We start from the raw sequence: 72,089 nt of genomic DNA on the forward strand, positions 1-72,089 counted from the left end.
TTAGATTGCGATCCTGATTTTTAATTAACTGTCTATCTATCTCAAGACTACTTGAAGAGTAGCCTTTTTGTAAAAATCTCTTTTTAAGTAATAATGATTGTTCTTCGTAATCTTCTATTTGATCACAATTTCTCCTGATGCGTTTGAATTGTCCTCTAGGAATAGCCTTTAACCATGATGGGTGGTGTTGACTGTCATGCTGGATGTATGTGTTTGCATCACATTCCTTGAAGTGTGTTTTAGTGTGTATATGTCCATCAACCGTTGTGATGGACAAATCTAAAAAAATAGCTTTGGTGTTATTTATTTCTGGGGTCAAAATAATATTCATATTGTTTTTGTTTAAATCATTAACAAATTGTTGGCAATTTTCTATATTTCCCCTCCAAATGCAGAGGACATCGTCGATGTACCTCCGCCATGTCACCAGGTTCGCCCCAGCCACGTCATTGGACCATACATATAGGTGTTCAAAATGGTCCATGTAAATATTGGCGTAGCTGGGGGCGAACCTGGTGCCCATGGCGGTACCGCAAACTTGTAAATATTGTGAATCATTGAACCAGAAAAAATTGTGGGTTAGCATGAAATCTATAGCTACCAAAATAAAATCTAACATTTTTTCAGATAAATTAGGATCTTGAGTTAGTTTCCATTTGATGGCTGTTAATCCTTTTTGATGGTCTATTATGGAATATAATGATGTAACATCCATGGTAGCCCATAAAAAATCGGGTTTCCATTCTAATTGTTTAATAATGTTGAGTACATTGGTGGTATCTTTTAAATATGATTTTGAATTTTGTGCATAAGGCTGTAAAAAATAATCTATAAATGCAGATAAATTAGAAGTTAATGAATCTATGCCACTAATGATTGGGCGACCTGGGGGTTGTAGAGGATTTTTGTGTAATTTTGGCAAGAAATAAAAAATTGGAGTTTTTGAGTTGGTTTTAAACAAAAAATCATATTCTTTTTCATTGATAACTTCTCTGTCTAAAGCTGTTGTCAATAATTCTTGTAATTCCTGACTGAATTCTTTTTTGGGAGAGTGGTTTAGAATATGATAAGTGTTAGTGTCTGAAAGAATTCTGTTAGCTTCTTGTAAATAAAAGGCTCTATCCATAATGTATTTAGCACATTTATATTAGATAACACAAAATTAAGGTTACATAAAAATTGTATCTATTTCACAAATGTATTCATATTCAAATTAGGTAACATAAAATATGAAATACCTTTAACTAGCACACATAACTTCTCTTTTCATTCATTTTTTAACGTAGGAAAGCTATAAGGTTATGATAAAATATAAAGGCACTATATTTTTTATCCCTATATGAGTTGAACGGATAAATGTTGCCCTCTCTAAATTTCCTCAAAGGGTTTAATAATATAAAGAGAAATTTTTTAAATTCCCTTTTCATACGATTCAAATTGATAATACAGTCTTTAATGTGTTTGCAAAGTATTTTTCTGGATATACCATTGCATAAATGTCGATGTTACTGAGTTATATGTAATTTAAGGTTGCCGTAAAAGTATCCTTCATAGAAGGAAAACTTTGGAAAGTACCATTTAGTGATTAGAATTAAATTCTCATTCACATGTATTCACATACATTAAAGTCCGCACAGCGCAAAACATCTTTGCACATATTTCTCATACTATCAAATTATATATAAAATTGTCATAGATAATTTTCAATTGTATTGGTGTTTAGAATGGATACTGCCGCTGTTCTATTTTCTATTCATAGAAATGTATAATCGCAATTCCCTATAACGGAATATTTGGTTAAAGCCACAAAGGAAAAACGTCCTCACTGATTCGTCAGAAAGAACACGTGACTAACGAGCCCACACGACGTCATAAATCCACGGAAAATCTTCTAACATCATGGGATTGGCTAAAAATAGCACGTGAACTTTAAGCGGACCTTAAAGGGAACTGAAATTCAAGAAATACTCGAATGGGGACTTTATCTAACTCTGTCTTCTCATTGGATAAAAATGCTAAGTAATGCACTGATTGGTCACTTTTATTCTTATTGTTCATGTTTATGCCGAACCTAATATAAAGTTAATATTTAAAAGTTAAATGAGCGACATAAAAAGATTCAACATTTTAAAAAACAAGGTTGGGCCTAAACATTTAGTAGGAATTTGTACTTTTTATTCTGTTTCTATTATGTGAGTCCAATTTCCTGCCACAGACAGGAAATTGGAACATGGATACATTTGTATAAAAGCCGGCTACTTTGTCACAGCATCATACAAACTGTTACTTGTTTTTATTGTCTTTTATTGCTCTTGAAAAAGACGCTTAAGCGTTGAAACGCGTAGAGCTACAATAAAACATTTTTTATCTCACTACTTGGCAATCATTTCGCTGTGACGAGCCGGACTTGCTATTTTGGATAAGTAAGTTACTACTTGTTTCTTCAATTTAAAGTTTCATTTTACTGCTGATGAGGTTCCAATCCTTTTCCAGCCCTTTGCTGAAAACCTCCCTGTTGTTGCCTTTGGAGAGGGACATATTACAGAGGGATATACCATAGAAGCAGGACTCACGTTACTTAAGGAGTGAGTATATTGCACATTATTGCAACAGATTTTAACTTGCACATCAAGTCCATTTCTATCTATTATCAGAAACTTAACATTCTGCAAGACCAGCGCCATCCATTTCGTTTCGTCTAAATATTTGTATATTTGCATCTGTAAAGTGGAACAACATGGAGAGCGGAAGTGTAAACAACAATATCTTCTGTTATAAATGCAAGCTAAAGGTATTTATTAATATTTATTAATATTTTATAGCAAATAAATACATAATGCACCTTAATATAACTCCTGTTGAGATAGTGCACAGGTGTTATATTACGGGTGCGTTAAGTATTTAAGTATTTATTTGAGTGTGTAGAGAGTGGGAGAGGTAATTAGAGGATTTAGGCCGTAGGAACAGATCAGGGAAAGAGGGCTGGTCCCTCATCAAAGTAGGGAGGGCATGCATCTGCTGGGCAAGCTCAGAAGCCCAGGAAGAGGGAGGAGCGGTACAGTGAGGCAAAGAAATTGGGGATGATAGAGACCTATGTGCAGAGAGCCCTGCAGTTTGAGAGGCGTGATTTGGCCAGGAACATTCGATGTAGTGGTTGGGAGGAGCTGCTGCATTGTAGAATGTCTGAGACTGATGAGTCCAGGCCCAGTATCCCAGGAAAAGAAGAGATGACTGTGACATCTTTTGAAGGGCAGTCGTGTAAATACAAACTGTCTTCAGTATTTGTAATATTTAATTTTTTTTATTATAAACAAGAAACATGTATTTCTGGCAATACATAATCACAAATACTACAGGTCCCTTCCTACTGATGAGCCAATCAGAAGCGCTAGTCACACAATTCAGCTATGTAACTAGTGCTGCTGATTGGTTCTGCAGCAGATGTCACTTAGGACTAACATTTTAATATGGGTACCGAGGGGTGCTTCTACTATGGGGTTAACCCTGTTGCTTTATTACAGCATAGCGATTCAAAGGGAAGCACATATTCATTTACATGCCCAATCATGTTTTCTTTAAATTTCACGGATAAAAAAATGCCAACTCCACAAATCGATTACATATACAGTATAAATAGAAAGCAAAGAGAGGGGTATATAATACACCTCAGAGCGTGCCTATATACAATATTTAAAAAATATGTGTTTTCTTCAAATATTTGAAAAAGATTTCTAAAATGCATATGTATATATATATATATATATATATATATATATTATCAATAGTGATGTCGCGAACCTAAAAGTTTTTTTAAATGTACACTACTGTTTTAGCAGATATGACTTGCACTGGTGTCACACTGTGCCCTGGCAGGACCTCAAACGCACACGTGTGAAGGAAAATGACTGCTATTATTTCAAATTAAAAAAAGTTTCTTTTTTTATTTTAAATGTACACTACGTTTTTTTAGCAGATATGACTTGCACTGATGTCACACTGTGCCCTGGCAGGACCTCAAACGCACACGTGTGAAGGAAAATGACTGCTATTATTTCAAATTAAATTTTTTTTTTTTTTTTTTTTTAAATGTACACTACTGTTACACCAGATATGAGTGGTGGCACTGGGCAAGTGGGCACAGTATACGCTGTGAGCCTGAGCTGGCAGGCAGGCTGCAATTAGATTACACAGGAAAAAAAAAAAAAGCAGACTGATGTTCTAGCCCTAAAAAGGGCTTTTTGGGGTGCTGTCCTTACAGCAGAGATCAGATGAGTCCTTCAGGACTGTAGTGGACACTGAATACACTAGCCTAGCTATTAATTTCCCTATTAAATCAGCAGCAGCTACACTGTCACTCCTCTCACTAAGAATGTAGCCTCTGAATGAATCTAAAATGGATGCTGTCCAGGAGGTGGGAGGGTCTGGGAGGGAGTGTCTGCTGCTGATTGGCTGGAATGTGTCTTGTGACTGTGAGCTACAGGGTCAAAGTTTACTCAATGATGACAAATAGGGGGCGGATCGAACATCGTATATGTTCGCCGTCCGCTGCGAACGCGAACATGCTATGTTCGCTGCAAACTATTCGCAGCAGAACTGTTCGCGACATAACTAATTATCAATATATATATATATATATATATATACTGTATATATTAAATACTGACCAATGTCAAGTATAAAATTGAATTATATTCAAAAGCAGCTATGCAACAGATGTACAAAATTTTACCCTATCTCATACTTGGATATTTACCTCTTAACCAAGTAGAGGGGAAAGGGTGGCACTTATTCAAATTACATATTGTTAATATAACTCGGATCAAATTTTTTATTTTTCCAAAATGTAAAAAATGACACAAAGTTAATGATACATAAACATATCAATCCAATATACAGAATAAAATATTTAAAAATGAATACTTGCACTAAAAATGAAAGGAGCTTTGTCCTAAAAATGTAGCCGCATAACAAACAAAGACAACCGGTTAACTGATACCCAAACTCCACTGTGCGTTTAAAGGTACACACCTCTTTATCGGGTGATTTGTGATGTGTTGTCCTACATTTCTTTTTCTTAAGTTTGCATAATGTTCATAGAAACAAAGAGTTATCAATTATAATGTTAACATGTTATCTAACAATATGTGAAGAATTTTTACAATTAGTTTCCAAGCAAATGCAACATACATCAATAATTAAACAATGTAAGCTTTGTTGACTGATACACCCTATTCAATCAAGAGCAAGGTTTCTTGGTAATATGTTTCAACTAAAATCTCTCAATAAGAAAAGTATCAGTGTTTTGATATAATGTTTCTCATTGTACCGTTTTTGACGTCAATCAATGAAGGAAAAAAAGCTGCACATATTGACATAAACAGAGCATCTTCATCACAAATTGTTGTGTAATGACGAACACAAAGTAAATTCATCATAGATCATTTTAAATAAATACATTTTCACAGTTCATATTTTAATAGAAAAAAAGCCTGTCACTCATGAAAAATGTGATAATGGAAGTAAATTGGAAAGTGTCTTAAAACTGCATGCTCTATCTGAACTTATAAAACTTTAATTTTTAATTTAGGTAATGTATTTAATAGTAGTGTAATGTTAGGTGTTAGTGTAACTTAGGTTAGGTTTTATTTTACAGGTAAATTTGTATTTATTTTAGCTAGGTAGTTAGTAAATAGTTAATAACTATTTAATAACTATTCTACCTAGTTAAAATAAATACAAACTTGCCTGTAAAATAAAAATAAACCCTAAGATAGCTACAATGTAACTATTAGTTATATTGTAGCTATCTTATGGTTTATTTTATAGGTAAGTATTTAGTTTTAAATAGGAATTATTTAGGTAATAATATTAATATTGATTTAGATTTATTGTAATTATATTTAAGTTAGGGGTGTTAGGGTTAGACTTAGGTTTAGGGGTTAATACATTTAGTATAGTGGCAGCAACGTTGGGGGTTGCAGATTAGGGGTTAATAAATGTAGGTAGGTGGCGGCGATGTTAGGGATGGCAGATTAGGGGTTAATAATATTTAACTAATGTTTGCGAGGCGGGAGTGTGGCGGTTTAGGGGTTAATATGTTTATTATATTGGCGGCGACGTTGGGGGCGGCAGATTAGGGGTTAATAAATGTAGGTAGGTTGCGGCGACATTGGGGGATGGAGATTAGGGGTTAATAAATATAATGTAGGTGTCGGCGATGTTGGGGCAGCAGATTAGGGGTTAATAAGTATAATGTAGGTGGTGGCGATGTCTGGAGCGGTAGATTAGGGGTTAATAAATATAATGTAGATGGCGACAATGTCGGGGGCGGCAGATTAGGGGTTAATAAGTATTATGTATGTGTAGGCAATGTCGGGGGTGGCAGATTAGGGGTTAATAAGTGTAAGATTAGGGGTGTTTAGACTCGGGGTTCATGTTAGGGTGTTAGGTGTAAACATAACTTTTATTTCCCCATAGGAATCAATGGGGCTGTGTTACTGAGTTTTACGCTGCTTTTTTGCAGGTGTTAGACTTTTTCTCACCCGGCTCTCCCCGTTGATTCCTATGGGGAAATCGTGCATGAGCATTTATGACCAGCTCACCGCTGACTTAAGCAGCGCTGGTATTGGAGTGCGGTATGGAACTCAATTTTGCTCAACGCTCACTTCTTGCCTTTTAATGCCGGGTTTGTAAAAACCCGTAATACCAGCGCTGCAGGTAAGTGAGCGTGAGAAAAAACTGCTCGTTGCCCGCATAGTTCCTAATGCAAAACTCATAATCTGGCCGTATGTAATTCTACTGTGTTGAGTAGTCCTAACTAATGTTTAAAATATGTTGTGATTGCCTGGTAAGTTGAGTGTTCAATTAAATAGATTGTTTAAAAAAAATATGGTTGTAAATGTCGTATATACCTCTCTAGTCTAAGGGCTGTCACTAAATGAGTGTTTAGCAACAGATGTATATGTATGATTCTCGCAAAAGAAGATAAAAATTAGATGCTTGTAAGAATTATTCTTATATGACTTTATATGCCTTCGTTAGACAAAACCCTAACTATAGACAAATATTTAATCTGGGTTATCTAACAGATTAAATTAATACTCATATTTATCAAATATTAGTTGACATAAACTATTTATTAATCACAGCAAGATTAATTACATACCTTGAGATCTGAAGGCAGAAGATAACAATAGCTTCATACAAAGGCAAAGCTTATATACACATTTTAAGCCAATGAAATCAAAGCATACCATAAATGAAAAGGCTATCTTTGTATATTTTAACTTCCTTAAAAAGACTTTATAATTTTGGCTGACATATAGAAAATACTATTTTAACTTGTTCATGCGCAGTGTATTAGAGTGTTAATAATACTATGTGTCTAGCTAGCAGTATAGGTGTTTTGATTGACAACAGCAACTGAATGTAAATGTCACAGTTTTAAATACATTGTCTTTAAAACACTATTTAACCCATTACTAACTAAACTGACTAATCCTATCTAAGTTAATTTAATTTATAACTCTTCCATATTCTATATCTTAATGTATATCTAAATGTTTTATCTATGAATAACATATTTAATGTGTAATTCTTCTTTGAAATTGTATATTTTCCTAATCATGATTTTATAATTTATTCTAATCATGATTTTATAACTCCACATTCCCCCACTTTCTTTTCTTTTTGTCAGACACAATCCCAATGATTAAACACTAAGGGCCAACACAGAAGAAACTACCAGACATACACCAGACATATTTCAAACAATAGACAGTGGATTTGATGTCATACACTACAATAAAGAATGTTCCAATAATTACATAGTTCATAAGTAAAGTTGTTCAAGTCTTGATTGAAGGAATCAGATCCATAGCAGCGCCATTGCAGAGAAAGTTCAGTTCATAACTACCTTAGTAGTAAGATACATTTGTTGCAGAATTGAAAGCAATAAAGTCTGTAGGAGCAGTTCCATCAAGAAATACAACATGTGTAATCTTCATAGTGCTTACAAACAGGAACAATAGTGTATTTAACCACTGAAAAGGCCAAGGAAGAACCATAGGGTGAAACAAGTAGACAACACAGTTAGTTGCAGGTAACGATTGCAGCAACCATAGGTAAACTTGTCACAAGGCCTCCGCATGTCCAGTAGTAGTCAGGCAGATCAATTCAGAAGAGCCCAAGTGAAAATCAAAAGAATTCCATCCAGACACCAAGAAAAGAGAGAGATAGGAGTATCCTAAAAAAAAATTAAAAGAAAGTATAAGTATACAATATTGATATCAAATTATTCTATATGTCAGTCAAATTGGATTAGGAAGCCTAGTTGTATCAAGCGAAACTGAATAAGCAGAATACAAAGGTACATAACGTTTTTGTTGTGAATTAAGATGTTCCAGGGTTGTAAGTTGTCTAACTAATTTTTTGTTTAAATGCTTTTGATAACAAACACAACCACACATAAAAATAAACATAAAAATTTGAACAATAGTTAAAACAATAACAGGGTGTAACATAATATTAAAAAATTGAGTAGCTGTACTACTATATCCAAATACAGATTCCCACCAAGATATATTTGCATCCTGTAAAATACCAGAAGTAGCTGATTTTAAAATTCCTTGTTCATGTTCAACTGTAATTTTAGTATCTACAGAAATATGTTTTAAATTTTGTAACAAGGAAGAAATTATAGTAGAATCAGTTAACCATTTCTTCATTTGTGATCCCATACCCAAAGGTAAATTATAAACAGAAAAATTCATAACATGGTCCCATGTTAAATTTAAAGTAATATTAAGAGTTTGGGGCATGGTAAAATTCCAATTAGATGATGCAATATATTTAAGTGGAATAGTATTACACCAGGTACCAGGTAATAAATGAGAACTAGCAAATACATTATTCTGTGTTTGGAATATAATAGTATCAGAATTAAATAAATGAAAACAAACTCTGTCAGATCCTAAATAAAATACCGGTCTGAGTACATTAAAATGACTTTGTAAGGTACAAGACTTTTGATTTTCCCAACATGTTTCATTGGTTGTATGGAATTGTGAAAGGGAACAGATAAATGAATTTGCATTGGAATGACACAATGATACATCAACAAGTGTCCATTTTGATTCATCAATGTTATGTGACACCCAGTGATGTGCGGTGACTTCAGAGGCTGGTGAGGCAGTGTCTAGGAATCGGATACGCCTTCATTCTTTAGATATCCTTTGTTGAAGAAATAGCAATTGCACATGGGCGAGCCAATATCTATATGCAGCGACCATTCAGTATCCACTGAGCATATTTAGATACGACCTCCAAATTATAATTAATATGTAATTGCTCATTTAAACTTAAGGATTTCAATAAGGAACCTAACTGTCCTTCTAACATTTTATCCTTTTTAACCACAATGTTAGCAATTACACAATCCTGAAACACATAAGGGAGATTATACAATACAGGGTGGATCTCTAATTTATGTCAATTAAGTCAAAATTTATGGTGTGCACAGCCATAATTTAACTCTATTTGATAAAAAAGAATAAGTACTTACTCAGCATCAATAGACACACACACAGTGTTCAAAGTCCAGCTTAAGAATGCACTATGGTCCAAGGGTTTCGAATTTCAACAGGACGAGCCCCCAATGTGTCGTATATACCTCTCTAGTCTAAGGGCTGTCACTAAATGAGTGTTTAGCAACAGATGTATATGTATGATTCTCGCAAAAGAAGATAAAAATTAGATGCTTGTAAGAATTATTCTTATATGACTTTATATGCCTTCGTTAGACAAAACCCTAACTATAGACAAATATTTAATCTGGGTTATCTAACAGATTAAATTAATACTCATATTTATCAAATATTAGTTGACATAAACTATTTATTAATCACAGCAAGATTAATTACATACCTTGAGATCTGAAGGCAGAAGATAACAATAGCTTCATACAAAGGCAAAGCTTATATACACATTTTAAGCCAATGAAATCAAAGCATACCATAAATGAAAAGGCTATCTTTGTATATTTTAACTTCCTTAAAAAGACTTTATAATTTTGGCTGACATATAGAAAATACTATTTTAACTTGTTTATGCGCAGTGTATTAGAGTGTTAATAATACTATGTGTCTAGCTAGCAGTATAGGTGTTTTGATTGACAACAGCAACTGAATGTAAATGTCACAGTTTTAAATACATTGTCTTTAAAACACTATTTAACCCATTACTAACTAAACTGACTAATCCTATCTAAGTTAATTTAATTTATAACTCTTCCATATTCTATATCTTAATGTATATCTAAATGTTTTATCTATGAATAACATATTTAATGTGTAATTCTTCTTTGAAATTGTATATTTTCCTAATCATGATTTTATAATTTATTCTAATCATGATTTTATAACTCCACAGTAAATAAAGGTTGTAATTCTAATTGAATCATTACATCTTAACATTTTTTTAATGAGATATCTGTTGAGGAATCTGTTGATTACAATATATGGTTTTAATCCATGGTTAATACAATAATTGAATCATTCATTCTTAACAATTGTCTAATACTATATATCTTTAGAAAGTTCATATATCATGGTTGAAAAACTATTGCTTGCAAATATGTAATTAAAAATGTATTAAGAGCACAAAAGGCTCATAACTTGTATGGAAGTCATATCACTAAACAAACATACGAACATGTTTTAAACGTGCATTAATGAAATAAAAAAAAATATTGTAACATGCAAGCTAACCGAACCTTGTTAACATTTTAGCATGTGAGCAGGAGAGTTAAATACCGCTCCACTTACTCAACATCTCCACCATACCAGATGTGAGATTACTGCTAGAATTCAACTCCAGGGCCAAGCTATGGGAAATATTACCACTACAGTGTACAGAAAAAGAATAACAGGCAACAGTCTGCTTAATGCAGATAGTTCCCACCCTAAGAGAGCTTTGCAGCAATAGCTAGAGGCCAATTCATGAGGCTGAAAAGAAATTGTTCCTCTCCTTAGAACTTTAATGAACATGCAGATTCTTTAGCTGAGTGGCTTAGAAATTGTAATTATCCAGAACATGTCATAAATAAAATGAGAAGGGAAGTCTCAACAATGAACAGGCAGGAGCTGCTAAGAGATAAAGGACATTAATCTACTCAAGATTTTCAGGGAGTAAATTTTCTCTCAGTATCCTTTGATCTGTAATATTATGTGAAAGCTTTTCTCAATACTAGCAGCTGATGACAAACTAGTTCCCATAGTAGAGAAAGGATGTAGATTTTCCTACAGAAAAAGAAAATCGATTGGCAACTATGTATCTCCTATCCAGATCAGATAATTGGATACTGTGCAAAATAGCTGCTTGTACCATAAGGGTATGTTCAGGTGTGGCAACAGTAACTGTAAGGCTTGTGAGTTCATATAAGTGGGAGATAATTTAGTCTCTTGTGTAACAAGCCTGCAGGAACTGTTCTTCTTGTTTATTTAATCACGTGTAGTTGGTAATCTACAATACGTAGGTTTAACCACAAATGACATACACACACAAATACATGAAAATATGTCAACCATTAGGATTGGTAGAGCCACTACACATTTGGTGCAATATTTTACCCAGGTTCATGAAAAAAATAATGTTTCTTTTAAAGGAACTGCTATTGAAAAAGTTTTCACTCCGAATAGAGGAGGAGACAAAGATTTTTTACTTGCCAAGTGTGAGGTTTTTTTTGGATTTTTAAGCTAAAAACCAGAACCCCGTTAGGTTTAAACTCAGAGTATGACTTGATTAATCACCGACAGTGATGTTTGTTTAATAAAGTATATGCACATATTCTGCTCTTTGAGGGTTCCAGATAGCAATGTGCGATTGAAAATATTTTTATTGTTGTAATGTTTACCTACTGCATTGTGATATTTCAGATCACTTGAAATTAACTATTAACGCTTAGCACTTTTTAGCTGTTTTGATTGGATTGCTCTGAGTTCTTTTTGTTATTTGACATATAGAAGTAATTTAGATTACATAGCGTCTTTGCTATGCCTCTAATTTAAATAGAGACATTTTGTAAATATTATCTAAACTAAATATGTAATTATAACTAATAAGTGGAGAAGTAGTAGATAATACTGTCCTTCATGCACAATCAATTGTTTATAATGTATGTGATATACAGTTAAGTACACAACTGTATGTATATAAAGAAGAATAACAAAAAGAGAAATAAGACAGAGATAATAAAATGAATAACAAAAAGAGATAGAAGAAAGACAGATTTCTCTTTTTGTTATTATTTATCCTATCTGGCTTATTTACCTTTTTTGGTCCTTTAATAACTATCTATTTTCTTTTATTTTTTATTCTTTATTGCCTTGCCTGCGCACCACCCAATTGGGATTGTTATTTTGGTTCTTCTAAATTTGTGCATATTTCTATGAATTGTTTGCTTAAATAAATTATTTTACTATGCTCAACAAATGAATGCCTTTTCTAGTTGAGTGTCCAAATAATTTACAACCACTCAACAATCCTTTTTAGTTGTTTGAACAAATGTTATATTCTACTTCATACAGTTCTGTGGCTGAAGGTAAGAGTGTTTATTATTGCTTTACTTGTATTGGACATTTATTGAACAGGCACTATTATCCATACTACCCATATTATCTATATTGGTTGACACTGAACTTGTAGCAAAGCAGTTTGTGTTACCGGGTGTGTTTCATTGTTGGTTTATTGGATTATGATCATGCGTAGACATGTATACATTCATAAAATATTAGTTTTGGATGCTTAGCACAAAAACAAATTTGCTTGATATTTGTGATAAGTGTTCATGGAATCTTTTGGAAATTGTTAACAAAAATCAATTTGTCTATTGTTTCCTATGGGGAACATCTTTAGAGCAGCTGGGCAGCAACATAACATATAAAGTTAAAGTATTAGCTAGTGCTCATGCTACAAGTAAACAATAGCACAAAACATTGTTTTTTATTTATTTATGTATTTATTTTGTTTAAATTGGGTCAGGATTACTAAGAAGAAAAGTTAAGTGTTCATACATATTGGCTGACTCAGGATTTAATCAACTGAAAAGGACATTGCTGGATTGTTATTCAATAGTGTAAATTTGAACTCTCTCCACCTAAAAAAAATATTTTCTCACCATTAGAGTAATGGTTTTAACTACAAGAACAGAGCAAGTCAATTAACAGTTTTTTGTTAAACGATTATTGTGTTGGACAAATATGAAAAAATAAATTTAAAATAATTGTCCATATCTGAAAGCAGGTCTATAAATGAGTTACCATGCAACCTTGAAATTCTAAAATAGATAACTTTTTACATGTTATACAGCATTACCGTAGAATTTGATGCAATCCCGTGCAGGTCTTTCAACCTTTAATACACTAAGATATATTTTAAAACCACTTGAACTTCTGACTATACACAAAATTATTTCAAGAGATGTTTATTTCATATACTGAAGGAAATCTGAGCAAAAATACTCTAAATTGTATAAGCTATTAAAACTAGACATAAGAATGCATTATAAAGTTAGATCATTTTACATATATTCAAAAGATTATGGTTGGAAATATGATGCATTATATGTGGGGGAGGGTTCAAATACACAATGCAAAATAAAAGCTAGAATTTTGTACAAATGTTGGCTCAAAGTTAATCCCATACATTTAGAACATGGGTTAAAAGCACACATTTTTATAAACAATAGTCAAGGGTAATTCCGATTTTAATATGTGCTTGGTTGTATCTAACATCCAAGACATCATGGACGTCTGCAGGATTTTTTCAGGGAGGGGAAAACCAAAATTAAATGTATAATCTAGAGGCTCAATATGGAATTTACTTACATAACATAGGGCAGAACCCTGTTAGTCCAAGAAACTGATTCCAAGTCATCCCTTAAAAAATAATGAATTGAAAACAAAGAGATTTGGATAAGCCAGCCTGAATCTTTTCATTAGTTTTCTAACCATTGCCATAGGCTGTACCTCTCTTGTGCAGTCTCACAGGCGTTGCCACTCCCATTGGTAATACCTGTGGTGACATAGCTTACTGACCTAGCTGTTATTAAAATCCTTTCCCCCCAGATACACCTTTATCTCTGAACTAGGTGTTTAATTAAAGACACTCCCATTAGCCTTGACTGGCATGTGATAGGCCAAACGCCTTTAAAATGAGAATACAATTGGGAAACACTTTCTATTTCTCTCTCCTTATTATCCTGTTCCTGAAAGGATGGCTGATTTTGGACACATTGGTGAATTTGGCTGAGTATATTCCTAGGATTATTTTAGCAGTGTTGCACAAATTGGGGTTGTAGTAGAGTTGCCCTGTATTAATTATTTGGACTATTTTGCTGTAAAATAGATTGGTATATATACCTGTAAATATTTCTCTTATTATTAACATATATTGATTCTTAATAACCTCTTTGGAAACCATGGAGACTCTCATAAACTATTTGGTTTAATATTTTAAATTAATTAACAACCATATTTTGGGTATATGCCTGGTTTTTAATCTCTTTTCATTCCTTCGAGGGTCCTGAAAAAATACTAAGTGGTTCAAAGAGAGGTGATTGGTAAAGCAAAAGCAAGGACCAGATGCCTAAGGATGACAACAAAGAACTTCAGTGAACCATTAAAACTTTTGTTTTACAGGCAAAATTCACACTTTATTAATAAAGATTTTACTACACGCATACCCATGTAGTGTATCCACACTCACGCACTCATACAGGAACTTTATATTTTTCCCAATTTTAAGACCATTGTATAAATGTTTCTAATGGGGTTTAGCAAAGGATTTTGTGTTTCTGTGTATAATTTTAAATGATTATTTTTTAATGAATTGTATAAAGTTAAACTAGGAATTGACAATCCTAGGAAAGTACAGAAGAGCTCATATCGCAGAGGGAATGATATTCCAAAGGGATGGTGGGAGAAATTTCCCTGTAAGGTTTTCGCTCCCACTGTGTTCTTCTGTACTAGTGGGTATAACTAGAAAACGAGGCAACATAGGAGAAGAAAAAAGTGAGGGAATGTGGTGACATAGCTTACTGACCTAGCTGTTATTAAAATCCCTTCCGCCCAGATACACCTTTCTCTCTGAACTTGGTGTTTAATTAAAGACACCCCCATTAGCCTTGACTGGCATGTGCTAGGCCAAAATCCTTTGAAATGAGAATAAAATTGGGAAACACTCTCTATTTCTCGCTCTTCTTATACTGCTCCTGCTGAAATGATGGATGATATTGAACACATTAGAGAATCTAGCTAAGTATTTCTGGGATAATATTCTGTGTAGCAGTGTTGCACAAATTGGGGTTGTGGTAGAGTTGCCCTGTATTAATTATTTGTACTGTTTTGCTGTAAAATAGATGTGTATATATACCTGTAAATCTTTCTCTTATTATTAACATATATTGATTTCTAATAAATTATTTGGAAAGAATGGAGACTCTTTTTAAAGTGTTTATTTCACAACTTACTTGTATTGGTTTAGTGCTTTTACAATAGAATTATATTTAGTACTAAATTAGAATTATATTTAGTATAAAGTAAAAATATTTTAAACTAATAACCACAATACCCCTCTCAACTGATGCCTTTTTGTTCTCCACAACTATTATATAATTTAAAGCAAAGCATGAACTATTTTTTTATTGACTAAGTTGCTCGTTGCATACTCTACTAACATCCTTAATCCACTTGTTCTCTTACAAAAACTGTCTTTTGAAATACTGTACCCATCTCAGAACTCAAGGGCCATTTATGTGGCTTCTGGAAAGACACTGATTACATATTGCTGATTTTACACTCACATAAGACACACTCTCCTCTCCTTTCTCTTACCATCTTTCTTCTCCTTGCAGATGTGGATGTCTCACCAAGCCTAAGTCCACCATCTGCTTCCCTCTGCTTACTACCCCGAATGACACCTCATAAACCTTTCCCACTTAACCCTCTTAACCTCATTAACTGCACTTCTGTTAGAACACCGCAATTCTCTTGTGTCCGTTGTAATGCACAATTTGTATGGAATAAGCTCACATCTATTCACAAACTATTCATTTCATGTTCACTTAACCTGTTAGCCCTCGCTGAAACCTGACTGTTCAACTAACTGCTGTAGCCTCTCTGTCCAATGGTGGCTTGCACTGCAGTCACATTCCCAGGCCAGTAGACAAACAAGGAGGGGGAGTAAGAATTATCCTGTCTCCATACAGTACCTTCCACTGCATTCCTTCACCCCCTTTCTTTCTTTCTTTCTTTCTTTCTTTCTTTCTTTCTTTCTTTCTTTCTTTTTTTCTTTCAGACCACTTTGAAGCCTTGTGTCCACACTTTCTCTCTTGTAATGTTCTTTCTCTCATCTTATTTGACTTCAACATACCAGTTACCAATCCTAACATGCCTGCTGCCTCTAAATTTCTATCTCTTACCACCTATTTTGGCCTGTCCCAGTGGACAAACATCTCCAACCCACTGTGAAGGCAATTCAATTGACCTGGTCTTCACCAATCTCTGTGCTGTTTCCAATGTCTCTAACTTCCCCCTTTCTCTCTCTGACCACTATCTACTAACTTTCCCTCCTACTCTACCTGCTGCATTTTTGAAAGCCCCTAAAAAACTGCTACCTTATAAATGACTTGGATCTCACAGACTTTTCCGCTCAACTGAATCCTTTACTCTCCAAAATGTCATCCCTCTCTTGCCCAATTCATGTGACCTTAAGGTATAATTCAGCACTAAAATTAACACTTGACAAAGCTACACTCTCCGCTTTGCATCATTCACTCAATGACAACCGTGGCACACCAAACAGACCTGATATCTTCAGCGATGTTCACGGACTGCTGAACAGTAGTGGTGGAAATTATGCACCAGTGCTGATTTCCTGCATTATAAATTCATCCTTAAGTCATACAACTCTGCCCTCAGCCTGGCAAATCAAGTCTGTTTCTTCTCCCTTGTGTTAACTCACACATTCAACCCCAAAAAGCTGTTCTCATCCCTTAACTCCCTATTACGTTCACTTGCACCTTCATCCACTACCAAACTCACTGCTCAGATTATTATGGTTACTTCAAAAATAAAATTGACACTATTAGAAAAGATATCTCTATCTATATATCCTCCCTTGGAAAACTTATATCCTCCTTTGGGTTCCAGTACCACTGGATGCTGATTTTCCTCTTGGATGTCCTCACACTACCTCCAACTCAATCTGTTAAAAACTGAGCTGCTTTTTATTCCCTCCTCTACAAGACATCAGACACCTGAAATTTCTCTGACGTCTGAGACTCTCTTTTCTATTCTCAACACCTCACCCCAAGTCCACTGCCTTAGGTTCACACTTGACTCAGAACTCACATTCACCCTACATATACATGCACTTACCAAATCCTGCTGTGCACCCCTTCGCAAAATTTCCAGAATTCTTTCCTTCCTTACTGAAAAATCTACAAAGAAAATTAATTCCCTCATTTTGTCACACATTGGCTACTACAATCTACTTCTAAATGGCCTTTCAAAACACCCCCTCCCCTCCTTCCAATCTATTATGAATGCTTCAGCTAGACTCATACACCTAAGTTGCTGATCTACATTAGCTGCTCCGCACTGCCAGTCTCTACACTGGCTCCCCCTACACTCCAGCATACAATTTAAAGTATTAACCCTAACTTATAAACCACTCAACAGCCTCACTCCCAACTATATTTCCTCTCTCATCTCCAAATATTCCTGAATCGTCCTCTTCTATCAACCTCTGATCTATGTGTCTCCATTTTCTCCAAGCTTGTATAGCTTCAGACGCTCCTTGAAAACACATCTATTCAAAGAGGCTTACCCTCTCTCATCTGTTTTTCATCCTAACCAAAGCAATTCTTGAACTGCCTTACCCACTGCTGCAACTACAATCCAAGTGACAAGCTTGCCCAAACGTTTTGTCTCTGCACCCTTAACCTGTAGACTGTAAGCTCTTTGGAGCAGGGCCCTTTTACTCCTGTACTAGATTTTTTTAGTCTTAACATGTTTTGTATTTTATCACAAATCTTTGTCATTGTATACCCCTATCTCTGTACCCAGATCTACGGAATTTTGCAGCGCTATACAAATAAATCATAATAATAATTACTGGTTTTATGGTTTACTTGCACAAATTGGTGACTTTTTGATGTTTAGTCAAGTAATTTTGTTCAGTTTTATTCAAACTAATCTCACCAAAAATTTCCAAACTTCTCACAAACTTTTTTATAATATGAAGAAATGATATGTTCATTTGTGCAGAGAGTTGAAGAATCAAGGAAATTCTAGTTATCCTTCAGACGCACTATTTGCTAGACATATGGCGTACTTTTATGGATGACTTAATAGTTCTAAGATGTCATCACATTTTTGTACAAATTTAACTTTTGGCAGCGCACTAACTGCATGACATGACTTGTGTTTATGTGCGCTTGAGATTGGTTTACTATTCAAGTAAATAAAAAAGCAATTAATGCTACAGAAATCATCCTTGCAGTTATGCAAGTTAAAGTTAAAGAATGTTATGTTAATGTAAGAAAATATTCAAAGCACATATTAAGCTATTTTATTTCACCATTTAAAGAGATTCAACTTCAAAGTTGCTTGAGGGATATTTAATACTTTTGACAGACAAAGCACACACAGAAGAGTATTTTCATTAAATGGCATGATCAACAAAAGAGATATCAGGCTTTTCAAAATTTCTTAAACCATTTACTAACTATGACTTTTGTACCTCTCACCTGTGACTGAGAAAAATGGAAAAAGCATTACTTCAGAGTTCAGCTGTATACATTGAAATGACAGGGTATGGCCTCAAGGAGTGTGTATTTGTCCTCATTTTACCTAGTCCTCTCACAGGGTGTCCTGTTTATTTTAAATGAAAACATAAAAATGTCTTAACTATATGATATTATGCTTTAGCTTAGCTTTTTTTTTTTTTTTTTTTTTAGACAGCATGCACAGCTGTGCTGTCTTTTGAAATTAGAGTGCAATAACCCCATTCCAATCAATTAGAGTTTGTCACATGGAAATTTCAGATTCAATTAATATGGAGTTTTTTTGGCTAGTTATCCTGTGGCCAGTGCTTTAGAAATGCTGCCATTTGAATTAATTTAAGAGGTTTGTGACCCATACACCTCATAACTTGAACGTGATGCATTATTAGGCTGACCATATTGCCGCTTTAAAAAGGGACACATATGAAAAATACATATGTCAGGGCTGTTTAAAGAAATGCTTTGAATAATGTTCTGTTATAGGAACCCCGACATATGTATTTTTCATATGTGTCCCTTTTTAAAGCGGCAATATGGTCAGCCTATGCATTATATAAAAAAAAATCAGAGCAGATAATATCACCTGTACATTTCTATGTAAAAACAAAGATATCTTACCTTAAAATTTCCATAGTGACCACATTATATTGTAGAAGATCAAATTCAAATGTTTGCCCCAGGATTAGCAAGGGAGCAAGTCTTTCTTTTCCTCCTCTGTTAATGGAAGTGTCTCTGAAACCTCAAAAGGAGAAATCTTGAGATAGCACAGCAAAGCAAAGTGTTAACTCATTACCTATGATGCTGATTGGCTGGATCTTTTTTCCAACATGCTCATGAACGTAGTAAAATTACTAAATACTAACTACTCACAGAGCATTTACTCTATTGAGCTGATCTTAGTTTTAAGCTGCTGCCCCCGACATCGCTGACACCTACTTAATGTCATTAATTCCTAAACTGTCGCCCCCAATATCGTCGCCACCTAAATAAAGCTATTAACCCCTAATCTGCCGCTCCCATTATCGCTGCCACTATACTAAAGTTATTAACCCCTATTCCCCTGCACCCCAACATCGCCCACACTATAATAAATCTATTAACCCCTATTCTGCTGCTCCCCAACATCGCCGCCACTAAATAAAGTTATTAACCCCTAAACTGCCAACCCCCAAATTGAAACAACCTGAATTAAACTATATTAACCCCTAAACCTAACCCTAACGTAACCCTAAACCTAACCCTAGCCCCTAACACCCCTTAACTTTAACATAATTAAAATAGAGCTAAATTAAAGTTACAATTATTAAAGGGACACTGAACCCAAATTTTTCCTTTCGTGATTCAGATAGAGCATGTCATTTTAAACAACTTTCTAATTTACTCCTATTATCAATTTTTCTTCGTTCTCTTGCTATCTTTATTTGAAAAAGAAGGCATCTAAGCTTTTTTATTAGTTCCGAACTCTGGACAGCACTTTTTTATTGGTGGATGAATTTATCCACCAATCAGCAAGAACAACCCAGGTTTTTCACCAAAAATGGGCCGGCATCTAAACTTACCTTCTTGCATTTCAAATAAAGATACCAAGAGAATGAAGACAATTTGATAATAGGAGTAAATTAGAAAGTTGCTTAAAATGTCATGAATCCCGAAAGAAATAAATTTGGGTTCAGTGTCCCTTTAACTAAATAATTCCTATTTAAAACTAAATACATACTTATTCCTCCACGGTTGGGCGTACCACAATGACAGTCTGTAGACTCACGTTAGGATTTTACCCTAACGTGAGTCTACAGACTGTCATTGTGGTGCGCCCAACCCTGGAGGAATTTGTACTTACTGAGGATTTGTTGGCAGGCTTGTGCTGGGCTGCTCAGCAAGACAGCTGTTTGAACTAACGCACACCCACTCTCCATTGGGCCGGTATTGAGAACCGGGATCTCCACCCCCCTCAAGCATCATCGTTACTGAGCAGAGAGAAGCGCCCTTAAACACAGATACCGACTTGTCTCCCCTAAATACATACTTACCAGTGAAATAAAACCTAAGATAGCTACAATATAACTAATAGTTATATTGTAGCTAGTTTAGGTTTTATTTTTATTTCACAGGTAAGTTTGTATTTATTTTAACTAGGTAGACTAGTTAGTAAATAGTTATTAACTATTTAATAACTACCTAGTTAAAATAAATACAAACTTACCTGTCAAATAAAACCTAAGCTGCCTTACACTAAAACCTAACATTGCAAAAAATAAAAAAACCTACCATTTCAAAAATTAACAAACAAAATAATATAAAACAATAAAAATTATTCTTATTCTAATACCCTTTAAAAAAAAAACACCCCAAAATAAAAAAGCCTAATCTAGAATAAACTACCAAGGGCCCTTAAAAGGGCCTTTTGTGGGCCCTAAAAAGTGCCTTGTGTAGGGCATTGCTCCAAAGTTAACAGCTCTTTTGCCACAAAAACAAACAAACACCCCCTAACAGTATACAACCCCCACACCCCAAACCCACAAAATAAAAATAAAGTAAAACCTAATCTACCTATTGCCCTAAAAAGGGCATTTGTATGGACATTGCCCTTAAAAGGGCATTCAGTTCACTTATGAAATGCCCAAGCCCTAATCTAAAAATAAAAACCCACCCTAAAACTAAATAAAAACATTACACAAAATAACAAACAAATTATTAAAAATAATAAAAATTATTCCTATTCTAATACCCATTAAAAAAAAACACCTCAAAATAAAAAACCTAATCTAGAATAAACTACCAATAACCCTTAAAATGGACTTTTGTAGGGCATTGCCCTAAGTTAAACAGATCTTTTACCTGAAAAACAAATATAAAGACACACTAACATTATAAAGCCCCACCCCAAACCCATAAAATAAAAAAAACTATCTAAAAAACCTAAGTTACCCATTGCCCTGAAAAGGGCATTTGTATGGGCATCCCTTGCATTCCTATTGGCTGATTTGATTTTGGAAATTCAAATCAGCCAATCGGATGAGAGCTACAGAAATCCTATTAGCTGTTCAAAACAGCCAATAGGATGAGAGCTTCTGAAGTTCTATTGGCTGTTCAAATCGATTGGCTGATTTGCATTTCCAAAATCAAATCAGCCAATAGGAATGCAAGGGACGCCATTTTGAATCGCGTACCTTGCATTGAAGATTCAGTATACAGCGGCAACCGTATGAAGAGGATGCTCTGTGCCGGATGTCTTCAGGATGGACCCGCTCCGCGCTGCCGGGATGAAGATAGTAGATACCGCCTGGATGAAGATAGAAGAAGCCGTCTGGATGAAGACTTCTCGCTGCCTGGATGAGGACTTCGCCGCCTGGATGAAGATCATTCAAGCGGGACTTCAAAAACTGTAAGTGGATCTTCGGGGGTTAGTGATAGGTTTTTTTTTAAGGGTTTTTGTTTGGGGGTTTTTTTTAGTTTAGGGTTTGGGCTATTCATAAATGAGCTAAATGCCCTTTTCAGGGCAATGTAAAAGAGTTAAATGCCCTTTTAAGGGCAATGCCCATACAAATGCCCTTTTCAGGGCAATGGGTAGCTTAGGTTTTTTTTAGAGTTAGGTTTTTTATTTTGGGGTGTGTGTTGGGTGGTGGGTTTTACTGTTGGGGGGTCTGTATTTTTTTTACAGGTAAAAGAGCTGTTTAGCTTAGGGCAATGCCCTACAAAAGGCCCCTTTAAGGGCTATTGGTAGTTTATTGTAGACTAGGGTTTTTTTTTATTTTGGGGGGCTTTTTATTTTTATTGGGCTATTAGATTAGGTGTAATTCTTTTGAGTTTTTGATAATTTCGTTTGTTATTTTTCGTAATGTAGTGTTTGTTATTTTTGTAATTTAGTCTTTTATTATTTTTTGTAATTAGATACTTTGTAATTTTTAGAGTAGTGTTAGGATTTTTAATGTGTAGTTTAGTTTTCTTTAATTGGTAGTTAGTTTAATTTTAGTTTAATATTTATATTAGTTTAATTTGACAGGTAATTTTTAATTTAATTTTAGATAGGAAAATTGTAATTTCATTATAAAGTTAGGGGGACGTTAGGTTTAGGGGTTACTATTAGTTTATTGCGATGTTGGGGGCATTTGGTTTAGGGGTTAATAGGCAGTTTATGGGTGTTTAGTGTACTTTGTTACAGTTTAGTTATGAGTTTTATGTAACAGTTTTGTAGCGTAAAACTCATAACTACTGGTCTCAGATGGCGGTATGGATCGTGTCGGTATAGGCTGGAATGCAAGCTTTTTAGCCAGAACGCAAATTTTGTAATGGCTGCGCTATGGAAGTCCCATGAAAAAACGTCATTTTTATGAGTTGGGGACTGACGTTGCGTTACAGGCTAAAAGGCTTGCGGTACAGCTATACCGACAAGACTCGTAATGGCTGCAGTGCTGTTTTAACGCTGAAATGGCCATTTTTCAGCGTTAAAACACGAACGCAAAACTTGTAATCTAGGTGATAGAGAATACAATTTTAAAAAAGGTTTCCAATTTACTTCTGTTATCAAATTTGCTTTGTTCGCATGTTATTCTTTGTTGAAGAGATAACTAGGTAGGTAGCATGCACATGCCTTAGGCACTGCATGACAAGAAGTAGTGCTGCTATCTAGTGCTCTTGCTCATGTATAACATTGTTGCAAAACTGATGCCATATAGTGATGCAGACACGTGCACGCTCCTGAACTTACCTATCTGCTTTTCAACAAGGGAGAACAAGAAAATTAAGAAAGTATAATAATAGAAGTAAATTGGAAAGTTGTTTAAAATTGTTTGCTCTATCTGACTCATGAAACCCCATAAACCATAGCAATGATGGTTTTATCACACTTGGATTGGGTAAACGTTAAAACGAAATGAAAAAGGCTTTTTTCAGGCTTTTTAAATAGGGCTTTCACACATCTTCACAAAAATATATTGATAAAAAGGACAATGTTACCGTTATGGAATTGCTGTAAATGGTTTTGTCTACTGCTCTAAGCACCATGTAAGTGTTTTTATTTACACACAATTCACATAAATATTGCACAATATAAGTAAAGTTTTGCAGTGCAAATTTAAAAAAAAAACCTACAAAATTATTACTTGAGTAATGATAAAAACAAAGGGAAAACAATATAAGGAATATATTTCATAAAGACAAAGAAGTTCTGCAAACTAATTTAAAACTATTTAAGAAACTCTTTATTTTTTTAAATATACTGGCCTAGATTCACTACTATTTCAGAGAAAAGTCTAAGTAGGCAATATTATAGAGAGTTGGCATGTTTTAAAGTATCTGAAGTTTAATTAGACAGTTTTAAATGAGAAAATATGAATTGCAGAAATTTCTGTTATTTGAAAGTTATTTGATTTGTTGGTGAATCCAGACCGATAGTCTTGGTTCACTAAGATCTTCGTCTTATTGCAAAAAAGACCATGAATAAACAAATCTGGACCAGCACTTTTTTCAAAACAACTAAATGTTTACAACGGTATCACAATCCAGTCAAGATTTCTCCCCCAAAAAGCTAAAACTAAGATTGTATTTGGACTAGACTCAAAGCTGTGGTTAGGAAGAAAACTACATAGGGCTACAATTGGCAGAAGATATAATTAATGAATACAGGAGTAAAGTATGAACCGCTTGAAAAAAAAATATATATATATTTTGGGAGGTTTTGTTTTTTGTTTTGTTAAAGGGGTCACATGGGTGTAAAAGCAGGATCCTCTGGGGAATCATAAATTAATGCAGGGGTTGCTAGTTAGACCGCAGAGACTGTTTTTGTTTTTGCTTGTTAGTCTGTTTCTTTTTTGCAGTGGGAGAATTTAAGGCTATTATAATTACAATTTGGAAAGTCCCATTTAGGGTTAACTGGCATTGGGTTCTGAAAAGGTATGAGGTTAACAATAGTGTTTTAGTAGCAGTCATGATCAGGTTAAATGTGATGGGAATGTCACATTTTGGGTTAAGTTCCATGGGTGGTAAAAGTGTTTTAATAATGCAGCCAATCATTTATGCTTAACCTATTCACACTGAGTTTTAGCCAGTATTGCGGCAGTTGTTAACTTTACACTATGTCAAAGCAGAGAGAGGCTGCAAAAAATGTCAAATGAAAAGTAATGGGGAGCACATTTACCTGCAGTATGTCATTATTGAAGTTTTCAGTTAAAGATTATTGTACCAGGATTTTGATTGATTAGGTCACATTTGTTTTCAGCAAAAATGCTGTTATTAACTCAGGTTGATGATTTAGATATTGCCATAAGTTGTCAAGGCTTGAGTTGTATGATAACATAACTTTTAATCTTGTCTTCATAATGTAACACCCTAAACAGGGCACAAAAATGGGAGAGGCTTTAATTTTTCAAATAAATAACAGAAACTACTTTAATTGATCAATTCTATTATCTCAGCGTTATATGAAACCACAGAACCAAATGAAGTTTATGTCATGTCACATGTCCACATACAGGTTTTAAGGGTTCATTTTCAAAGTCACTAGTTGTAATAAGCAATTGTGCAACTAATGTAGCCTTCTGAGGTGAGTTCTAAGGGCCCCATTACATATGCAGCGTCAAACACAAAAGCCAGCGACACCATTTTTGCGCTGTTTTGGTATCCTATATATAGCACCGCATATAAATGCGGCACGTATATTTCACCCGTCCCTGCAATTTTTACTTCCATAAGCTAACATGGGACCTCGTCACAAATCGGTATCCAATATTTAGCGCAAGGAATTACGTGGCAAAATTTGAGAAATCTTACTCCATTTTCCCCTCGCTACACAAGACAGCCGCAGCAATCCTCGGCGAGTATCGGAGCACCGTAACTCCTGAAAATGCCTGCAAAAATAAACTAACACCTAACGCATGCGCAATATCTATCTACCTGTCAACCGCAATCCCCCACCTCAATAAATAATAAAGTGTATTAACCCCTATATCCGCCATCGAACCCACACCACAAGTAATAACTAAATTATTAACCCCTATATCCGCCAACCCCAACATCTCAAACTACCTATTAAAACTATTAACCCCTAATCCGCCATTAACCCACAACGCATACTACCTATTAAAGTATTAACCCCTAAACCACCAAAGCCCACAAAGCAATAAACCTATCAAAGTATTATCCCCTAAACCGCCAAAGCCCACAACACAAATAAATAAATTAATAATCCCCCTAACCTAACACCCCCTAAATGTACCCAAATTACCTAAATTCTAAAATACTAAAGTTACTATTAAAATAAAAAAAACTAAGTATAAATTAAAGGGACAGTCTAGTCAAAATTACAATTCTAGTGTAGACTGTCCCTTTAACCTACAATTACAGAAAATAAAAAAATCTAAGATTACATAAAATAAAAAACAAAATTACCAAATTTTAAAAAAATTATACCTAATCCCTATGAAAATAAAAAAGCCCCCAAAAATAAAAACACCCCCTGCTCTAAGAATAAACTACCAGTAGCCCTTAAAAGGGCTTTTTACAGGGCATAGCCCCAAGATAATCAGCTCTTTTACATCAAAACAAACCCCCCAAAAAACCCTAAGTCTAACCCCCAGGTTGATACTCACCATTCCTGAAGTCCACAGGCGAAGGTCCTGTCCCATGCAGTGAAGTCTCCTTCCAAGCGGCGACCTCTTCTTCAGGCCATCCTGGAACTGAAGACCCGCGACCCTGGATCTGAAAACCAGCGACCGCAGAGCCATGGAGCGTGGAGGATCCTCTTCGTACGATTGCCGCCGTACACTGGATAGATAATTAAAAATGGCGTTCCTTGAATTCCTATTGGCTGATTTGATTCTTCAAATTCAAATCAGCCAATAAGATGAAAGCTACTCAAATCCTATTGGCTGTTCAAATCAGCCAATAGGACGAGAGCTAATGAAATTCTAATGGCTGTTCAAATTAGCCAATAGAATTCCAATAGCTCTCATCCTATTGGCTGATTTGAACAGCCAATATGATTTGAGTAGCTTTCATCCTATTGGCTGATTTGAATTTGAAGAATCAAATCAGCTAATAGGAATTCAAGGGACGCCATTTTTAATCGCCTACCTTGAATTCTCTATCAGTGTACGGCAACGATGCTACGAAGAGGATCCTCCACGCTCCATGGCTACGCGGTCACTGGTCTTCAGTTCTAGGGCTGCCGGTCATCAGTTCCAGGGTCGCCGGTCTTCAGCTCCGCCCTCAGCTCTGCGACGGATTGTTCCTGGAAGAAGAGGTTGCCGCTTGGTAGAGGACCTTCTCCGCCGGACTTCAGGAATGGTGAGTATCAACCTGGAAGTTAGACTTAGGTTTTTTTAAGGTTTTTTTGGGGGGGGTTGTTTTATTTAGATTAGGTAGGGATGGGCAGTAAAATAGCTAAATGCCCTTTTAAGGGCAATGCCCAAACAAATGCCCTTTTCAGGGCAATGGGTAGTTTAGGTTTTTTAGTGTTTGGTTCTTTTATTTTGGGCGGTTTGGTAGGTGGGCGTTTTATACTGTTAGGGGGGACTTTGTGTATTTTAATGTAAAAGAGCTGATTATCTTGGGGCAATGCCCTGCAAAAAGCCCTTTTAAGGGCTACTGGTTGTTTATTCTTAGAGTAGGGGTGTTTTTATTTTGGGGGGCTTTTTTATTTTCATAGGGATTAGGCATCATTTTTTAAAATTTGGTAATTTTGTTTTGTATTTTATGTAATCTTAGATTTTTTTATTTTATGTAATTGAAGCTTAAAGGGACAGTCTACACCAAAATTTTAATTTTGACTAGACTGTCCCTTTAATTTATATTTAGTTTTTTTTTATTTTTAAAGTAGTTAGTTTTTTTTATTTTAATAGTAACTTTAGTATTTTGTAATTTAGGTAATTTGGGTACATTTAGGGGGTGTTAGGTGAGGGGGAGTTAGGTTAGGGGGCTTAGTAATTTATTTATTTGCGTTGTGGGCTTTGGCGGTTTATGGGTTAATACTTTGATAGGTTTATTGCGTTGTGGGCTTTGGTGGTTTAGGGCTTAATACTTTAATAGGTAGTTTGCGTTGTGGGTTAATGGCGGATTAGGGATTAATAATTAAATTATTACTTGTGGTGTGGGTTTGATGGCGGATATAGGGGTTAATAGTTTAATTAGGCATATTGCGTTGTGGGGGGTTGTCGGTTTAGGGATTAATATATTTATTATTAGTTGTGAGAGGGGGAAATTGCGGATGTAGAGGTTTTATGTGTCGGGCTTATTTTTGGGAGGCGTGTTAGACTTTTACGGGAGATTCGATATTTTTTTTTTACTTTTCTTAGGCGCCGGCAGTTTCTAAAGTGCTCTAAGTCACTAGCAACTCCAGTGACACTAGTTTATCCAACTTATGGCACTTTATGAACTGCCGGCAGGGTTTATTGGATACCCCGATGTGCGAGGTGAAATTACGGTGTTCTGCTAAGGCACTGTGTGTAAATTATGCCGGTCTCCCATGCAGAAATTCCAAGGATGAAAGATTAATTTGTGTGCAGGTCTCTCAAAGATATATACAGGAGCAGTTCATTTTATTTGGGGTCTTAGATAGAATTAGTGAGTGTTATTTTGCGCTAAATATTTTTACATTAGTTTGTTGGCAGCCCAGTGGATCACCATCAGTGTTTATATTCATTTGTGGAATGAAGCTTAGCTTCAGTTTTCATCAGGTCACCATGTGTGTTGCGTTTTTGAGCTTATACTCTGGGCCTATTCTTCCTTGATACTGTTGGCATCACTTCTTGCAGATCATAAAATGTCACTAAAGACTGTAACATTTTTATCTTGTGGGGGGGTTTTTATCTTTCCGTTCCCTGCATACTGTCTGGTTTAACTTTGTAAATAACACAAAAAAATGTGTTTACACACATCCTTAATAATGTTTATGCATTTTGGCATTTTCTAAGTGTGTAACCACTTTTTGGGGACAGATTCATTGGAAACATCTTCTTTGCATCCTTTTTTAATGAAGTTTATAAACATGCGGTTAATTACTTATTTATTCATTTTAGACTAGCTCTGCTTATTCCCTAAATCAAGATGTGAGTCTTCAATAAACATTGAAGAATCCTAATTTTTGGACGCAGATAAAAACATTTTCTTTATTTGACTATGGAAGTCATGAGCAAGGACAAAAACTGTATTATTTTGTTTACACTGTATTATTTTGTTTTTGTTGTTACCATTAGCATTAATGCAAAATTAATTTTAGTTAAAGAAATTGACGGTTCATTTAATTTCTACTCAGTAATGTTTGCCTGTTCTCCATAGCATAGTGCTCAACTTATTTAGATTATTCTAGAATTATTAGTAAATTCATACCTTATTGCTATATACAAATTATAACTTTTTTATTTAAACAGATGTTCTTCCAATTTTTTTAATATGACTATAGTGTCTAGAAGCCAAGGACTTTCTGTGATCCCTTAATCAAAATATGCTAAATTTGTCTGGGTTCTATTGTATGACTTCAGGAAAAAAATATCTTGTTCTGTGAACAAGTGTTGTTGTCCTGTGGGGTATTTTGTAGAAAATATAGCGTATTTCTTAACCACTCATATGGTATAATTTCAAGGATGTCATAAAAATGAAAAATATTACAAATAAAATTTCCATTTCTGAAATAACCAAAGAAACAAACTATTATAGCTTGATTGCCCAGCAGCCATAAAAAAATTGCACTTTGCAGTGAATTTATTCAAATGTAATGAATCAAAATTATTGTAGGTTTAATTTAACCCGAGATACAACATGAATCACAAAGCTATTTTATTTATTTATTTGGATATCCTGTTTTGACGCATGAGGAAAAAAAATCGTGTTGTGGTGCTGACTTGTTGTCACGTATATGGCATTAATATTACTGTATTAGTTATGTGCTTCCTACAAATTCCCATTGGCTAATATGCACTTCCATCTAATACTCTATGCTTGAAAGGCACTTCCTTCTAGAAGTACTTGGAAGTATCTATCTTTATATTAAAATTTAAAAAGAGATTTATTCGTATTTATTCTGGCAATAAAAATGTCAACATATTTAAATGCTGTTTTTTTTATTTCTGTATGGATAATAGAACATTTTTGTTCAATGCCCCCATAAGTAAAGAAATGTGTATATATATAATATATATATATATATATATATATATATATATATATATATATATATATATATATATATATATATATATATATATATATATATATATATATATATGTATATATATATATATATATATATATAAAAAATGTGATACACTTTTAACAGAAATACAACCCATGCCAGAGAATTTATGTCTGCCTTGTACATTTTTGAAAAATAGTATAAAATAACAGATTGCCATATTGATGCTGGAGAAAAAAGAATGTTGTTTGAAATAAGTGATGATGTTTAGAGAATTATTAAAAAAAGTACTGTCATGGGTTAGATACTGAGATTTCAGAATCTAACATTTTCTTTACTAAAATATAAATAAGACTAAGACAAATTATAAAATTGTCGCTCAATTACAACCAATTTATTTGATCTAATTGAAAATAAATTTACCTGTTAACAAGTTACTAAAAAATTGTAGGTCAGCTTTGACTACAAATATAAATCTGGATCTACAAGTATAACTGTCAGTGATGACTATCAGTTTACTAACATTCTCAATGTTTATATAGTTTTATAGTAATGCATTGTTGTTAAATAAATGTGTAAATGTTTTTTTTTCACATGTATATTCTCCACCATAAATATCATCTCAAATATAAAATTGACATTTGCCATGAGTAAGTTGTGATTTAGCACAAGATTATTACATTTGGAGGTAAATGATTCTAATAATTTATTTTTGCAACATTCTTCAATAAAATATTAAAGGGATACTAAGCCCAACTTTTTTCTTTCATGAATCAGATAGAGCATGCAATTTTAAGTAACTTTCTAATTTACTTCTATTATAAATTTTTCTTCATTCTCATGCTATCGTTATTTGAAAAAGAAGAAATGTAAGCTTAAGAGCCGCCCCATTTATGGTTCAGCACCTGGGTAGCGCTTGCCTACTGGTGGCTAAACGTAGCAAACCAATCAGCAAGCTCTACCCAGGTGCTGAACAAAAAATGGGCCGGCTTCTAACATTACATTCCTGCTTTTTCAAATAAAGATAGCAAGAGAAAGAAGACAAATTGATAATAGGAGTAAATTAGAAAGTTGCTTGAAATTGCATGCTCTATCTGAATCATGAAAGAATAAAAATTGGGTTTAGTATCCCTTTAATCAATTCCAGTAGATAAATCATTGGTAAGATTTTCAAAAGGATTGCAATATAACCCTTGGTTTGCATTAGACATGAGCATTCAGAATCAATGCAAAAAAACAAAAAAAACCACAAATTTTACTGTATTCTTTGCATTTATTTAAAAATGTAAAAACAAATGGCCCCTTTAACAGATGGACGTATTAATAAAAGTATCCTACACAAATATTTTGTTGATTTGTTTATGTGGTTAAAACCATTAATCTGAAGGAAGTAAAAAGCATATCTGCAGGTGGGAAAGTCTTTTTTTGCAGACTTGAAACTTACAGTTTCACACTTTTCAGTATCAATCTAGTAATGTCCTTGTAAGTAAAGAGTTCTATGTAAGCTTGACTTTTCTTCTTTACAATCCTGACACCATTACAAACATATTTTAATAAAAGATTGTTTGTGCTGCTGCTGACTTGTAGCAATAGCGCTAACTACTATTTTATATTTATTTACTTTTATGCTGCTGTTCAGCTGCTCATCTGCTACCCTGAAGAGGTTCATCATAGGACATAAAGGGTTAACAAACAAAAAATGCTGGCAACATTCAGTTAAACCACGTTCCCATGAGCTAATCTTGGACAAAATTTATAAAAAAAACTGTGAAAAACGATTTGTCTGAAACAATCTTTATGCTCATGACTAGGTTGCAGTATGCACAAGCTCAGATAAGCTTGGCATAGGCCCTAAATTGTAGGCAGATGTAATAAAGGAAAATAAGTAATTTTGCAATAAAAAATATTATTTAAAAAATAAATTTTGTTTACTTTTTTAGTTCCTTGTTATGAATTGTTAAAATGCAAATATTATCTGTAGTTGATTACCCCAAAGAGTTGTCACATAACAGAAAATAGAAATGTTTTTTTAATTGTATTTAATTTATTCTAAAAAACAATCTAGCTAAACCAAAGAAACAAATACAAACCTGGTCATAGATCCAGTTATCCAGACAACTTGGAATAGACCGATCATTTCTTAACTGGTATTTTGACAAATAGCCTTGAAATGGTCAAGTGAAACTAAAAAGCCCTTTGTGTCAATCACTAATGTCGGGGTATGCAGCGGGTGATATATGTGAAAAGCAGAGATTCATACAAGTCACTACAAGTTCATTTTTAATGAAGCCATTAAACTTTAGATAATCATCTACAATTACAAAAATGGATTTACCCTAAATGACCGGTTTCTATTAGACTGAAAGTATACATCATATATCCCTACTTTTCTACTTGTACATGATCATTAGGATTGGAACATCATTTCCTAGAAATATTCTAAGAGGTCTAATTTAAAGAGAAAATCCACTAAAAATTATTATTTATAGTCCAAAATAATAGAATAACTCTGAGACTGGCACCGATTGGGATATACACTCTATGCACATTCTTCACTGGCTGTGCAAATAGTGTATGCACCAATCAGAGACACTTCGGTTAATGTGCACACTACGCATAAGCTGACTTGCTAAGCTCCAAGATCAGAGTCAAACCCAGAATAATGTTTAAATATACTAAACAATGTATTATTTACATTTACAGATAACAATTTTCACCAAATTTTAATAGGACATAAAAGACAAATTTGAAATGCTCAACAGCACATCTTCAAATTCAAGAAGCATATTTATTTTAATCACCTTTATTCTGAAACTCAAATAGCTAGAAATGATTTGTTTACTGTGCAAAGTAAATGTATTTTAATTGCACATACTATGCCATGCAAAAATAAAAGTCATTCGCTTATTTGATAAAATAAAATAATATTCATATTCAGAGATTACTAGAGCATTTCTTAATATGGGCATATGGATCATTGAAACCAGACAGGGAAACTGCCTTTGGATTTATTTATCTTTTTGTAATCCCATACCTGTTTTTGGTCTGCTAACATTCAAACCCATATGTTTGTGTGGCATGGTGCCCACCTTGACATTTGTTACAGATGAGGGACCAGACCATGTGTGCTGCACAATGGATGGCTGACTGCATAGATGTGGTCAGTAACGATCTGTCTGAATCCTCATTTCTATCATATTTACTAATTATTTTCAGAATATACTAAATTAACGTCTTGGTGCATAGAAAGAACATTTAATCAAAAGGTTTGTGCAAGTTTTTTTTTCTGTTCTGAAAATTCAAACAATATAATTTGATTGTTGTGTTGTATTTATGAATGTAGAAGAAAGATTTTGTCTTTTTGCAAGCGAAGCTTGGAATAAAAAAAACAGCAGGCGCCATTGGATTTAATTCTTGATCATAATGGAGCACGCAAGAGCCAAGTAGAATGAAGCATAACACAAAATAATGGAGAAAGCAGAGAATAAATATCATGTTCCTGAAACCAAGAACTTTCGCCAGAAATTTGCAATATGTGTGTACAGCTGAAGTCATATGGAGAGCACATCGAAGACCCATGAGAAAATTGCCTTTTCTGAAATTAACAGAAAAAAAGCATTTTATAGTTTAATTGCCTAGCAGCCATGAAACAAGTAACATAATGTGATTTTGCTGTACATTTATCATATCCTAACTGTAATTATAATTTTACCAAGATACACCATGAGTCAGAACTGATTTTTATTCAGTTATTTGGATACGCTGTTTATACTCCTGACTTATGCAATTTAACTTTTTTTGCTACCAGATAGGGCTACAAAGCATTGAGTTAATATTTGGATGCTAAGAGGCTTAACCAATGCATACCCATTCAAATAACCTTTTAAAGCAGCTACAAAACGTTTTGCCATAAACACGTATTAATATCATGGAGTACAGCCAAGTACCGTATTTATTTTCTTTCAAAAGGATATAATGTACATAACAGGCACATTTATCCTAAGGCACTTTTAACTATTTGTTTTCTTCATATCTTTTTCTTTATCTGTAAAGATTTAAACTAAAATAAAAAGTGCTGTATTCAGTGGCATTTTAACTAGGTTAGGGATATATTGATTGTATTATAGGAATATGGAAACGATATGACAAAATAACAAAATTTAGGTCTGGCCAAGGTCCCCATCCACGCAATGCTTTCAGCATGGATAACATCCATATGTCCTTATTGGGGGGGGGGGGGGCTCCTTTCAGAGAAACCTGTAGGAGCAGGGAATGTTTTTTTGTTTAGTTTTTTAAACATTTGTTGCTATTCTGCTAGTGTTGGACAGGGATTGGAACTTATGTGCAGTTTTTAAAATGGGTTAAACCACCCCTCTGGGTATTCAGAGTTTTGTGTTATTTGAAAGTTGTGTAATATTTGTAAAGTTAGATATTTTGTACCTTCTCATTTCCTACATAAATTGCAAGATGGTGAATAGTGACAAAATAATAATTGTTCAATTGTTACATTTAAATGAACCATAAAGTAAACATTAATACAGTTTTCTTTTTTCAGAAGTTGAACTGATGCTAAGTGTGGGACAATAAAATGTGTGTTTGAAATATTTAGGAAATAATTACTCACATGCAGGTATTTACTATGTACACTACATCAAATGACAATATTTTTTATTTTTTTTGCATTTTAAGGAACATAAAACCCAACATTTTTCTTATATAGTTGAGATAGAGCAAAAAATGTTAAACAGCTTTCCAGTTTACTTCTACTATCAAATGTTCTTTGTTTTCTTGGTAACCTTTGTTGAAAAGCTGAAAGGCAATATCAGAAGTGTACACGTGCCTGAAGCTCTATAAGGCAGCAGTTTTGCAATCATGTTATCAAGAGCACTAGATGGCAGTGTACACACTACCTATCTAGATATCTATTCAACATAGAATAACATAAGAACAAAGCAAATTTGATAATATAGGTAAATTTGATTATTTTATTTTTTAAAATAGGTATTGTAAAGGTATTTTCTAAAAATCATTGGTCTGCTAAAAAAAAAAAATATATAATTTGAGTAGTTACCTCACAGAAAAAAAATTAAAAATTTATGTGTGAATGCAATGAGGGCCAAACAACTAATACTCCTCTAGCACATAAGTGTGAAAATGACCCAGCAGAGAAAGCATTAACATTTGAATAAAAATATACTTTTTTCACACATTTTCTTGTGCAGTTTTCACATCATAATAAATTCATAAAATATCAGCAGTTCATGAAACAGTGGATATAATTTATTATTTATTACTAACTATCGCCTAGATTTAGAGTTCTGCGTTTGCCGTCAAAACCAGCGTTAGGGGGTCCTAACGCTGGTTTTGGCCACCCGCTGGTATTTAGAGTCAGGAAAGGGTCTATCGCTCACTTTCCAGCCGCGACTTTTCCATACCGCAGATCCCCTTACATCAATTGCGTATCCTATCTTTTCAATGGGATCTTTCTAACGCCGGTATTTAGAGTCTTGGCTGAAGTGAGCGTCAGAAATCTAACGACAAGACTCCAGCCGCAGCAAAAAGCCAGGAGTTAAGAGCTTTCTGGGCTAACGCCGGTTCATAAAGCTCTTAACTACTGTGCTCTAAAGTACACTAACACCCATAAACTACCTATGTACCCCTAAACCGAGGCCCCCCCACATCGCCGCCACTCTATTAAATTTTTTTAACCCCTAATCTGCAAACCGCACACCGACGCAACCTACATTATCCCTATGTACCCCTAATCTGCTGCCCCTAACATCGCCGACCCCTATATTATATTTATTAACCCCTAATCTGCCCCCCCAACGTTGCCGCTACCTACCTACAATTATTAACCCCTAATCTGCCGACCGGACCTCACCGCTACTATAATAAATGTATTAACCCCTAATCCGCCTCACTCCCGCCTCAAAAAACCTATAATAAATAGTATTAACCCCTAATCTGCCCTCCCTAACATCACCGACACCTAACTTCAAGTATTAACCCCTAATCTGACGACCGGACCTCACCGCTACTCTAATAAATGTATTAACCCCTAAAGCTAAGTCTAACCCTAACCCTAACAGCCCTCTAACTTAAATATAATTTAACGAAATAAAATAAATCTTATTAAATAAATTATTCCTATTTAAATCTAAATACTTACCTGTAAAATAAACCCTAATATAGCTACAATATAAATAATAATTATATTGTAGCTATTTTAGGATTAATATTTATTTTACAGGCAACTTTGTATTTATTTTAACCAGCTACAATAGCTATTAAATAGTTATTAACTATTTAATAGTTACCTAGTTAAAATAATTACAAAATTACCTGTAAAATAAATCCCCAACATTACAACCCACCACCCATATACCCCTAATCTAACCCAAACCCCCCTTAAAAAACCTAACACTAAGCCCCTGAAGATCTTCCTACCTTGTCTTCACCACGCCGGGTATCACCGATCCGTCCAGAAGAGGGTCCGAAGTCTTCCTCCTATCCGGCAAGAAGAGGTCCAGAAGAGGCTCCAAAGTCTCTTCATCCTATCCGGCAAGAAGAGGAGATCCGGACCGGCAAACATCTTCATCCAAGCGGCATCTTCTATCTTCTTCCATCCGGCGTGGACCGGGACCATCTTGAAGCAGCCAACGTGGATCCATCCTCTTCTTCTGACGTCCTAAGTCAGAATGAAGGTTCCTTTAAATGACGTCATCCAAGATGGCGTCCCTCGAATTCCGAATGGCTGATAGCTAATTACCATTAGCTTTATATATGATATTCATTTATATATATATATATATATATATATATATATATTTGTGCACATAGCTTCCATGATATCTCACCTTTTACATGATATGACCCAATGCATCAGTATTAATATTGAATGGATTAATTGCCCAACAGCAATTCAAGTCATTAGGTCACTATAAAAATATAAGTAACATTGACAGCTCAGTCAATTACAAGCTGTATCCTGATAGGCTTAACCAATCTGTAATGCTGTTAAGAATGAAGGAAGCACAGTATATGAAAGGGGCTTGTCAAGGTCAGCATAAATTAGGCTTAAGCAGTGATAAAAAAAATTGGTGATGGTCTGATGTAAAGGCTGGTAAGGGAAAGGGTTAGAAGAGTACTGCTAGTGAAAGGTGCTGTGTTAGTGAGTGATAGGGGTAAGAGTAGAGTTGATAACAGGTAGAAGTATATCAGTTGGTTGACCTAAAAAGGCGCCTTGATGTATATGAACAGCTTAAGGATGAATTGGAAACAATATCCCAGCCTAATAGGAGTATATTAGTTTATGGGCATGCAATAAATAACCAGCCATTACAAGAGGCTGGTTATTGCTACCACGAGCTCTAGAGGCTCCCACAATGTCCCCCAATTGCCACCAAAATACAGTGTAGCGTGCCTTAATAAATAAAAAATTTAGAAGCATCTTTATTTTATTAAAAAATAACTACACAAAGCAGTTATTAGGTGTTAAAGTGAGCGGGTATGGGGTGTTCGAAAAAAACCAGCACTGGAAAGTACCTTTACATTGCGGTTTAGGGGACTGTGTGTTTTCTGTAAATATATATTTATATGCTTATATACATATATATTAAGGTGTTAATATGTGTATATACAGATATAAACACATACATACATATGTATATATTCATATACATATACACTTTGCTGCGCAACTTACCCCCTTCACTGCACTAGGTTCTCATGCCATGTCTGACAGCAGAACGAGGCTCCCATTGTAGCCTATGGAAGCGGGCTCTCATGAGAACAATGCTTCTGTGCAATGTGAACGCAATGTCGCATTAGCATTGCACCTCACTTGTAATACCAGCGCACATTTGTGTGCACTGGTATTACTAAGTTGAGCACAAATATTGCTTCATTATTAATAGGATATTAATAGGTCATCTCTTACACTTTCTGTCCTTTTTGGCCCTTACATATATATACTGTTTTTATTATTATAAAAAAATTTTTTTTACCAACAATATCCTTAGTGGCTCATTTTTTAATTGGTAATTTTTTTCATTGTCTCGCCTTTGTTTGAACCTTACACATTTATATATATATATATATATATATATATATATATATATATATATATATATATATATATATATATATATATATATATATATATATAGGACAATTTATGAAAGCTTCAACTGATAATGCGCTTCAAGTCCGCATCAAATTAGACGCAAAGTTTATCCGCCGTAGTTAACAAAGCATCAAGATCATCAAATGTTGAAATGTATGACGTAATATATGCTCCCCGCAATATCAATTTGAAGCAGATCGATGCTTGTGTTATTCTAGCAGAATACTGCTCTTCCACCATCACATTTGACTCCATTTGACCGTCTTGCCAATTTATCAAACATTCAACAGGTATGTTTGCGTCAAATCCGACTCAGCGTACCTATCGTTGAATCAATAGGAGTCTGAAAACACAGAAAGGCTATGTTCGATGCTGCAAGACAATGAAGCATATTAGATAATAAAAGTAAATTAGAAACTTTATTAAAATTGTGTACTCTTTCTAAATCAAACAAAGTATTGCATCAAATTTGATGCACTAGTAGATATAGGGATAAAAATGAAATAAATACATTGCTACTTAGGGGAAAATATTATTGCTCCAAATTTCGTGCAAAGTATTGCTACACATTTGGTGCACTAGTAGATATAGGGATAAAAATAAAACAATATAGCTAACTTCCTTTTTTTGGATAAATCTATTTGCACCATGTTTAATGCATGTAATACAAGTCCCACTCTCCACTTCGCACCAAATTGGACGCATCACTTTTGACACCAAATTTGACGCAAACTCCTAAACAACCCATAAACTAGTAAAGTTTTCCACAACTTCTTATTGGTAAATTCATACACCTGGACTGTGGCATGCCAGAGGTGGATCCATGGCAAAACTCCCATGAAAAATTACATAGTTGATGCAGAGTCTGGTTTTAAGCCATAAATGGCATAAATCACCTAACATTCCTAAATTGTTTGGAATAACGTGCTTTAAAACATCAGGTATGATGTTGTATAGATCAGGTAGTGTCACCCCAGTGTCACTGGGGTGACACTGTGCCCTGGCAGGCAGGCCCTGAAACGCACACGTGTGAAGGAAACTGACTGCTATTATTTAACACAGTCAAAAAAGTGTTTTGTTTTTTTAAATCTACACTACTGTTACACCAGATATGAGTTGCACTGGGGTGACACTGTGCCCTGGCAGGCAGGCAGGCCCTGAAACGCACACGTGTGAAGGAAACTGACTGCTATTATTTAACACAGTCAAAAAAGTGTTTTTTTTTTAAATCTACACTACTGTTACACCAGATATGAGTTGCACTGGTGTGACACTGTGCCCTGGCAGGCAGGCACTGAAATGCACACGTGTGAAGGAAAATGACTGCTATTATTTAACACAGTCAAAAAAGTGTTTTTTTTTTAAATCTACACTACTGTTACACCAGATATGAGTTGCACTGGGGTAAAACTGTGACCTGGCAGGCAGGCCCTGAAACGCACACGTGTGAAGGAAACTAAAGTAACAAACAAACCTGCACAACGGAGCGCCCTTGGGGTAGTTAGATGATTCTTAAAAGGTGTGAGTTAGGCACAAAATAGAGAGAGGGTATAAAGTTCATTTCCACAGTGGGATTCCAGACGGCAGCCATAGTTCCCTGTGTGTCTGCACACACACCCATGATCACAGGAAATCCAGAGAGGGAACAAAAAAACAGCGCTCCAAGCCCAGAAAAAAGTTAAAAGTTCAGCTTTATTCCAACATGATTAAAAACATGCAAAATATGTAAAAAGTGGTCAGCACAGTTGTGCAAAATACAAGTAAAAGAACAGGTGCAAAATCTGTTGATCCGCTTGCCCGTATGTATCATTACACACTCATCGGAGTGTGTAATGCCCGCCCCTTCAATCGCACGACTAATCACGCGACTGAAAGGGCTGTCAATCACGAGAGCGAGCATGCTCTCTGTGATTTTGCCTTGCCACCTAAGAGGTGGCGTAGGGTGTAGGAAGCAGCGGTCTAATGACCGCTGCTTCTTACATTGCGGGAAGCAGGCTCGCATATGCCCCGTAAAGGCTCAGGAGCAGCTTTTGCTGCTTCGTACATGGAGCCCCATGTGTTTAACTGCAATGGGCTATAATATATTAGGGATGTGTATTAGTTTTCAGACGAATGTACATTCACACTGAAAATCTGATTTTTGTTTTCGTAAATGAAAAAGAATATCTGAATACAGCGATGAAATTTAAAGAGAACAAAAGAATACTGACGAAATTCATCAGTATTTATTAATTTCCTTTAAATTGATTTTTAAGGCTTAATACATACCTTAATGCACTCTGGAGAGCGAGCTAACCCAATCCTCTTCTTGCCAGGTCCCTGTCCACTCTAACAGGAGGCTTAGCGCATTCGGTACCCAGCACTAGCACTTACTTTAGTGAACATCCGGTGAGCAGAACTGCTAAGCCTCCTGTTAGTGCACCCAGATATAGCGATAGGAATAGATATATCTATTCCTATAGATATATAGGAATAGATATATATTTTACATGAACATTATCAGATATATAGCAATATATATTTAATAATAAGAATTAAAAAATGTCTATGTGAAGAACATAGGAATACAAAATATGCGTAACATGATTTGGGATTCATGCTTTAGGTCTAACATTGTGTCGTGTTAACGCACATGAAATATTTGTTATCTTAATGTGCGTTATTGAAATGTTAAATATATAAATATATTTTATGAAATATTTAGAATTTTCTTAGTACATCTATAATCATTTTTAAGATATATAAGATATATATAGAAATATCTAATTAAATTTAAAATAACATTGTCCCGTATGTGAAGAACATTGGAATGTAAACTTAGTGTGCTCGCAATATCCAACGTCCTCAAGTTAGCATTCATCGGGTTTCGATCTTGCGCAAAAGTTTTACTTTCTACTTGTAATACTCGCCCTCCCTAACCTTCAAAGGCAAACGATTACTTCTAGCAATGTTTAAGCTCAATCGGGAGCACTAAATAGTGTACCACTTGTAATCTAGTCCTGAATCTTTATTAATCAAATGGATTGCAATCACTTACAAAACAAAGCAAACATGTGTATACTTTTATGCAGCTTTGTAGGATTTGTATCTGAGCTAAAATTATAATAATTTTTCCATTGTACATTGTTGTTAAAACATATCATTCAAACAGAAAAATATAATGCACCATTTTTATATAAATGCTTCTAATTGATTTTACATTTGATCTTTAATTCCTTAATTACCTTTAGAAAAGGGTTATCCAGTGGTAACAACAGGAGAGCCCTTTTAAAAACTGCATATTACTAAAGTAGCATAAGCACAAAGGATTCTGGTATATTTTTATACTATTTTGCATACAGGGATTTGTTTATAGTTACAAAAAAGTAAAAACAAACTCAAGATGAAACAACAAAAAGGTATTTGTGTAATGTTGTATTTTATATTTATATAATTTCACTTTAGCCTGAAACTAGTTAACATGGTATTGTGACACGTCCCAAATTCTCTTCTGCATGACTGATATTAGAATCGATCTGAAGCGCTTCGTTTTCTCTGTGGAATCTGTGCTTACTGAGAAAAAATACAAACACATGTGGAACCAATAGGAAGCAGACTTCAGGGTTTCAGAGCACTGTACCAACCAATGTCAGAAAGTTCTCACTTAACAGATGGAACAATTAATAATACAGACAAGTGGTATGATTGTATCAAGGTGCCTTAGAGTGCTAACAATCCTCTTTTGTCTTCGTGCTGTAGTGCGCAGATGGATTCTCCACTCAGAATAAGAAGACCATTGTACCCCTGTTTACTATTGCACAGTGTCACAGTGTTTATAGAACGCCAGGTGTCCGCTGTGATTTACATTAAAGTCAAATATAAAGCTGATTTTTTTTTCTTTTCTCTCTGCATAAATTATATAGTAAAGTGTACATTCTGCTGATTTTGTTTTATTTGAAAGCTTTATTCACAGCAAGTGCATTGAATCCTTAAATTATATCCCTGTTAGCAGTGTATAGCTATCTCTTCTATTTTTCTACATTTAATTTAAGTGACATAACATGGCATTACTTGCAATACAAGTGTTACATCAAAAAAATATTTTATCATCAAATTCATTTTCCAAACATTATTCAAAGGATTAAATCTTTCATTGACAAACACTATGCATTCTAAATTCCAGGTATTTTATTGTGCTTGGATACTTTTAAAATAAATTACACAAATGCATAAAGGAAAAAGTGACTGATTCAAACTGCACTTATTATTTTAAGCAGAAAATATGTGATGAGGGGTAAATTGGACCATCAAGAAGTCCACTGGTGGACCATAGTCCCTTTTGTGTCAGTCCTTCTATTAGGTGCTTCCCCACCCTCATGATATCATTCACCAGCATTGTCATATTTTTCTGGTGAGCTGCTTTAACTATTTAAATAGACTGGCCGAATACTCTCTGCCGTGTAACAGAACAGCAAGAATATAGAGCATAGATGAGAGAAAACGAGTGTCTGTGTTGTCATGGGTATCTGCAAAGGTATTATGGTAAGTAGAATCTTTTTGGGAGTGAGTGAGGTACTGAAGTATCTGAGATGTCATGATGTTATTCAGAGTGCTGGCTTTAGTCTCATCATGACTCTTAGGCATGTCCCTATTTAGAGTGGGGTGAAAAAGGAAAGTCATAACTAGGGGCAAATTAAGGGTAAATCGGAACAGTGGGATATGGCCACATAATCATGATTATCCCACAATAAACAGAATGTTTGAGAACATTGTGCATGCACCATACTGTAATAATATCAGAACAAACAAGCATATGAATGGAAATTCAATTTTAGAAACTATCTGGCCCATATTCCAATCAGGTGTGGTTTCTTTTACCAATGTCTAAGCCATCCCAATCAATAAGAAAAGCCACCACATAAAGAAAAAATACATATTTATGTACACAGTGTTATATATAGAGATTGTGATCAGCAGACAGACAGGTGTAGAGAGGGAGAGTGAAACATGCAGAGACAGGACAAGTTAGGGAGTAAAAGAGATGACTGAGTCACATGAAAATATGAGGAGAGAAAATAGTGTGGGTCAGGAGTGAGTGTGAGAATACCTTTAAATTGAGCATTCTAATATTTGCCAATGCTTAGTCATGAGGAAACTGTTACATTAAATAAAGGTGTCATTAAACAATTTGCAAAAACAATCCTTCTGACAGCAAATACAGGATGATTTCTATAGTGTTGATGCAACTAACAATATAATTGAGCGTGTCAAGCATAAACATAATTATTGTAAGGCTGCAAATAACAAAGTGTGGGGCATTATAGAAAAAAGTCAATGAAGGCTAGAGGAGGAGAGCCTATTAAAATGGCATTTAATAAATGGAAAGAGATGCAAACAAATTACATTTCCATAGTTGTAGCAGTTGGTATCTCAGTTTGTGTCATCAATTAATCTGATGAGGCAATAAAAGGTGATCAGTACCCTGTTAAAGGGACAGTCTAGACCCAATACATAATTTTGTAGTACTTGTAAGTTGTACATGAAACATTTAAATATTCATTATTTGTTAGGAGCTGAAAATGACAACCAAGCTCTGCCCACCTATTGCATGTATATTTTGGTATATAAAGTTTCTCCAATCATGGTCGACTTTTTCCTACTTGCACAAGTTGATTTGTGCAATTGAAATATTGAACTGAAAAATATGAAACGTGCACTGCTAAACTGTCATACAAGAAAACTGCTAACTGGACAAGAAGAAGTCTGTGGGCCGAGCTTGGCAGCCATTTTTGGCTGATAACAAATGATTATTACAAATGTCATGTACTTTTTACAAGCTTATATATGGAACCTATTACAAGATACTTGTCTGGTATGTTAAAATAAGTAATAAAGAACAAGTATTGGGTCTAGAATGTCCCTTTAAGCCTTTTTTATAGCTCTCTTCTTCACAAGAACCCACAGCTACATTTTATAGATTATATTTACATATTCCATCCAAGCAATCTGTCAACAGTACGTCTAAAGAATCAAAGAGCCCTGGAAATGGCATTTGCATATATTAGACTCTATTGTATTGCAATAACAATGCCATCTTTTTGAAAAATATACCATAAGAAGGACACTGATTCACTGTTTTTCACACAATTCACATTCAAATCACACACAAAAGGGGATACAGAAGAAAATATAGATTTAAGTCAAACAGCACAATGCTTATAATTACACAAAAAAAGCACTACTAATACAGATTTTAATAACAAAATTACAGCATACGTGTACAGAAATATTTGTTGTATAAACAATATGTCAAAACAAAACACCACTATAATGAGTAGAAAATTTAGGAAACTGAAGAATAGACCATGGATTTTTTGAAGATATCTCAGATAATGGCAGTTATGAAATTTCAAGACAATATCCTCTCTGGGGGCACAGTCATGCTAGAACAGGATGGTCTTCCCCAAATTGTTGCCACAAAGTTGGAAGCACACAATTGTCTAAAATGTCTTTATATCCTGTAGAATTAAGATGACTATTCACTGGAACTAATGGGCCTAGCCCAAACCCTCAGTAACAGCCCCAGACCATTATTCCGCCTCCACCAAACTTTACAGTAGGCACTATTCAGTCCAGTAGGCAGCCTTCTCCTGGCATCCACCCCACCCATATTTTTCCATCAGACTGCCAGATAGTGAAGCAGGATAAATCACTTCAGAGAGCGTTTAATCTGCTTCAGTGTCCAGTGGTGGACTGTTTTACACCACTACGTTACCTGACATTGTGCATGTTGATGTGAGGCTTGTTTACAGCTGCTTAACCATAGAAACCCATTTCCTGAAACTCACGATGCACAATTCTTGTCTTGATGTTGTTTCATGAGGCAGTTTAAAACTCTGTGTTATGCAACAGATGATACAGTGGGTTTGGAAAAGAATCACCCATCTTGAAAATAATCACATTTTGTTGCTTTGAAGCATGAAATAAAGATAGACACAGTGTTTGTTTATCCAGTTGTAATTACTCAGTGCAACTTATAACATCCAAGTGAAAGATATAACACCAACATGTCAGGCAAAAATAAAGACAATTCAAAAACAGAATCACTGATTTGGAAAAAGGATCACCCCTTTGTGTCAGCATTTTGTTGAACCACCTTTTACTTTATTTACAGCCTTTAGTCTGTTGGGATATGTCTTTACTAACTTTGCACATCTAGACTGTGCAATATTTGCCCACTATTCTTTGCAGAACTGCTCCAGTTCCGTTACATTTGATGGTGACCATTTGTGGACTGCAGTCTTCAAGTCATGCCACAGATATTCAATGGGGTTTAAGTCTGGGCTCTGACTAGGCCATGCAAGGACATTCACCTTTTTCTTCTTCAACCACTGTGTGGTCATTTTTGCTGTGTACTTTGGGTCATTGTCATGTTGGAAGGTAAACCTTCTTCCCATTGACAACTTCCTGGCAGAGGGCAGCAGATTTTCCTCAAGAATTTAACGGTATTTTGCCCCATCCATTATTCATTTTATCCTGACAAGTGCTCCATTGCCTGCTGCAGAGAAACACCCTCATAACAGGATATTACCACCTCCATGCTTTACTGTAGGTATGGTGTTATTTGAATGGTGAGCTCTAATGGATTTCCTCCAGACATATTGTTTGGTGTTTAGGCCAAATAATTAAATTTTAGTCTCATCTGACCATAACACCTTTTTCCATGTGGCCTCAGAATCTCCTAGGTGTGTTATGGCAAAGCTCAGTCGTGACTGGAGTGGCTTTTTTTCTTGCAACCCTCCCATACAAGCCACATTTGTGGAGAATTTGTGATATTGTTGTCACATGCACACAATGACCCCAATTTGTCATAAATTCCTGCAACTGCTTCAGAGTTGCTGTTGGCCCCTTGGTAGCCTCTCTGACCAGTTTCCTCCTGGCTCTTTCATCCAGTTTGGAGCAACTTCCTGATCCAGAGAGGGTCTGTGTTGTACCAAATACCTTCCACTTCTTAATAATAGACTTTACTGTTCTTCTAAGCATTGATAAAGTCTTTGATATTTTCTTGTATCCATCTCCTAACTTGTGTCTGTCCACAACATTATCCCGGAGAGCTTTGGACAGTGCCTTGCCACCCATAGTTGATTGTTTGCTTTAGTTGCATTACCAGGGACTGAGATGCTCCAGGAAAGCTCTTTTCATGCTGAGCTAATCAATATGCCCATAGCTGATCACAGTTGAAGGTCAAATGGCTTTGTGTGTGCCATTGAGAAGGTGATTAGCTACACCTGATTGAGTTTTACAAGTAATTTTAGGAGGGGGTGATCCTTTTTCCAACTCAGTGATTCTGTTTTTGAAGTGTCTCTATTTTTGCCTGACATGTTGGTATTATATCTTTCACTTGGATGTTTTTTTAAGTTGCACTGAGTAATTACAACTAGACAAACAAAAATGGTGTCTGTCTTTATTTATTTCAGACTGCAAAGCAACAAAATGTGATTTTTTTTAAGGGGGTGATTCTTTTCAATACCCACTGTAGGTGATTCTTACCCACTATTTGTTTCTGCACGCTGTAGTCCCACTCTGAGTATGTGTTATCTACCACTTCATGGCTGTGCTGTTATTGCTCGTAGACACCTCCAGTTTCCAATAATAGCACAGTTGACCTTGGCAGATCTATTAGGGCAAACATTTAGCAAAATTACTTGTGGCAAATTTGTCTTCCAATGACAGTGTCACGTTTAAGGTTACTGAGCTTTTCATTGCAACCCCTTGTACTGCTAATGATTGTCTATGAAGATTTCATGACTATATGCTCTATATTATGCATCTGTTAGTAATGGGTGTGGCAGATAAAACAGAACTCTAATTAGTAGTGGTGTCCACATACTTTGACTATATAAATTATTATATACCAGATTCATGGAATGTATCATAGGCCACATTTTGATACCTGGAATGCCTGGTGGCATCATTTAAGTTTGTACTATATTGTAATAATTTCCATATGTTTGTCTAGGAATTTGTCTCTAAAATGAACCATTGTATTTCATATTAAGATATACAGATATATTGGTGTTGATTTCAATCATTCTGATCATGTTTATCAGAAAAATCTTTATTTTTTTAAGTTCATGGCTTCAGTGATAAAAATCCTGACCACAAATTAAAAAACATGTATTGAAAAACATGTATTGACAACAGAATGGACATCAAATGTATCACCCAAAGGCACTTGAAATATTCTTAACACCCCAAAAAGCAAAGGTAACAATATTGGACAACCATTAACACATGCACGGACCCAACGACCAAGATGGAGCTGCCCATGCTAACAATGGTAAGAGACATTTTTTTATGATGATTGAAGCACAACAAATATATAATATTTATAAGAAGTAAACAATAAACCTATTTTAAATATAATACAATTGCAAACATCATACAGATAACACTTTAATTGTTTACATATCAGATATTGACAGTAAACATGTTTTTTAGGCTTAAAAAATTAACTAAATTTGATCTCATTGCAACACACACAAAATACATTAACCCAATTAAACCCATATAAAAGGAAGTATGCAGTTGGAGTTTGGATGTAGAGGTGGCAATGCAGAAAGAGAGAATAATGTCAGGAGAGGAGAGAATGTTGGATAAGCAGAATGGGGATAATTGGCCTGGCTAGTTGGCAAGAGCTGCTAACCAGGTTGGAAAGCATAAGAAGCCTGGTCATTTGGTGAGAGCTGGGAGAACGGGAGCCTCCAGACAACAAAGAGGTAGAAACATGGCCCCTAAAATAATACATCAGAAGGTTCTACTACAGAATATAGGTGATGTGAAAATAATAGAGAAGTATTGTTTAACACACGCAAGTCTCAGGGATGACATGGAGCCACTGCCTCAGTTCAATAGGGCAGTACACGGGTATGTTGAGTTGTATACATGTTTTGGCCTCTGGTAGTTTTCAAACAACATAGGGCATTGTCAGCAGAATGTTGCAGTCCACTTAGTCTAAGGTGTTGCCATATTTCCTGACCACCCTCCATATTCACTACCACTGATTTATTTCCTTTACTCTTTTTGACATAATTTCAGTTACAATAATAAAATATACATGTGTACATAAATTTCTATTTTGAAATATATCACATCTTGTCAAAGTTGTTATATATTGTGAAATATAACCACAAAAATGTTTTTAACATATAATGAACAAATGTTTTTGTAATGCACACATACATTTTTAAACACATCATAATGAACATGTGATATAAAATATTTTTAGCCTAATTGGAGTATCCGTGTTAGTCCAGTTGTTTAGATAACAAAATAACAAGAGTATTGCATTGAGCAATGATACTTTTTTTTATTTGACTAACTATACATTTATAAGTTGACAAGCTTTCTGAAGAATTCCTTCCTTTTTCAAGTCTGAAGCAATACTGACCAATTCAATGGAATTTACAGATTACATCTTGAAACACAGAATGGCTAAAAAGGACAGGAAGTGTTACAGAGGTCTGAGTGCAGGGAGAGGAGGGGGTGTCGTAAAATCATGAGGGAAGCTTAGGTGACAGAGGCAGACAGTGTCCAGTGTAGGAGAACAGACAGTGAAAATATATAGTTTTACATAGAGCATATACTGACATGAAGTTATATATCAACATGGAATCAAAGAAGAAATATATATATATATATATAACACCATAAACATGTCTTAAATGGCCAATATATGGAACTACTTTACATGGTGTCATTTGTTTCAGCATGCAATGTTGTCAATATTTTTTAATAAAATCTATCGGCTAGATTTAGAGTTCTGCGTTAGACGTCAAAAGCAGCGTTAAGGGGTCCTAACGCTGCTTTTTACCGCCCGCTGGTATTTAGAGTCAGGCAGGAAAGGGTCTAACGCTCACTTCCCTACCCCAATTCCAGGCTACCGCAGATCCCCTTACGCCAATTGCGTATCCTATCTTTTCTATGGGATCTGCCTAACGCCGGTATTTGGAGTCTTGGGAGAAGTGAGCGGTAGACCCTCTACCGACAAGACTCCTACCGACAAAAAAAGTCAGTAGTTAAGAGCTTTATGGGCTAACGTGTGAATATAAAGCTCTTAACTACTGTGCTCTAAAGTACACTAACACCCATAAACTACAGGGAGTGCAGAATTATTAGGCAAGTTGTATTTTTGAGGATTAATTTTATTATTGAACAACAACCATGTTCTCAATGAACCCAAAAAACTCATTAATATCAAAGCTGAATAGTTTTGGAAGTAGTTTTTAGTTTGTTTTTAGTTATAGCTATTTTAGGGGGATATCTGTGTGTGCAGGTGACTATTACTGTGCATAATTACTAGGCAACTTAACAAAAAACAAATATATACCCATTTCAATTATTTATTTTTACCAGTGAAACCAATATAACATCTCAACATTCACAAATATACATTTCTGACATTCAAAAACAAAACAAAAACAAATCAGTGACCAATATAGCCACCTTTCTTTGCAAGGACACTCAAAAGCCTGCCATCCATGGATTCTGTCAGTGTTTTGATCTATTCACCATCAACATTGCGTGCAGCAGCAACCACAGCCTCCCAGACACTGTTCAGAGAGGTGTACTGTTTTCCCTCCTTGTAAATCTCACATTTGATGATGGACCACAGGTTCTCAATGGGGTTCAGATCAGGTGAACAAGGAGGCCATGTCATTAGATTTTCTTCTTTTATACCCTTTCTTGCCAGCCACGCTGTGGAGTACTTGGACGCGTGTGATGGAGCATTGTCCTGCATGAAAATCATGTTTTTCTTGAAGGATGCAGACTTCTTCCTGTACCACTGCTTGAAGAAGGTGTCTTCCAGAAACTGGCAGTAGGACTGGGAGTTGAGCTTGACTCCATCCTCAACCCGAAAAGGCCCCACAAGCTCATCTTTGATGATACCAGCCCAAACCAGTACTCCACCTCCACCTTGCTGGCGTCTGAGTCGGACTGGAGCTCTCTGCCCTTTACCAATCAAGCCACGGGCCCATCCATCTGGCCCATCAAGACTCACTCTCATTTTATCAGTCCATAAAACCTTAGAAAAATTAGTCTTGAGATATTTCTTGGCCCAGTCTTGACGTTTCAGCTTGTGTGTCTTGTTCAGTGGTGGTTGTCTGTCAGCCTTTCTTACCTTGGCCATGTCTCTGAGTATTGCACACCTTGTGGTTTTGGGCACTCCAGTGATGTTGCAGCTCTGAAATATGGCCAAACTGGTGGCAAGTGGCATCTTGGCAGCTGCACGCTTGACTTTTCTCAGTTCATGGGCAGTTATTTTGCGCTTTGGTTTTTCCACACGCTTCTTGCGACCCTGTTGACTATTTTGAATGAAACGCTTGATTGTTTGATGATCACGCTTCAGAAGCTTTGCAATTTTAAGAGTGCTGCATCCCTCTGCAAGATATCTCACTATTTTTTACTTTTCTGAGCCTGTCAAGTCCTTCTTTTAACCCATTTTGCCAAAGGAAAGGAAGTTGCCTAATAATTATGCACACCTGATATAGGGTGTTGATGTCATTAGACCACACCCCTTCTCATTACAGAGATGCACATCACCTAATATGCTTAATTGGTAGTAGGCTTTCGAGCCTATACAGCTTGGAGTAAGACAACATGCATAAAGAGGATGATGTGGTCAAAATACTCATTTGCCTAATAATTCTGCACTCCCTGTATCTATGTACCCCTAAAACGAGGTTCCCCCACATCGCCACCACTATAAAAAAAAATGTAACCCCTAATCTGTCGACCGGACACTGCCGCCACCTACATTATCCCTATGAACCCCTAATCTGCTGCCCCTAACACCGCCAACCCCTATATTATATTTATTAACCCCTAATCTGCCCCCCCTACGTCGCCGCTACCTAACAACACTTATTAACCCCTAATCTGCCGAACGGACCTCGCCGCAACTATAATAAATGTATTATCCCCTAAACCGCCGCACTCCCAACTCGCAAACACTATAATAAATAGTATTAACCCCTAATCTGCCCTCCCTAACATCGCCGCCACCTACCTACAATTATTAACCCCTAATCTCCCGCCCGCACCGTCGCCGCTACTATAATAAAGTTATTAACCCCCTAAACTTAACTCTAACCCTAACCCTAACACCCCCCTAACATAAATATAATTTAAATTAAACAAAATAATATTTCTAAAATTAACTAAATTAATCCTATTTAAAACTAAATACTTACCTATAAAATAAACCCTAATATAGCTACAATATAACTAATAATTACATTGTAGCTATTTTAGGATTTATATTTATTTTACAGGCAACTTTGTATTTATTTTAACTAGGTACAATAGTTATTAAAAAGTTAATAACTATTTAATAGCTACCTAGTTAAAATAAGTACAAAATTACCTGTAAAATAAATCCTAACCTAAGTTACAATTAAACCTAACACTACACTATCATTAAATTAATTAAATAAATTACCTACAATTAGCTAAACTAAAATACAGTAAAATAAACTATTCTATAATACAAAAAAAAAACAATCCAAGATGGCATCACTTCAATTCCGATTGGCTGATAGAATTCTATCAGCCAATCGGAATTAAAGTAGAAAAAATCTGATTGGCTGATGCAATCAGCCAATCAGATTGAAGTTCAATCCGATTGGCTGATCCAATCAGCCAATCGGATTGAACTCTCATTCTATTGGCTGATTGGAACAGCCAATAGAATGCGAGTTCAATACTATTGGCTGATTGGATCAGCCAATCGGATTGAACTTCAATCTGATTGGCTGATTGCATCAGCCAATCAGATTTTTTCTACTTTAATTCTGATTGACTGATAGAATTCTATCAGCCAATCGGAATTGAAGGAACGCCATCTTGGATGACGTCCCTTAAAGGAACCTTCATTCGTCGGGAAGTCGTCAGTTGAAGAGGATGGCTCCGTGTCGGCTCCGTTGAAGATGGCTCTGCTCTGGATGGATGAAGATTGAAGACGCCGCCTGGATGAACACTTCTACTGGATGGAGGACCTCTTCTTTGCCACTTGGATGAAGACTTCTACCGGATCAAGGACCTCCTCTGCGCACCTTGGATGAAGAATTCGGCTCGGCTGGGTGAAGACGACTCAAGGTAGGGAGATCTTCAGGGGGTTAGTGTTAGGTTTATTTAAGGGGGGTTTGGGTGGGTTAGAGTAGGGGTATGTGGGTGGTGGGTTGTAATGTTGGGGGTGGGTATTGTATTTTTATTTTCAGGTAAAAGAGCTGATTACTTTGGGGCAATGCCCTTTTAAGGGCAGGTAAAAGAGCTGATTACTTTGGTAGTTTAGAATAGGGTAGGGATTTTTTTATTTTGGGGGGCTTTTTATTTTATTAGGGGGCTTAGATTAGGTGTAATTAGTTTAAACTTCTTGTAATTCTTTTTTATTTTTTGTAATTTAATGTTTGTTTGTTTTTGTATTATAGAATTGTTTATTTTATTGTATTTTAGTTTAGCTAATTGTAGGTAATTTATTTAATTAATTTAATGATAGTGTAGTGTTAGGTTTAATTGTAACTTAGGTTAGGATTTATTTTACAGGTAATTTTGTACTTATTTTAACTAGATAGCTATTAACTATTTAATAGCTATTGTACCTAGTTAAAATAAATACAAAGTTGCCTGTAAAATAAATATAAATCCTAAAAATAGCTACAATGTAATTATTAGTTATATTGTAGCTATATTAGGGTTTATTTTATAGGTAAGTATTTAGTTTTAAATAGGATTCATTTAGTTAATTTTAGGAATATTATTTCGGTGTTAGGGTTAGAGTTAGGTTTAGGGGTTAATAACTTTATTATAGTAGCGGCGAAGACGGTGCGGGCGGGACATTAGGGGTTAATAATTGTAGGTAGGTGGCGACAATGTTAGGGAGGGCAGATTAGGGGTTAATACTATTTATTATAGTGTTTGCAAGGAGGGAGTGCGGCGGTTTAGGGGTTAATACATTTATTATAGTGGCGGCAAAGTCCGGTCGGCAGATTAGGGGTTAATAAGTGTAGGTAAGGTAGCGGCGATGTTGGGGGGGGGCAAATTAGGGGTTAATAAATATAATATAGGGGTCGGCGGTGTTAGGGGCAGCAGATTAGGGGTTCATAGGCATACTGTAGGTTGCGGCGGTGTCCGGATCGGCAGATTAAGGGTTAATAATATAATGCAGGTGTCAGCGATAGCGGGGGCAGCAGATTAGGAGTTAATAAGTGTAAGATTAGGGGTGTTTATACTCGGGGTTCATGTTAGGGTGTTAGGTGTAGACGTAGAGAGTGTTTCCCCATAGGAAACAATGGGGCTGCGTAAGGAGCTGAACGCTGCTTTTTTGCAGGTGTTAGGTTTTTTTTCAGCCCAAACTGCCCAATTGTGTCCTATGGGGATATCGTGCACAAGCACGTTTTAGCTGCTTACCGCTACCGTAAGCAACACTGGTATTGAGGGTTGAAGTGGAGCTAAATTAAGCTCAACGCACCCTTTTTTGAGCCTAACGCAACCCCTCAGACACCTCTTAATACCAGCGTTGTTGGAAGGGTGCATTGGGGAAAAAAGCAGCGTTAGCTACGCGGGTCTTTACAGACAAAACTCTAAATCTAGGCGTATGTTTTTAACCCCTGCCAATGTGTTGTATACATAGGTACATTAGCGCAACTATCATTGGTGAAAGGAGCTGGATCCGAAATATATTCCACTAGGGAGCCGCAGACATCTGTGCTTCAAAATCACTAATGTACCTATGTGTATAACACATTGGCTTGGGGTTAAAACATAAATTTGATTGATAAACATTTAAAACATTACAATATAATGTATAATAAATAAAAAGATGTTAGGCTAGGTCAGTTTTGATTATTAACACCTGGACTGGATATGAATTATGGACTTGATTACAAGTGGCAAGCTAAATGTTGCACAAGTGTGATATCGGGTTTTTGTGCAAATTGAAAATAGCACTCATTTTACAAGTTGAAAGTAAACAAGTTTGCCAGAGCACAATCGGATTTTTCACTTGTTGGGTTAGCGTGACTGAAACTCTCTTGTAAAGGTTAGTGCAATAAATAAGTTGCACTAAACACAACCGGCTAGATTTAGAGTTTTGTCGGTAACGACCCGCGAAGCTAACGCTGGCCTAGATTTAGAGTTTGGCGGTAGCCGTGAAAACCAGCGTTAGAGGCTCCTAACGCTGGTTTTAGGCTACCGCCGGTATTTGGAGTCAGTCAGGAAAGGGTCTAACGCTCACTTTTCAGCCGCGACTTTTCCATACCGCAGATCCCCTTACGTCAATTGCGTATCCTATCTTTTCAATGGGATCTTTCTAACTCCGGTATTTAGAGTCGTGTCTGAAGTGAGCGTTAGAATTCTAACGACAAAACTCCAGCCGCAGAAAAAAGTCAGTAGTTAAGAGCTTTCTGGGCTAACGCCGGTTTATAAAGCTCTTAACTACTGTGCTCTAAAGTACACTAACACCCATAAACTACCTATGTACCCCTAAACCGAGGTCCCCCCACATCGCCGCCACGCGATTAAAATTTTTTAACCCCTAATCTGCCGACCGCCACCTACGTTATACTTATGTACCCCTAATCTGCTGCCCCTAACACCGCCGAACCCCTATATTATATTTATTAACCCCTAACCTGCCCCCCACAACATTGCCGCCAGCTACCTACAATAATTAACCCCTAATCTGCCGACCGCAAAGAGCCGCCACCTACATTATAGCTATGTACTCCTAATCTGCTGTCCCTAACACCGCCGACCCCTATATTATATTTATTAACCCCTAATCTGCCCCCCTCAACGTCGCCTCCACCTGCCTACACTTATTAACCCCTAATCTGCCGACCGGACCGCACCGCTATTATAATAAAGTTATTAACCCCTAATCCGCCTCACTAACCCTATAATAAATAGTATTAACCCCTAATCTGCCCTCCCTAACATCGCCGACACCTAACTTCAAACATTAACCCCTAATCTGCCGACTGGAGCTCACCGCTATTCTAATAAATATATTAACCCCTAAAGCTAAGTCTAACCCTAACACTAACACCCCCCTAACTTAAATATAATTTAAATCTAACGAAATTAATTAACTCTTATTAAATAAATTATTCCTATTTAAAGCTAAATACTTACCTGTAAAATAAATCCTAATATAGCTACAATATAAATTATAATTATATTATAGCTATTTTAGGATTTATATTTATTTTACAGGTAACTTTGTATTTATTTTAACCAGGTACAATAGCTATTAAATAGTTAAGAACTATTTAATAGCTAAAATAGTTAAAATAATTACAAAATTACCTGTAAAATAAATCGTAACCTAAGTTACAATTAAACCTAACACTACACTATCAATAAATTAATTAAATAAAATACCTACAATTACCTACAATTAAACCTAACACTACACTATCAATAAATTAATTAAATACAATATCTACAAATAAATACAATGAAATAAACTAACTAAAGTACAAAAAATAAAAAAGAACTAAGTTACAAAAATAAAAAAATATTTACAAACATCAGAAAAATATTACAACAATTTTAAACTAATTACACCTACTCTAAGCCCACTAATAAAATAACAAAGACCCCCAAAATAAAAAAATGCCCTACCCTATTCTAAATTACTAAAGTTTAAAGCTCTTTTACCTTACCAGCCCTGAACAGGGCCCTTTGCGGGGCATGCCCCAAAGAATTCAGCTCTTTTGCCTGTAAAAAAAAACATACAATACCCCCCCCAACATTACTACCCACCACCCACATACCCCTAATCTAACCCAAACCCCCCTTAAATAAACCTAACGCTAAGCCCCTGAAGATCTTCCTACCTTGTCTTCACCATGCCAGGTATCACCGATCGTTCATCCGACGGCTGAAGAAGTCCAGAAGAGGCTCCAAAGTCTTCATCCTATCCGGGAAGAAGAGTAGATCCAGACCGGCAACCATCTTCTTCCAAGCGGCATCTTCTATCTTCATCCGATGAGGACCGGCTCCATCTTGAAGACCTCCACCGCGGACCCATCTTCTTCTTCCGACGACTTCCCGACGAATGACGGTTCCTTTAAGGGACGTCATCCAAGATGGCGTCCCTCGAATTCCGATTGGCTGATAGGATTCTATCAGCCAATCGGAATTAAGGTAGGAAAATTCTGATTGGCTGATGGAATCAGCCAATCAGAATCAAGTTCAATCCGATTGGCTGATCCGATCAGCCAATCAGATTGAGCTCGCATTCTATTGGCTTATCGGAACAGCCAATAGAATGCGAGCTCAATCGGATTGGCTGATTGAATCAGCCGATTGAACTCGGGGTACATGTTAGAGTGTTAGGTGCAGACGTAGGAAGTGTTTCCCCATAGCAAACAATGGGGCTGCGTTAGGAGCTGAACGCGGCTTTTTTGCAGGTGTTAGGTTTTTTTTCAGCTCAAACAGCCCCATTGTTTCCTATGGGGGAATCGTGCACGAGCACGTTTTTGAAGCTGGCCGCGTCCGTAAGCAACTCTGGTATCGAGAGTTGAAGTTGCGTTAAATATGCTCTACGCTCCTTTTTTGGAGCCTAACGCAGCCATTCTGTGGACTCTCAATACCAGAGTTATTTAAAAGGTGCGGCCAGAAGAGAACTATTTAATAGCTAAAATAGTTAAAATAATTACAAAATTACCTGTAAAATAAATCCTAACCTAAGTTACAATTAAACCTAACACTACACTATCAATAAATTAATTAAATAAAATACCTACAATTACCTACAATTAAACCTAACACTACACTATCAATAAATTAATTAAATACAATATCTACAAATAAATACAATGAAATAAACTAACTAAAGTACAAAAAATAAAAAAGAACTAAGTTACAAAAAATAAAAAAATATTTACAAACATCAGAAAAATATTACAACAATTTTAAACTAATTACACCTACTCTAAGCCCCCTAATAAAATAACAAAGACCCCCAAAATAAAAAAATTCCCTACCCTATTCTAAATTACTAAAGTTCAAAGCTCTTTTACCTTACCAGCCCTGAACAGGGCCCTTTGCGGGGCATGCCCCAAAGAATTCAGCTCTTTTGCCTGTAAAAAAACATACAATACTCCCCCCCCAACATTACAACCCACCACCCACATACCCCTAATCTAACCCAAACCCCCCCTTAAATAAACCTAACACTAAGCCCCTGAAGATCTTCCTACCTTGTCTTCACCATGCCAGGTATCACCCATCGTTCCAGGCTTCGAAATCTTCATCTAAGCCCAAGCGGGGGCTAGACATCCATCATCCGATGGCTGAAGAAGTCCAGAAGAGGCTCCAAAGTCTTCATCCTATCCGGGAAGAAGAGTAGATACGGACCGGCAACCATCTTCTTCCAAGCGGCATCTTCTATCTTCATCCGATGAGGACCGGCTCCATCTTGAAGACCTCCACCGCGGACCCATCTTCTTCTTCCGACGACTTCCCGATGAATGACGGTTCCTTTAAGGGACATCATCCAAGATGGCGTCCCTTGAATTCCGATTGGCTGATAGGATTCTATCAGCCAATCGGAATTAAGGTAGGAAAATTCTGATTGGCTGATGGAATCAGCCAATCAGAATCAAGTTCAATCCGATTGGCTGATTCAATCAGCCAATCAGATTGAGCTCGCATTCTATTGGCTGTTCCGATCAGCCAATCCGATCAGCCAATCAGATTGAACTTGATTCTGATTGGCTGATTCCAATCAATTAGAGTAGGTGTAATTCGTTTAAAATTGTTGTAATATTTTTCTGATGTTTGTAAATATTTTTTTATTTTTTGTAACTTAGTTCTTTTTTATTTTTTGTACTTTAGTTAGTTTATTTCATTGTATTTATTTGTAGATATTGTATTTAATTAATTTATTGATAGTGTAGTGTTAGGTTTAATTGTAGGTAATTGTAGGTATTTTATTTAATTAATTTATTGATAGTGTAGTGTTAGGTTTAATTGTAACTTAGGTTACGATTTATTTTACAGGTAATTTTGTAATTATTTTAACTATTTTAGCTATTAAATAGTTCTTAACCATTTAATAGCTATTGTACCTGGTTAAAATAAATACAAAGTTACCTGTAAAATAAATATTAATCCTAAAATAGCTATAATATAATTATAATTTATATTGTAGCTATATTAGGGTTTATTTTACAGGTAAGTATTTAGCTTTAAATAGGAATAATTTATTTAATAAGAATTAATTTATTTTGTTAGATTTAAATTATATTTAACTTAGGGGGGTGTTAGTGTTAGGGTTAGACTTAGCTTTAGGGGTTAATCCATTTATTAGAATAGCGGCGAGATTCGGTCGGCAGATTAGGGGTTAATAATTGAAGTTAGGTGTCGGGGATGTTAGGGAGGGCAGATTAGGGGTTAATACTATTTATTATAGGGTTATTGAGGCGGGAGTGAGGCGGATTAGGGGTTAATAACTTTATTATAGTAGCGGTGAGATCCGCTCGGCAGATTAGGGGTTAATAAGTGTAGGCAGGTGGAGGCGACGTTGAGGGGGCAGATTAGGGGTTAACAAATATAATATAGGGGTCGGCGGTGTTAGGGGCAGCAGATTAGGGGTACATAAGTATAACGTAGGTTGCGGTCGGCAGATTAGGGATTAAAAAAATTTAATAGAGTGGCGGTGATGTGGGGGGACCTCGTTTTAGGGGTACATAGGTAGTTTATGGGTGTTAGTGTACTTTAGAGCACAGTAGTTAAGAGCTTTATAATCCGGCGTTAGCCCAGAAAACTCTTAACTACTGACTTTTTTCTGCGGCTGGAGTTTTGTCGTTAGAATTCTAATGCTCACTTCAGACATGACTCTAAATACCGGAGTTAGAAAGATCCCATTGAAAAGATAGGATACGCAATTGACGTAAGGGGATCTGCGGTATGGAAAAGTCGCGGCTGAAAAGTGAGCGTTAGACCCTTTCCTGACTGACTCCAAATACCGGCGGTAGCCTAAAACCAGCGTTAGGAGCCTCTAACTCTGGTTTTCACGGCTACCGCCAAACTCAAAATCTAGGCCAACATAAATACATTTAAAAATACAGTTACACTCATATAAACACTATCTGCAAAAAATATACATATATACATATATATATAGAAAAAAGAGAATAGATATTCAATGCAGAGTTTGTAAACTGCAATAGCAAACAGTCCCCAATCTTCTAGTGTATAGGGCCCGAGCTTGGTAGTCCCAAAGTAACAACTCGTGGAAACAAGGACAGAAAACAGTTTGTGCTGGCACTTACTAGGGATGCGGTCTGATCCAGGAAGGGGATACAAACAATCTCTCACCACGTACTGACCCGATAGGTACCGCCACCGCCGCACATCAGGAAGACCGGTGAGCTGGATTCTCCACACCGTCTACAACTTGCGTAACCTGAACCGCATCCAGTTCATACATGCAGCAAGGACACCAGGATCAGCACGTCCAGCACGTCTATGACGTGTATACTACCGCTTGGCCAGTCCTAGAGGGGAACTCCGTCGAATATACAGATGAGGGGAACGTTAAGGGTTGTAGACTAGCCCAATACTCCGCTTGTTCAAAGGCATAGGCTTACTTGAAAGGGACAATTGAAAATGTAATAAAAAAAAAAGGAAGCCATTAGCGCCTTAGATTAAAAAGTCCAAATTTTAATGGTCAAAGTTAAAAGTTTTGACAGAATTCACTAAAGAAAGTCTGACATGTTTCGGCCAATGGCCTTACTCATAGACATTAACTCGACAAAAAGAACCGCCAATATTTAAAAGCAGTACTGAAATCCTATTGGAAACTCTTAATTACAATCATTATGTGACAGCTGAGATTGTATATACTTGCTGAAGAACTCGATATATAGTAACCCAATTGTTCAAAACACAGAATGTCAATTCAAAATTATTATGATGCACATTAGTACACAACTACAAAATGGTATGGGTAATTTAAACCAAAGTCTGACAATTATTATTGTCTTCCATATTATAAGATAAACAATTGCTTGTAATTTCAGGCTAAACAGACAATACATGTGATATACTATCTACACGCTAAGTAAGTGGATACAATGAATCTAAGCAACAATGTATACATAGGTGCAAGAATAAATGGATAAATAAGTAGCTGACTTATTCAATTGAATACACAGTAAAGATGAATAATAAATGGATGATAAATAATTCAGCAAGATACAAAAAATATATAAAAAAAATGATATATATGTATATAACATGAAAATAAGAAAATAGTCTTATTAATGTCTGTTACAACACCAAAGACAAAAACAAAAAACACATTTGCCTAGATTTAGAGTTTTGTTGGTAAAGACCCGCGTAGCTAACGCTGCTTTTTTTCCCAGCGCACCCTTTAAACAATGCTGGTATTTAGAGTTGTCTGAGTGGCTGCGTTAGGCTCAGAAAAGGGAGCGTTGAGCATAATTTAACGCCACTTCAACCCTCAATACCAGCGTTGCTTATGGTAGCGGTAAGCTGGCAAAATGTGCTTGTGCACGATATCCCCATAGGAAACAATGGTGCAGTTTGGGCTAAAAAAATAACACCTGCAAAAAAGTAGCGTTCAGCTCCTTACACAGCCCCATGGTTTCCTATGGGGAAACACTCTCTAAGTCTGCACCTAACACCCTAACATGAACCCTGAGTCTAAACACCCCTAACCTTACACTTATTAACCCCTAATCTGCCGCCCCGCTATAGCTGACACCTGCATTATATTATTAACCCCTAATCTGACGATCCGGACACCGCTGCAACCTACATTATCCCTATGAACCCCTAATCTGCTGCCCCTAACATCGCCGACACCTACATTATATTTATTAACCCCTAATCTGCCCCCCGAATGTCGCCACAACCTAAGTACACTTATTAACCCCTAATCTCCCGACCGGACCTCGTCACCACTATAATAAATGTATTAAACCCTAAACCGCCGCACTCCCGCCTCGCACACACTAGAATAAATTTTATTAACCCCTAATCTGCCCTCCCTAACATCGCCGCCACCTACCTACAATTATTAACCCCTAATCTCCCGCCCGCAACGTCGCTGCTACTATAATAAAGTTATTAACCCCTAAACCTAAGTCTAACCCTAACCCTAACACCCCCTAACATAAATATAATTTAAATTAAACGAAATAATATTCCTATAATTAAATAAATTATTCCTATTTAAAACTAAATACTAACCTATCAAATAAACCCTAATATAGCTACAATATAACTAATAATTACATTGTAGCTATTTTAGGATTTATATTTATTTTACAGGCAACTTTGTATTTTTTTTAACTAGGTGCAATAGCTATTAAATAGTTATTAACTATTTAATAGCCACCTAGTTAAAATAATTACAAAATTACATGTAAAATAAATCCTAACCTAAGTTACAATTAAACCTAACACTACACTATAATTAAATTAATTAAATAAATTACCTACAATTAGCTAAACTAAAATACAATTAAATAAACTAATCTATAATACAAAAAACCCCCACTAAATTACAAAAAATAAAAAAATATTACAAGAATTTTAATCTAATTACACCGAAGCTCAGCCCCCTAATAAAATAAAAAATCCCCCCAAAATAAAAAAATGCCCTACCCTATTCTAAATTACAAAAGTAACCAGCTCTTTAACCAGCCCTTAAAAGGGCTTTTTGCGGGCCATTGCCCCAAAGTAATCAGCTCTTTTACCTGTAAAAGAAAATACAAGACCCCCCAACATTAAAACCCACCATTCACATACCCCTATTCTAACCCACCCAAACCCCCCTTAAAAAAAAACTATCACCAACCCCCTGAAGATCTCCCTACCTTGAGTCATCTTCACTCAGCCGAGCAGAAGTCTCCATCTTCATCCCTCCTTCCCCGATGGACTAACGATGAATGAAGGTTCCTTTAAGGGACGTCATCCAAGATGGCGTCCCTCAAATTCCGATTGGCTGATAGGATTCTATCAGCCAATCGGAATTAAGATAGGAAAAATCTGATTGGCTGATTCAATCAGCTAATCAGATTGAAGTTCAATCCGATTGGCTGATCCAAACAGCCAATCAGATTGAGCTTGCATTCTATTGGCTGTTCCGATCAGCCAATAGAATGCAAGCTCAATCTGATTGGCTGATTGAATCAGCCAATCAGATTTTTCCTACCTTAATTCCGATTGGCTGATAGAATCCTATCAGCCAATCAGAATTCGAGGGACGCCATCTTGGATGACGTCATTTAAAAGAACCTTCATTCGTCGTTAGTCCGTTGGGGAAGGAGGATGTTCCACGTCGGCGGAGAGAAGATGGATCCGGAAGACAGAAGATAGAAGATGCCGCTTGGAAGAAGACATCGCCCGGAGGGAGGACCTCTTCTTTGCCGCTTGGATCAAGACTTCGCCCGGATGGAGGACCTCTTCTTTGCCGCTTGGAACAAGACTTCGCCCAGATGGAGGACCACATCGCCCGGATTGGATGAAGTCTTCGGCTCGGCTGAGTGAAGACGACTCAAGGTAGGGAGATCTTCAGGGGGTTAGTGATAGGTTTTTTTAAGTGGGGTTTGGGTGGGTTAGAATAGGGGTATGTGGGTGGTGGGTTGTAATGTTGGGGGGGGTATTGTATTTTCTTTTACAGGTAAAAGAGCTGATTACTTTGGGGCAATGCCCCGCAAAAAAGCCCTTTTAAGGGCTGGTAAAAGAGCTGGTTACTTTTGTAATTTAGAATAGGGTAGGGCATTTTTTTATTTTGGGGGGGATTTTTTATTTTATTAGGGGCTTAGATTAGGTGTAATTAGATTAAAATTCTTGTAATATTTTTTTATTTTTTGTAATTTAGTGTTTATTTTGTATTATAGATTAGTTTATTTAATTGTATTTTAGTTTAGCTAATTGTAGGTAATTTATTTAATTAATTTAATGATAGTGTAGTGTTAGGTTTAATTGTAACTTAGGTTATGATTTATATTTTACAGGTAATTTTGTAATTATTTTAACTAGGTAGCTATTAAATAGTTAAAGTACCTAGTTAAAATAAATACAAAGTTGCCTGTAAAATAAATATAAATCCTAAAATAGATACAATGTAATTATTATTTATATTGTAGCTATATTAGGGTTTATTTTCTAGGTAAGTATTTAGTTTTAAATAGGAATAATTTATTTAATTATAGGAATATTATTTAGTTTAATTTAAATTATATGTCACGATCGCTCAGCTGATCGCTCTTCTGGCTCTCTCTTTCTTCTGTGCTTTTGCACTTCTCTTCGTTGCCTAGCAACCCAGCAATCAACCGTCCCTCTCTACTGACGTCAGAATGGCTTCTTATTCCGGTGTGTCCTTTCCTCCGGTGCCTGTTTGTTCTACTTCGTGGCTTGTGAGTACTATTTTTGAATTCCTGATAATCTGAACTTTTGACTTGTTTGACTTCGATCCTGCTTAACCCCTACCTGCCTGATATCTCATTGCTGGACATTGTTTGCCTGAATATTCTGTTGGTTAACCCCTACCTGCCTGATTACACGTTGCTGGACTTTTGCTTGCTTGACTATTCTATTGGTTAACCCCTACCTGCCTGATTACACGTTGCTGGACATTGCTTGCTTGATTATTCTATTGGTTAACCCCTACCTGCCTGATTACATGTTGCTGGACATTGCTTACTTGATTATTCTATTGGTTAACCCCTACCTGCCTGATTACACGCTGCTGGACATTGCTTGCTTGATTACTCTATTGGTTAACCCCTACCTGCCTGATTACACGTTGCTGGACATTGCTTGCTTGATTATTCTACTGGTTAACCCCTACCTGCCTGATTACACGTTGCCGGACTTTGCTTGCTTGATTACTCTATTGGTTAACCCTTATCTGCCTGATTACATGTTGCTGGACATTGCTTGTTTGATTACTCTTTTGGTTAACCCCTTTCTGCCTGATTACACATTGCTGGACATTGCCGGTTTGACTACTCTCTTGGATAATCCCTATCTGCATGAAGTTTCATCTCCTGATCCTGCTGAGCCAACTCCCACCTTATTTCAGTGAGTACTTATTATACTGAAGCTGTCGTGGGGTCAGGTCCTGGTTTACACTCACAGTGCTAGGGTGTAATTAACCTCATTCTAGCATTTGGGTCTGGCTCTGGACTTTTCCTATCCTGACATTACAAACAGGCCATATAATGGACCCTGATGAGTTATCCAGAGCTGTGGCTCTACAGGGACAGCTTCTTGGAACCCACTCTGCTCACCTGCAATCCCTGGATTCTAAATTGGATCAAATTACTACTCTTCTGCATAATCTCACTCCTCCTTCTCAAGCCCCAGCAACCCCTGTTGTACCTGCGGCCAGTTTCAATCTAGCATATAATCCACCACAACCTGCAGAACATTTAATTCCCAGAATTCCACTAACTGATAAATATGACGGCAATCCTGAAGACTGCCGAGGATTCCTAAATCAATGCCGTCTTCACTTCAGAAATAACCCTCAAATGTTTGTTTCCTCCTCTTCCAAGATCACCTTTTTGATTTCCCTTATGAAAGGTAAAGCCTTAGCTTGGGTTTCTCCTCTGTTGGAAAAAGATGATCCTTTGCTCAATGATATTGATACTTTTGTATCCATTTTTTCTTCCGTCTTTGATAAACCTGGAAGGTCTGCGGCAGCCAAAGCTGGACTATTAGATTCAAGACAGGGTTCTCTTTCTGTAGCACAATACGCTATAGAATTCCGGACTTTAGCTGCTGAAACTATGTGGAATCATGGGGCCCTGCGTGCAGCTTTCCGCAAAGGTCTTTGTGATCGTTTAAAAGATGAACTGGTCTATAGGGATCTTCCTGATAGAAGAACTCATCAATTTATGTATCAAATTAGATGCTCGTTATTCTGAGCATCTCCATGAACGAGACCGTAACAGGAGATCCTTTATCAAGCCAACTTTCCGTCCTATGACTCGAACACCTAACCTTCCTGGTCCAAGTTCTTCTGTCTCTGAGTCAATTGAACCCATGGAGGTTGGTGCTATTAAGTTATCTAAAGCTGAACGTCTCAGAAGGCGTAATCTTGGACTATGTCTTTACTGTGGTATTAAGGGACATTTGTTGAAAGATTGTCTGACCCGTCTAGTAAAAGCCAGGGCTTAACTCCTGAAAGAGGGACTGAGTTAAGCCAAAAACTTTTGTCTACCCTCAATACTAAGCTTTTTGTTCCAGTCACTTTTCGTTTTGGCAACATCAAGTTCCAGGCTCAAGCACTCATCGATTCCGGAGCTGCAGGAATGTTTATGGATTCTGATTTTGTCAATTCTCTCCAGATTCCTTTGCTTTCCAAGAGCCAAGTAATTAAGGTCACTACTGTCAGTGGTCAACCCTTAGGTTCGGGAATCATTCGATATTCTACGATACCACTTCTTAAGTCTGTAGGAGTGCTCCACTCAGAAACCATCAGTTTTGACATAATCTCCTCTCCTCAGTTTCCTTTAATTTTGGGACTTCCTTGGTTACAACTTCATGATCCGGTTTTCTCCTGGTCTAAAGGGGAACTTGTTGCTTGGCGATCTTCTTGTTTTAAACAATGTCTTCAAAATACTTACAAACCTTCTAGTACTGTTGTGGCAGTTTTGGACATTCCTGATTCTTTACCAGTACAATATAATTCTTTTTGTGATGTCTTTTCTAAAAAAGATGCTGAAATATTACCTCCACATCGGACTTTTGATTGTCCCATTGACCTACTACCTGGAGCACCTCTTCCTAAAGGCAAAACGTACCCTCTTTCTCGTCAAGAAAATGTTTCACTCGAAGAATACATCAAGGATAATTTGGCCCGAGGTTTTATTCAGCCTTCATCCTCTCCTGTAGGAGCAGGTTTTTTCTTTGTTGAAAAGAAAGATGGAGGTCTTCGACCATGCATCGACTATCGTGCTCTTAATCAGATAACAATCAAGAATTGTTATCCCCTTCCTCTCATTCCTGAATTGTTCGATCGTCTCCAGGGTGCTTCCATTTTTACCAAATTGGATCTTCGTGGGGCATACAATTTAGTCAGAATTTGTAAAGGGGATGAGTGGAAGATTGCCTTCAACACTAGATTTGGACACTATGAATATTTATTTATGCCTTTTGGGTTATGCAATGCCCCTGCTGTTTTTCAACATTTTGTTAATGAAATCTTCAGAGACTATCTTAATCAATTCGTCATTATCTATATTGATGATATTCTGATATATTCTCTGACTTTGCAGGATCACGTTCACCATGTTAAGCTGGTACTCCAGAGATTACGTGAAAATTCTCTCTTTGCCAAACTTGAAAAGTGCTCTTTTCATCAAGATTCTATTAATTTTTTGGGTTACATCATTTTACAGTCTGGATTTGAGATGGAATCCGATAAACTGTCGGCTATTAAAGATTGGCCTAGACCAACTTCCTTAAAGTCTCTTCAGAGGTTTCTTGTCTTTGCCAATTACTATCATAAATTCAGAAAGCACTTTGCTAACATCACTGCTCCTCTTACTAAGAAGGGTCAGGATTGCAAACAATGGTCTGATACAGGCCTTTGAATCTTTGAAGTCAGCATTTACTTTGGCTCCTATTCTTTGTCATCCAGTACCAAATCTCCAATTCATCCTTGAAGTGGATGCTTCTTTGATAGCTGCAGGAGCTGTGTTATCTCAACGAAATCCAGTCACTAGCAAAATCCTTCCAGTGGGGTTCTTCTCCAAGAAATTTAATTCTGCAGAACAGAATTACGATGTTGGTAACAAAGAATTGCTAGCCATAAAGATGGCTTTGGAAGAATGGAGACATTTGCTTGAGGGCATGGTTCAACCATTTCTTATTCTAACGGATCATACAAATCTTCTGTATCTTCATACTGCTAAACGCCTCAAATCACGTCAAGCCCGATGGGCTTTGATCTTTTCAAGATTTAATTTTGTCCTTTCTTATATTCCTGGTTCTAAGAACTCTAAAGCGGATGCTTTATCCAGACAATTTCAGGCCTCTGTTTCAGCTTTATTGGATTCTGAACCCATTCTCCGTCCAGCTAAAGTTCTAGCTCAGTTGTCTACTTTCCCTTTCCAAGCATTACAGTCTGCTAAAGCCACAATTCCTTCCTCCTATAAATTACCTCCTGGAATCTTGTATGTACCTCCTGAATTCCGTCTCAGTAGCCGGTTTGACTACTCTCTTGGATAATCCCTATCTGAATGAAGATTCATCACCTGGTTTACACTCACAGTGCTAGGGTGTAATTAACCTCACTCTAGCATTTGGGTCTGGCTCTGGACTTTTCCTATCCTGATATTATATATATGTTAGGGGGGTTATGGTTAGGGTTATGGTTAGACTTAGGTTTAGGGGTTAATACATTTATTATAGTAGCGGCGATGCTGCGAGCGGGAGATTAGGGGTTAATAATTGTAGGTAGGTGGAGGCGATGTTAGGGAGGGCAGATTAGGGGTTAATAAAATTTATTCTAGTGTTTGCGAGGCGGGAGTGCGGCAGTTTAGGGGTTAATACATTTATTATAGTGGCGGCGAGGTCCGGTCGGCAAATTAGGGGTTAATACTTGTAGTTAGGTTGCGGCAACATTGAGGGGGCAGATTAGGGGTTAATAAATATAATGTAGGTGTCAGCGATGTTAGGGGCAGCAGATTAGGGGTTCATAGGTATAATGTAGGTGGCGGCGGTGTCCGGTCGGCAGATTAGGGGTTAAAATTTTTTATTATAGTGGCAGCGATTTGGGGGGGCCTCGGTTTAGTGGTACATAGGTAGTTTATGGGTGTTAGTGTACTTTGTAGCACAGTAGTTAAGAGCTTTATATTCCCGCGTTAGCCCATAAAGCTCTTAACTACTGACTTTTTTTGCCGGTAGGAGTCTTGTCGGTAGAAGGTCTACCGCTCACTTGTTCCAAGACTCCAAATACCAGCAGATCCCATAGAAAAGATAGGATACGCAATTGACGTAAGTGGATTTGCGGTAGCCTGGAGTCACGGTAAGGAAGTGAGCGGTAGACCCTTTCCTGGCTGACTCTAAATACCAGCGGGAGTTAGGACCCCTTAACGCTGCTTTTGACGGCTAACGCCAAACTCTAAATCTAGCCGATTGTGTTTTTTGTTTTTGTCTTTGGTGTTGTAACAGACATTAATAAGACTATTTTCTTATTTTCATGTTATATACATATATATATATATATATATATATATATATATATATATATATATATATATATATTAATATATTTTTTGTATCTTGCAGAATTATTTATCATCCATTTATTATTCATCTTTACTGTGTATTCGATTGAATAAGTCAGCTACTTATTTATCCATTTATTCTTGCACCTATGTACACATTCTTGCTTAGATTCATTGTATCCACATACTTAGCGTGTAGATAGTATATCACATGCATTGTCTGTTGAACAATTGGGTTACTATATATCGAGTTCTTCAGCAAGTATATATAATCTCAACTGTCACATAACGATTGTAATTAAAAGTTTCCAATAGGATTTCAGTACTGCTTTTAAATATTGGCGGTTCTTTATTTGGAGTTAATGTCTATGAGTAAGGCCATTGGCCGAAACATGTCAGACTTTCTTTACTGAATTCTGTCAAAACTTTTAACTTTGACCATTAAAATTTGGACTTTTAATCTAAGGCTCTAATGGCTTCCTTTTTTCTTTATTACATTTACATATATATATATAGATAAAAAGTTCTGGTGTGAAAATTATATGGAGTATACATTAAGGCAATAATAAAGGCTCCTGTTAATATAAGTGGGGAAATCAAAGCTCCTCCGCAACTAAAGTTATAAGCCAACACTTGAAAGCTCAAGAAAAGTGAGTCTCATCTCCCAACCAAGGCACAAAACACATCCAGCTAATAGGCTTATTGCTCTTCAGTTCCGGCAAACCCGGTCACCACAAGGAACCCTCAGTGGCAAATACCTCTGAAGAGACGAGTCCTGGGATGTAAGCACGTAGAGCTGTGCTCTCCTCTTGGGGCAAATCGATCTTGCAGAGGATCCAATGCAGGGAAGGGAGTGCTGGAGGTGTGTCAATCACAGATGAGCTTTATCCAATCACCAGCTCCAGTAGCGATGAGGCAATTATCACACGGTGCAAGGCAAACGGAGTAGATGCAAAGTAAACCCCAAAATGAACAGCTTAGCGGAGCCTTGAGATCCAATAGTGATCGGTCCTGAGATGGTATGTGGAACTCCTCGTAGACCACAGAAACATAAAGTAAACTGGCAAAGGGACTCAGGAACACCGTAATAAGTGAAGCATAAAAACAGTCTTTTATTGCAAAAGTTAAAATGCACACACAGGAAGGTAGTGACTGGTCTTACGCATTTCGGCAGACTGCCGTAATCATAGACCTAAAGCATGTTAGTCAATTAGCAGTTTAAAAGGGTTACAAAACAATTTCATTGGTTGAATAGTGATTAAACACCTGCTATACCTATACACATGATTTATCACTTGCTGGGGATACAGACTTAAATAACTGCACACAGAGTAAAAGATATATATACAGAGAACGGCAAATGACATAACATGAAATTAATGCGTAAATACACTATATGTTAAGGAACCAAACAAACAATTTAAACAGTGTCATATTTAGCCATATGCATATATATATATATATAAGTAGTGTCTTATTAGCAACTTAAAGGATAGGTAAATATATATAAATGGAAATATATATGACACCAAAGTGCGTTCAATAGCACACCACTTGAAATCTTTTACGCACCCCTCATGTAAATCCAAAAATGTCTAGACAACTCTGAGCAACGTAACTCATTTTTGATATAACCAAGATGCTCTCTGATTTTTGTTTTAACGTCCCTAGTGGTCATACCTACATACTGTTAATTATGGACTGCACATTCCACAAGGTATACCACAAAGGACGCTGAACAATTAATGCAACCTATAGTTTGAAAGGTTTGACCAGTAGCATATGACTGGAAAGTGCTGCCCACTTTAATATAATCACAAGTTTTGCAACGTCGGTTACCACATCTAAAAGTGCCATTAGTGGTTAGCCAGGTACTAGTTGGACGAGTACTGGATAATTGACTAGGGGACAAAATATTGCCCAATGTTAAACTCTTAGAGTACACACATTTAAACCCTTTTTCCACTATCTTATTCAAAGACTTATCCGCATATAAAATAGGAAAGTATTTGTGTATAATTTTACAGATAGAAGAATATTGAGTGGAATATTGGGTGATAAAAAGAGGTTTCATATCTCCATCATTACTCTTATTTCTTTGTTGTCTACTTTTACTACTGGCAGCTTTGGAATAATTAATATCCAAAAGATCCACGTTTTTTGACATGTTATTCAGGAGGCGAATATCCTCTTGCAGCAACAAAATCTTTCTGCTCCGAGCAAATTCTTTTAACTCGAAGGAACAATATATATATATAAGTAGTGTCTTATTAGCAACTTAAAGGATAAGTAAGATATATATATATATATAAATGGAAATATAGATGACACCAAAGTGTAAGATATATAAATAAATATATATATGCATATAAAGAGGGGGTAATCATTCCCAATAATTAATCAGATCAAATTCTGAGTTAAAACCTTTGGGTACATGTGTGTATAACTTAAAGATCCAAAATGCCTCTTGTCTAGACAAGATTTTGGATTTATCACCTCCTCTTTTAGGATTGCTAATGCATTCAATAGCACACCACTTGAAATCTTTTACGCACCCCTCATGTATATCCAAAAATGTCTAGACAACTCTGAGAAACGTAACTCATTTTTGATATAACCAAGATGCTCTCTGATTCTTGTTCTAATGTCCCTAGTGGTCATACCTACATACTGTTAATTATGGACTGCACATTCCACAAGGTATACCACAAAGGACGTTGAGTGGGGGGGAAGCCAGGGGTGTGCTGAAGATTTTGTTAAATATATAAATCATGACATAAATGGGGTTAAATTTACCCATGAATGGCACACTGATAGCATGTAGAATGTAAGATCCAAACTAAATTGTTTCGGAAACCAATATCTGGCAACACAATATTGCACGCTAAGAGTGCCCACCCACGTCATGTTTTCAGGGGGATAGCCAAAGGCCAATTCCTTCGAGCTAAAAGAATTTGCTTGGAGCAGAAAGATTTTGTTGCTGAAAGCAAAAAAATAAAAAGTCGCCTCTCTGCAAGAGGATATTCGGCTACCCTCCTGAATAACATGTCAAAAAACGTGGATCTTTTGGATATTAATTATTCCAAAGCTGCCAGTAGTAAAAGTAGACAACAAAGAAATAAGAGTAATGATGGAGATATGAAACCTCTTTTTATAACCCAATATTCCACTCAATATTCTTCTATCTGTAAAATTATACACAAATACTTTCCTATTTTATATGGGGATAAGTATTTGAATAAGATAGTGGAAGAAGGGTTTAAATGTGTGTACTCTAAGAGTTTAACATTGGGCAATATTTTGTCCCCTAGTCAATTATCCAGTACTCATCCAACTAGTACCTGGCTAACCACTAATGGCACTTTTAGATGTGGTAACCGACGTTGCAAAGCCTGTGATTATATTAAAGTGGGCAGCACTTTCCAGTCATATGCTACTGGTCAAACCTTTCAAACTATAGGTTGCATTAATTGTTCAGCGTCCTTTGTGGTATACCTTGTGGAATGTGCAGTCCAAAATTTACAGTATGTAGGTATGACCACTAGGGACGTTAGAACAAGAATCAGAGAGCATCTTGGTTATATCAAAAATTAGTTAAGTTTCTCAGAGTTGTCTAGACATTTTTTGGATATACACGAGGGGTGCTTAAAAGATTTCAAGTTGTGTGCTATTGAACGCATTAACAATCCTAAAAGAGGAGGTGATAAATCTAAAATCTTGTCTAGA

Source organism: Bombina bombina, chromosome 2 (genome assembly GCF_027579735.1).
Source record: "Bombina bombina isolate aBomBom1 chromosome 2, aBomBom1.pri, whole genome shotgun sequence".
Taxonomy (NCBI): Eukaryota; Metazoa; Chordata; class Amphibia; order Anura; family Bombinatoridae; genus Bombina; species Bombina bombina.